General features: G+C 37.7%; 2 pseudogenes; both read left to right on the top strand.

Annotated features, from left to right (window-relative positions):
* Window positions 1-253: 253 nt before the first annotated feature.
* Window positions 254-910, top strand: LOC129085852 (60S ribosomal protein L19-like; annotated as a pseudogene).
* Window positions 911-5784: 4874 nt separating this feature from the next.
* Window positions 5785-9743, top strand: LOC129086142 (NXPE family member 1-like; annotated as a pseudogene).
* The last annotated feature ends 51205 nt before the right edge of the window (window positions 9744-60948 follow it).

The raw sequence follows: 60948 nt of genomic DNA, 5'->3' as shown, positions 1-60948 counted from the left end.
CACAAGAGAATGAAGACCCAAAAAAATAAATGATCAAACAAGGAAACTTTTATACCTTCTAGATAAAGAAACGATAAATATGTGAAGACTTAACAAGAAAAAAGAGGGTTGGTTTAGGGCTAGTGCAACTAGGAATATAAGAATTTGCTAAACAAAGTTTGTTTGCAGATTCCTCTGGTGCAGTCTCTGAGTGGATAAGAGTCTATCTCCAATAAAGAAGCTTTTTCTCCCTTTCGCAGCTGCAGCAGCTGCCATGAGTATGCTCAGGCTTCAGAAGAAGCTTGCCTCCAGTGTCCTCCGCAGTGGCAAAAAGAGGCTCTGGTTAGACCACAATGAGACCAATGAAATCAAATCACCAATGCCAACCCCCATCAACAGATTTGGAAGCTGATCAAAGACAGGCTGATCGTCAGGAAGGCTGTGACCATCCATTCTCATGCTCTACATGGGTAAAACACCTTGACCCCGCAGGAAAGGCAAGCATAAAGGCAAAGGTAAGTGAAAGGGTACTACTGCCAGTGCTCAAATGCCTGAGAAAGTGACCTGGATGAGGAGGATTAGAATTCTTTGCCAGCTACTCCGAAGATACCGTGAATCTAAGAAGATTGACCGCCACATGTACCACAGCCTGTACCTAAAAGTGAAGGGTAAGGTGTTCAAAAACAAGTGGGTTCTCATAGAACACATCCACAAGCTGAAGGCAGACAAGGCTCGCAAAAAGCTTCTGGCTGACCAGGCTGAGGCCCGCAGGTCTAAGACCAAGGAAGCTCGCAAGCACCATGAAGAGTGGCTCCAGGCCAAGAAGGGGTAAAAAATCAAAACTGCCCAACGAGGAAGAGACCAAGAAATAAAGCTCCGCCTCTCCTCCCTGTACATAATGGCCTTGGCAATTACATGGATCAATCATTGAATAAAGTAGTCTCATCTACCAATAAAAAAAAGAAAAAAGAACATTCTTCTGCATTCACTGTTCCTTAACTGCCTTCAGCTCAAAATAATTTTTATGTCAAGGAGCCATAATTTGGGGTGACATATTCTAGTTTCCTTGACAGGCACTCTGCTAAGCACTAGGCATACAACCCTTACATAAACATTATTCCATGTGCTCAGCTACATTTCTATCACCAGCGATGAAAGGGACCACTAGTAGTCTCTGCACATTGACTCAGTTATGTCTGAGGATGGCTGAATATACATATAAGAAAGTCAAATGGGTCAAGGCAGTGGCCAGGTTTCTGAATAGCAATACTATTCACAAAGGCAGGGAGAAGAAGAAGCAGAAAAATATGAAACATTCCACTTGGACAAGTTGATTTTGAGATTTCTCTGAGCAGTAGTGTACTGATAAACCTGCTCTCCTGGGGTAAAAGGAAAACCTGTTTGCAATACTTGCTGATTTTCATAATGTAAATCTGCCCATCATGGCCACTTTCAAGCTACCAAGATGATGTCACAGGACAAGGATGTGGGAATAGATGAGCAAAATAGGCTCTCATAAACTTGTATGAGCTGGAGAACCTCTGCTGTTAAGGGTGAGGATTTCCACATGGAGAATCCTTAAGATATTTGCACATGCAGGGCTCAAGTTTAGGAGTAGAATCTGGGTGAGATATTGATTTGCCAATTCATGAAATTATAGACATACCTCAGAGATATGACAGGTTTGGTTCCAGACCACCTGGAAATATCCCAATAAAATGAGTTGCATGGATTTTTTTGGTTTCCCAATGCACATAAAAGTTATGTTTACACTATATTGTAGTCTACCAAATGTGCAATAGCATTATGTCAAAAAAAAACCCTCATGTACAGAACTTAATTTAAAAATACTTTATTGCTCAAAAATGCTAACTATCTGAGCCTTCAGCAAGTCACAACCTTGTTGCTAGTGGATGGTCTTGCCTCATTGTTGATGGTGTTTATTGATCGGGGTATTGGTTGCTGAATATTGGGGTGGTTGTGGCAATTTCTTAAAATGAGACAATGAAGTTTGTCAAATTGACTGAATCTTCCTTTCACAAATGATTCCTTTGTAGCATGCATGTGAGCTGTTTAATAGCATTTAACCACAGCAGAAATCTTTCAAAATTGGAGTTAATTCTCTCAAACTCTGCTGCCAAAGAAGATTATGCAATGTTTTAAATCCTTTGTTGTCATTTCAACAATCTCCACAGCATCTACACCAGAAGTAGATTCCATCTCAAGAAATCTCTTTTTTTCCTCATCCGAAAGAAACAATTCCTCATCCATTAAAGTTTTATCATGAGATTACAGCAATTCAGTCACATCTTCATGCTCCGCTTCTAATTCTAATTCCCTTGCAATTTCTACCATATCTAGTTACTTCCTCCACTGAAATGTTACACTCCTCAAAATCATCCATGAGAGTTGGAATCAACTTCTTCCAAACTCCTGTCAATGTTGATATTTTGACCTCTTCCCTGACACAAACGTTCTTAATGGCATCTAGAATGATGAATCCTTTCCAGAGAGTTTTCAGTGTACTTCACCCAGATCCATCAGAGGAATTATGGTAACTATACCTTATGAAATCTATTTCTTAAATAATAAGATTTGAAAGTCAAAATTAACCCTTGATCCATGAGCTGCAGAATGGGTGTTGTATTAGCAGGCATGAAAACAACATTAATCTTATTGTACATCTTTGTTAGGTTGGATAGTAAATTTCTGAATACATTTTATAATTTCTAGAAGTATATGCTTCCTCATAGTATAATTTTTAATGCTTCAGTGCACAAGATGTGTTTATTAACAGACCCAAATATATTTAGTTCCTTTGTAATTGGAAGCCCAAAGTGAGTAAACTCATGTTCAGCAATTAATGTGTCAGTATTTTATGTTATTTAGAAATGATATTCAATGAATGTCCATTATTTAACTTAAAAAACTCTAAGGGTTAAGTTATCAAAGAGATTTGGGGGAAGTATTTAAGTAGACATATCTTACTGTTAAAAGCTCATTCATAAATCTTATCTTACATTTATTTAATTCACTTGTTCTTATCAATTATGTTTAGGTTACTAATGAAAATATCATAAGACATTACACCAAGTTAGCCATTAAGCTAAGTTATTTTTCTTGCTGACAAATTTTGTTACAGAGATGGCATGAACTTACCTGAATAGTAAACTCAATTAGAATACAAGTCACACATCTGCATTGTTTTATGCTGATAACTGAAAAAAAATCCCTATTTTAATTAAACCAACAAATTTAAACTAGGTTTTACTTAACAAAGATTATCCCAGATCACATGAACTTGTGAAGCATTTGGGTTGCTTTCCATATTTTTGAGAAGTTTTAGAACATTCAATTTATATGTGCTTATTTTTCTTTAAGCCAATTAAGTAGATCTCTTTTCAAATTAATTTTGGCAATACCATCCAGAGTCAGAAAGATATCACACATACCTGACATACATTTGTAGACTTATATAACTATATAAACAGATACAAATTGTTGATTTGAATCACTGCTTCATTCTCTCCAATATTGGTTGCCTGTAGATTTTTCTTTACATCACTTAATGTAAACTTCATTTCTTCCTGGGTCTTTTTTATGCTGCTGCTGTATTTAATGAGTTCTTTGAGCATCCTGATAACCAGAGTTTTGAACTCTGCATCTGATAGGTTGGTTATCTTTGTTTCATTTAGTTCCTTTCCTGGGGTTTTGTTCTGTTTTTTCATTTGGGCCATATTTCTTTGTCTCCTCAATTTGGCAGCCTCCTTGTATTTGTTTCTGTGTATTAGGTAGACCTACTTTGGCTCCCTATCTTAGTAGTGTGGCCTGTTGTAGAAAAGGCACCTGTAAATTGTGTAGGGCAGAGCCTTAGGTAATTGCCAGGGTGGGGCAACCCACTTCACCACTTTGTGGCTCTGTGGGGAAAGGGCTCAGAGAGGAACAGGGCCACTGCCTGGCTCCTAGTTGTACTTACCCTATTTCCAGTCACTTCGCTTACTCCCCATATGTGACTTGTGCCCTTCCAGCTGCTGCCCTGGTGCTAAATCCAGAGTGGATGGGTTTGCATAAGTTCTGAAACCATGTGGGCTCTCTAAGTATAGTCTCCTGAAAATCTGGCAGTTTCTTCTGCCACGCCAACCCCTACTGTTTTTTACAGCCAGAAGTTATGGGGATTTATCTTCCTGGCACTGGAGCCCTGGGATGTGTGGTCTGGCCTGGGGCTGGGATCCATCATTTATAAGGTTTCCCTCTCAATTTTTATCCAACACATGTGAATATGGGACTGTCCGTTCTGCTGCTTCTCTGTGCCGCCATGTCTCCATGCCTCTCCACCCATCTATGTGTCTCTGCCCCTCCTACCCACCTGAATGAATGTTGCTTCTATAAATCCCTGGTTGTCAGATGTCCACACAGCTCAATTTTTCTGATGGTTCTGGTTGTTATTTGTTTTGAGGTCTAGTTTTAGTTGTTTCTGTAGTTGTTCAAGGAAGCGAAGCATGTTTACCTACACCTCCATCTTGACCAGAAGTCCTATAATAGAAACTTAATACTATTACCAACATATTGTTAAAAGTACTCAAGCATATTATTAAATAAAATAAAACAAAGTCTAATCATCAGAGAATTTGTTATATATCTGGGATCGTCCTGAGCACTTAGTCTGACACTTGGCAAAGTGAATACCCTGACACATAAATATTTTACAAGATATGGTTTACAATAATAAATTCAAAGGTTATTTTCTCACCAAAGTATGCTAGCACATTGTTAGGATGGGGAACATTTAATAAGCATGGATCTTAAATTTCCAGGGCATTCAGCCATTGATGGTACAATGCTATCAAGCCTCATAGAAGTCCAACAATGTCACTCTGAAAGTCTAACTTACTTACAGAATTCTCTTTTTCACCAAGCCACATCAACAGGACTTAGCTATTCTAGGTAATAGCTACTCCAGAGTTTTCCAATTCTGCCACCAGGACCATTTTGCCACTTAGCCAAGTTACAAACATAGTACAACCATATTGTACTATTCTGTGGACATAGGCAACCAGACTACAAAGCCTATGGGGGGCTAAGCATAAAGCAGAGACTGTGAGTGGTCTTCCACTATCCATTCCCTCCTCCCTCTTTAGTAATAGAACACCATAATTTTGTCTGGGTCCATGGTCACCATGCTAAACACTGCAGCCTTCCTTGCATCTAGTTGTGGCCATGACTAGATTTTTGCCAGAAAGTGATATGGGAAACTTCTAGGTCATGCCTTTAAAAGTAAAACAACCCACCCTCCCCTTCCATTTATCTTCTTCCTACTGGCTAAACAACAGACACAATGGTGAATGTTGAAAGAGCCATGTTAGACCATGAGATTGAAATCATATGTTAATAATAGCACCTTGATTGCACAGATAGTATCATGGGTGTATGCATATGTTTGAATTCATCAGATTGGAAACATTAAATATATGCAGTCTTAAGCATAGGAATTATACCTCAACAAATCTGTAATAAATAATAAAGTTAAGATTATCAACTCCCCTCCAGGAGAAAAAAAAAAAGAATGGCAGAACAACAATTTAGAAGAAACTGGAGTCCCTGAAAACATGCAAAATCATATTAACCCTGGCCTGCTCCCTCTATCGCTGTTAAATGAGAGATAAATAAATTTATATTTTGTCATTATTAGTTGCTTTCTGTCTAATACAGAATGTGATATCAACACAGAAGTGCTGATGTAACAAAACCTAAAATTGTAGGCATTGTCTCAGTGGTAGGGCATAGCACAGTCAGTGACAAGGAAACATGATAGGTAAAACCTTGATCATCTTTATTATGCCATAGCAAAAAAAAAAAAAAAAACTTTTTGCATGGCTACCTGAAATAACTTGGAAGGTAGAGCCTATAATTCTAATGGAATTTATTGGGAAATCTCAGAATACTGGTTTGAGTTGGCTGTTTTATGTCACTTTTACAAAATCTTATTTAATTTTAACTCAAGCTAAGTACTTTATACTAGTTGAACTTTTTAAGTTGTGGGCATATTATACTTTAAGCTATTTTTTAACTTTAAAATAGTCCTAAGAAAAAAATTCATAGAAAAACAAGGTTATTGCTCCATCAATGGAACAAAGCTAAATGATTTCATACAATGACCCCAACTGACAGATCACTATTATTTACATTTGAGACAAAAACCTACATCACCACTGAAACAGCAGGGATGACAAAGAAATGACAGAACATGGAGACTTAGACAATGACCAGATCTGGGATAAAATGAATAGGGAAGAGTCCAGAGGATTCAAAATCTCTCAAAAGAATGAGAAGTATCTAAAACAAAACTGATGATCAAAAAAATAGTACTAGGAAGAAAAGGAATCAGGAAACAGGAGTCAGAGGAAGAGAGAAAGAGGTAAGAAAACGAGGAAGAAAGAAAGAAGGCTGAAGCCCTGGCCATGTGGCTCAGTTGGTTGGAGCATCCTCTCATACACCAAAGGGTTGTGGGTTCCATTCCAGTCAGGGCACATACCGAGGTTGTGGGTTTGATTCCTGGTCAGGGTGCTTACAGGAGGCAACTAACTGATGTTTCTTTCACATTGATGTTTCTCTCCTCCCTCTCTCTCTCTTCCCCCCTTCCTTTCTGTCTAAAATCAATAACTATATCCTCATGTGAAGAATAAAAAGTAAAAATAATTTTTAAAAAGAAAGGATGGATATTTAACTTACATCAATAAAATCACTTACCACAATATCTGTTACTAGAGAGTAAAAATATAAAAAAGAATTGCCAAGTTGGAATGGAGTCCCTGGTGGTTATACTATAGAACAGTACTCCCAACATTTTTGGCACCAGGGATTTTCCCACAAGGGGTAGAGGGGACAGCCAGGGGATGGTCAGGAGGCAGAACTAAGGCAAGCTTCCCTTGCAGCCCAGTTCCTAATAGGCCACAGAGCAGTACTGGTCCATGGCCAGGGGTTGGGAACTGGTACTACCCCTGCTATAGGAGGTAAGTGAATTACAACATTTTGCAGCCAGATTCAGTTAAATACAATAAGATAAATGGCTGTTTGAAAGGAAATCTCATTTACCCACTGAGAGACTCTACACAGTGTCAGTGGATCTGCTACTTACCCAAAGTAGTAAAAAGTAGGTAATTATTTTATATTCTTTTAGAAATTCAGGCAGATTTTAAAGTACTTTTTAACTAGGTTTCAATTCTTTCATTTTGCCTATTTTGTTTACTTCATTTAGCTTTCTAGATTTAAGCCTTTAAATTTAAAATATATTTTGTTCTCTCTTAAGAAATGCTGTTCCTCTTTATAAATTCCAATGAAAATGTTACATTTCTTTTTAATTAAATTTTATTTTTTCAAATACATTTGTCTCTGCCTACCCCCCACTGCTTTCCCTTGCCCCCACCCTCCTTCCCTCCCTCAGCTCTTCCCCTTTGGTTTTGTCCATGAGTCCTTGCTATATGCTCCTTGAGTTGCCCCTTCCCTTCCTTTTCCCTGCCCCGCCTCCCTCCTTCCCTCTTGTTTCTGTTGATTTCTTTTCCTTTCAGTGCTGCTGGTCTTATTTTCCTTGCATCTTTGTATTATTGGTTAGGTTCCACTAATAGGTGAGATCATATGGTATTTGTCTTTCATCCCCTAGCTTATTTCGCTTAGCATAATGCTCTCCAGTTCCATCCATGCTTTCGCAAAGTTTAGTAGTTCTTTTTTTCTTTCTGCTGCATAGTATTCCATTGTGTATATGTACCATCACTTTTTGATCCAATCATCTACTGATGGGCATTAAGGCTGCTTCCAACACTTGGCTATTGTAAATTGTGCTGCGATGAACATTGGGGTGCATAGGTTCTTTTGTATTGGCGTTTTGGTATTCTTAGGGTATAGTCCCAGCAGGGGAATCACTGGATCAAAAGGCCGTTGCATTTACAGCTTCTTGAGGAAATTCCACACTGCTTTCCACAATGGCTGCACCAGTCTGCATTCCCACCAACAGTGTACTAGGGTTCCCTTTTCTCCACAGCCTTGCCAGCATCTGTTGTTTGTGGATCTGTTTATGATGGCCATTCTGACTGGTGTGAGGTGGTACCTCATGGTGGTTTTGATCTGCATTTCTCTGATGGCTAGTGATGCTGAGCATCCTTTCAAATGCCTCTGGGCCCTCTGTATCTCCTCCTTGGAAAAGGGTCTGCCCAGGTCCTTTGCACATTTTTTGATTGGATCGTTTGTCTTCTTGGAGTGGAGTCGAGTGAGTTCTTTACATACCTTGGAGATCAAACCTCTATCTGATGTATCATTAGCAAATATATTTTCCCATACGGTTGGCTCCCTTTTCATTTTGCTGATGTTTTCTTTGGCCGTGCAGAAGCTTCTTATTTTGATGAGGTCCCACTTGTTTATTCTTTCCTTTATGTCCCCTGCTTTAGGAGACATATCAGTGAAAAACTTGCTGCGTGGGATATCTGAGAGTTTCCTCCCAATGTTCTCCTCTAAGACTTTTATGGTGTTGCGACTTTCATTTAAGTCTTTTATCCATCTTGAGTTTATTTTTGTGTATGGTGTCATCTGATGATCCAATTTCAATTTTTGCATGTAGCCGTCCAGCTCTCCCAACACCATGTGTTGAAGAGGCTAGTATGGCTCCATTTTATGCTTCTGCCTCCTTTGTCAAATATTAGATGTCCATAGAGACCTGGGCTTATTTCTGGGCTTTCTATTCTGTTCCACTGGTCTATGGGTCTGTTCTTGTGCCAGTACCAGATTTTTTTGAGTATAGTGACTTTGTAGTATAGTTTGACGTCCAGTATTGTGATCCCTCCTACTTTTTTTTTCTCTCTCAAAATTGCTGAGGCTATTCAGGGTCATTTATAGTTCCATATAAATTTTTGAAATGTCTGTTCTATTTCTGTGAAATATGTCATTGGTATCTTAATAGAGATTGCATTGAATCTATAAATTGCTTTGGGTAGCATGAACATTTTGATGATATTAATTCTTCCAATCCATGAGCACGGTATATGCTTCCATTTATTTGTGTCTTCCTTAATTTCTTTCTTCAGTGTTACATTTTGATTGACATTTCACACATAGAAATAGGTACTCTACCCTAGAGGGTAAAATGTTCCAGTCAGAAATAAGTAGGAGAGTATTTTTAATGATATGATATTAATTTTTAAAATATTAATCATTTCTTCTAGTTAAAAGATTTGTTTATTTGTTTGACCAGTACAAAAATTTTTTGATCTTCATGGAACAGGAATTTTTAAGGCACATTTACTTTTGGGTATAGAAAGACACTCAGATTCAGTGGGAAAAAATAAAAAGAACATAGCTATCCTTTTATCACTCTTCAGCTCTACTCTGTGACAGATGAAAATTGCATCCCTCAGGTAGTTAGACCAGATATCAGGTGACAAAAGCACAGCTACCATCATTACTCTTGGTCAGCACTTCCAAACCTTCTCCACTGACATTTTCATTCACAGGGCCATCTGTATCCAAAAATCTATTGCATGACTGTTCCTAAGAAGCCTGGCCAAAAAAGTCACCCTTAAGACAAAAAACATCAGGGAGATGCACACAGTCACGGAGAGGTTTGGGGACGTCTTATCATGAAGGACATTGTCAAAGATCTCAGTGTGGGTGTCATCGATGCCCAGGACATGACCATTGTATGTGATGCCAACAGTGTCCACCCACCTGATCATGTGATTGAAAATCAGATTAACCCATTCTTTAACTATATTTGCTAAAGCCTAAATATATAAAATCTTTAGGGACTAATCTCCACCTTATCATTATTTATTCTAGAGACTAAGAAAATCAAATATAAAAGAATATGTCTAAACAGAAAGGACACTGAAGAACAAAGACAACCAATATAAAATGCAAAGCCAAGAGAATTGATGTGAATAATGATTATACCATGCCTGGAGCTTGTCTATGAGTAATAATAGATATGTTGGTTTAATTGCTGAGACTTTATAATGGTTTTAAATTTTTTAAATATTTTATAATTAACTTTGATGTTTAAAAAAATAAATAAAATCAATCTGCATTTAGAAAGAAAGAAAGAAAGAAAAAGAAAATGAAGGAAGGAAGGAAGATAGAGAGAGAGAAAGAAAGAAAGAAAGAAAGAAAGAAAGAAAGAAAGAAAGAAAGAAAGAAAGAAAGAAAGAAAGAAAGAAAAAGAAAATGAAGGAAGGAAGGAAGATAGAGAGAGAGAGAGAAAGAAAGAAAGAAAGAAAGAAAGAAAGAAAGAAAGAAAGAAAGAAAGAAAGAAAGAAAGAAAGAAAGAAAGAAAGAAAAGGAAGGAAGGAAGGAAGGAAGGAAGGAAGGAAGGAAGGAAGGAAGGAAGGAAGGAAGGAAGGAAGGGAGAGAGAAGGATCTCCTACCCTTTGCGACAATATGGATGGACCTGGAGAATATTAAGCTAAGTGAAATAAGCCAGTTGATGAAAGACAATTACCATATGATCTCACCTATAAGAAGACTCTATTCAACAAAATAAACTAATGAACAAAATAAACTTCAGGCATGGAAACATGGAGCAGACTGAAAGTGACCAGAGGGGATGCGGACAGAGGACAATAGTGGAAAGAAGGGGAAGGTACTAGACAAAGAACATGTATTAATAACCCATGGACATGGACAACAGAGTGGCAATTGACTGTGGGAGTGGGGGGTTGGGGTGCGATGGGTGGCGGGGGGGAAGGGGGAAAATTGAGACAACTGTAATAGAATAAATGTGATTTATAAATTTAAAAATTATTTAAAAATAAATAAAAGTGCAAAAAAAAGAATATTATTAGCCATAAAAAAGAATGAAATATTACGATTTGTGAGAACATGGATTGTTCCAAAGCAGTGATTTTCAACTGGTATGTCATGGCACACTGGTGTGCTGCAAAAATATTTAAAATATGCAATACCTGACTATGTAGTCAGAGGCACTAACCTCTTTTCCCTTAGATTGTCAAATTTAAAAAAAACAAAAACAAAAACAGCCGTGTCTGGTGAGGCTCAGTTTATTGGGTGTGGTCCCACAGATCGAAATGTTACTGGCTCTTTTCCTGGTCAGGGCATATACATGAGTTATGGGTTTCATCCCTGGTCGGAGCCAATCAATGGTTCTCTCCCGCTCTTTCTCCCCTCTCCTCTCTCTAAAAATAAATAAAATCGTTTTAAAAAATTAAAAAATGACAACAGCCAATACAATACCTATCCAGTGTGAATGAATCAATATTGTAAATATTTTTTGTCAAATTGGCAAAAAATATACTTTTTGGTGTGCTACAGAATTTTAGTTACTAGTTTATGTGTGCTATAAGATGAAAGAGTTTGAAAATTGCTGATCTAGAAGGTATTTTGCTAAGTAAATAAGTCAGAGATAAACAATTGCTAATTTCACTTATATGTAAAATCTAAAGAACACAATAAACGAAAAAACAAACTAGAAACAGATCAGACTGATTGCCAGAGAGGAGGGAGGTTGGGTGAAAACGGTAAAGGGGTTAAGAAATACAAATTGGTAGCCACAAAACAGTCACAGGGATGTAAAGCACAGAAAACATAGTCAATAATATTGTAATAACTGTATGGTGCTAGGTGGGTACCCGAAATATTGGCCGGAACACTTTGTAGAGTATATGATTGTCTAACCACTATACTGTACATCTGAAACCAATACAAAATAATATTGAATGTAAACTGTAACTGAAAACTAAATTTAACAAAGAAATGGCTAAAAAATTAATATTAAAAAAAAACTACACTGAGGCCATTTTGCATCTATCAAGATGGGAAAAATCCAAAAGTTTGAAAATATATAATATTGATGACTATGTGGAAAGTCAGAAATTCTCAAACATTGCTGATGGGAATCCAAAATGGTATATACCCGTAGAGGGAAATTTGACAATATTTAGAAAAATTACATGTGTATTTATCTTTTGACCCAGCATTCGCAAAGACACTGGCAAAAATATAAAATGACTACACACAAGATTATTCATTAATATACTATTTATAATCGCAAAAGGTTGAAAAACAAACCAAATGTCCATCAATACAGGATCAATAAATTATGATACATTTTCTCAAGAAAATACGAATGCAGCCATAAAAACAAGTAGAAGGAGCACTCTGAATTGTGATGCTGTAGTCTGCAGGATATATTGTTAAAGGAGAAAAGCAAGTTGAATTATATAGTATAGAACCTCTTAGGTAGCAAAAAGGGGAAGAATATATATGAATGTATTTACTTATATTTGCAACAACAACAATGAAATATCACTGAAATGGAAATTTAAAAACTAATAAACTTATCTACAAAGGCATGTAGAATTCAGAATAGAAGGCTCAGGAAAAGAAATAACACTCCTCCCAATATACTTTGTTACATAGTTTTGGTTTTGGAACATACATGATTTATTTATGTATTAAAACATTAAATAAAAAAGAAGAAAGTAACTCCTAAAAACGAAAAAACAGACAAAGAAACCTAACTATAAATCAAGTTGATGACATAAAACAATGTTTTTCTCTGTGTGGCATTTTGACTGTACTTCCACAGTGTAATATATTCTAAGGATAAATAGAGTGGGAAAAAATCCTGTTTCAAACAATAGTATTTTTTATTAAAACTAATATTGGTAGTTGTGTTTACATTTTATTGAATAAGACAAATGGTTATATTAGTGATATTAGGAAATAAGATTTTTAATGAAAAAGAAAGTTTTAAAAATTAGAGAAGTTAAAGGAGTAGGTAAATGCTGTGATCATTTCCTCTCCTCCCACAACCACATAAAAATTACAACTAAAGTATAGAACAATCACCCTTGAAAAGCACCTGAAGACTAGCTGAACAGAACTCCTGTAACTAAGGCTATAATGAAAAAGCCAAGTCAAGACAGAAAGGAGAGGTAAAGATGCAAAATGGACTGGTCCCACACATGTGCAGTCGTTAAAAATTGGGAGATATTTCAGCTGTGAAGGTACCCAAATAGAAGAAAACGGTGCCAGCCCTGCACCAGGGACTCAGCTCAAGTGAAATGGAGAGCTGTTGTAGACCCAGGAGCTCTCTTAAAGGAGCTGAGCACCAACTCACTTTCTCACAAACACTTGCTCTAAGCTCCAGAGAAGGGACTCCAGCTCAAAAAGCACCAGGGACATATAAGAAGGAACTGAATTACCTGGCTTCAGGGAAAGGGCTAGAAGATCAGCTTTCTCCAGGACTAAAGTGTCAGAAGGTGCCACTGTTCCTTTGTTGAGCCTCCTGTCCCTATACATACAGCCTGCAGGCACAGGTGGCATCAAATCTGAGTCTCCATTAACCTAACATAGTTCCCACCTGACTCTGGTAATTCCCAGAGTCCCCATCCCAGCCAATTCACAGGCCCAGCCTAAATCTGTTTCAGAGTCTAATGCATACAATGCCATATTGGAAACTTCCCTAAAATCTCTCAAAGACCCACAAACCCTAAACAAGCACAGATGACCTACCTCATCATGCCCTGTACCTCTTGCTAAGTGGCCCGTAGCCCAGTACCAGCTGGCAGTTGATCTCAGTTCCAGCATAACAACTCTCAGGTGCCTCAAAGCCCATCAGATACAGCTATGAACTGCAGATCACTTTGTAGCTCCTACCAAGTGGCTCCAGCCTGGACAGAGAGAACAGTGGACTTTGGCCAACTTCAGAGTTTCCCCAGGGAGACCCCAGATCTAACACATGACGGCCAGGATCAGACCAGACAAGAGCACCACCCAGTTGGTCACAAAATACACACCCAAAGGGTGGAATTGGTAGGACCAGAGCCCAGATAAAGTGAATCCTACTTCATGGGTCCAGCCACCACACAACAGCCATTGTGGTCATGGTCAGTCCTCAAAGCCAGTTAGTTTGACAGTCAGTTCCACCCACTGACCTGCCAACATAATCAAGACTCAACTATAATAAGAGATCACACACAACCCACACAAGGGACATATCTGGAGCACCCAGCTCAGGTGAACAAGGAGATTGCACCACTGGGCCCCCCAGGACACCTACTCCATAAGTCCGCTGTGCCAAGATTGGGAGACATAGTGGACCTACCCTAATACATAGAAACAAACACAGAGAAGCAGCCAAAATGAGAAGATAAAAAAACATGTCCCAAATAAAAAAACAAAACAAAACAACAAAACTCCAGAAAAAGTACTACACAAAATGGAGAAAAGCAATCTACCAGATGCAGAGTTCAAAACACGGATAATAAGAAAGCTCAGTGAACTTATAGGAAGAATAGATTATTTCAGTGAGAAATTCAACAAAGAGGAAACAAAAAAGGAGATAAAAACATAAAAACAGACCAATAAAAAATGAAGAATACAATAATTGAAATGAAGAATACATTATAGGAAATCAACAGCAGATTGGATGAAGCAGAGGATAAAATCAGTGATTTGGAAGTCAAAGTAGCAGAAAACACACAATTGAAATGACTAAATACATAAATAAATAAATAAGAAAGTAGTAAGATAGTTTAAGGCACCTCTGGGACAACACCAAGTATACCATTTGCATCATAGATATACCAGAGGAGGAGAGAGAGCAAAGAACTGAAAACCTATTTAGAGAAATGTAATGACTAAAAACTTCCCTAACCTGGCAAAGGAAATACATATGCACATCTAGAAAGTGCAGAGTCCCAAACAAGATGAACCCAAAGAGTTCACACCAAGACACATTATAATTTAAATGCCAAAAGTTAAAGAGAGAATTTTAACTTCAGAAGGAACTGACATAAAATACTCAAAGTGATGAAACAGAAGGACCTACAACCGAGATTTCTATCCAGTGAGGCTCATTTAGAATCAAAAAACAAAGAGCTTCTTAGACTAAAAAGAAAAAAAAGTCTGAAGGAATTCATCACCACCAAACCAGCATTACAAGAAATGTTAAAGGGACTTATTCAAGAAGAAAGGAAAAAATTAAAAATATGAATAAGAATATATCACAAAGAAAAAGTATCTCACTGACGAAAGCAAACGTAATAAAAGCAGTGGATAAACGAACACTAAAGCAAGAACAAAAGTTAAAAGACAAAAGTAGGAAAATCATGTGTAATTAAGAGACACACACACAAGAAGTAAAAAATAATGACATAAATACAAACATGAAGGAGGTGAGCAAAGACAGTATTGATTTTAGAATGTGTTCAAACTTCAACAATCAACATAAAATAAACTTATAGACATAGTTTAGTTTACATGAAAGTACATGGTAACCACACCCCAAAAAGTTACAAGAGCTCTACAAGAAATAAAAAGAAAGGAATTCAAACACAACACTACAGGAAAACATCAATATATAAGATAGGAGCAAGAGAATAAGGAAAAGAGAACTACAAAAACAATCAGAATGCAATTAATAAAATGGCAGTAACTATAATCCATCAATAATTACTTTAAATGTAAATGGATTAAATTTAAATCAAAAGTTGAATGGATAAAGATGTGATTACATATATACAATGGAATATTACCAAGCCATTAAAAAAAGTGAAATCTTACCATTTGCAACAACGTGGATGGACCTGAAGGTTACTATACTGTGTAAAATAAGTCAGTCAGAGAAAGACAGATACATGTGATTTCTTACTGTGAAATCTTAAAAAACAAAGCAAACAGGCAAAATGGAAACAAACTCTAAGATACAGAGAACTGACTGATGATTGCCAGATTGGAAAGGAGTTGATGATTGGGTGAAAAACGTGAAAGGATTAAGAAGTTCAAATTAGCAGTTACAAAACAGCCATGGGAATGTAAGGTATAACTTAGGGAATATATAGTTAATAATATTGTAATAACTATATATTGTGCCAGATGGGTACAAGTTTATTAGGAGGATCTCTTTACTTTGTAGGTTATATAAATGTCTAACAACTGTGCTGTACACCTGAAACCAATATAATATTGAATGTCAGCTGTAATTGAAAAATATTTAAATAGAAAAATAAATAAACAATACCTAAATGTTTCATTTAAAAATAAATGAAGTACAATGAAGTAAATGAAGTAAAAATAAATGTAGACACAGCTCAATGGAGACAACAGGGGACCGAGTGTGAGCCAGACAGGCACAGGGTGACTTTTGTTCATTGAGGAAAAATAATTAAACATGAGCAAAGGAGATCTTTGGTGAGCTAAGAGGCAAAATGTCATCATATGCTTTTTTGTGCAAACTTGCCAGGAGGAACATAAGAAACACCCAGATGCTTCACTCAACTTCTTTGAGCTTTCTAAGAAGTGTTCAGGGAGGCAGAAGACCATGTCTGCTAAAGAGAAAGGAGAATTTGAAGGTATGGCAAAGGCAGACAAGGCCTGCTACAAAAATAAAAACATATCTTTTCTAAGGGGAACACAAAAAAGAAGTTTGAGTATCCCAATGCACCCAAGAGGCTCCCCCTTCAGCGTTTTTCTTGCTTTGTTCTGAGTATCACCCAAAAATCAAAGGAGAGCATCCCGGCCTATCCATTGGTGATGTTGCAAAACAGCTGGGAGAGATGTGGAGTCACATTGCTGCTGGTGACAGGCAGCCTGATTAAAAGAAGGAGAAATACAGAAAGAAGGTCATTACATACTGAGCTGAAGGAAACCTGATGCAGCCAAGAAGGGATTCATTTTCTGAAAGAAAGCAGAAAAAAGACAGAAGACCAGGAAGATGAAGAGAATGAGGAAGAGGAAGAGGAAGAGGAAGGAGATAATGATGAATAAGTTGGTTCTAATGCTGTTTTTTTTTCTTATCTATAAAGCATTTAACCCACCTGTACACAACTCACTCCTTCTAAAGAAAATTAAATCTAAGGCTGTGTTAGATTTGTTTTTAAACTGTATGGTGTCTCTTTTTGTATAGTTGATACACTATTGAATGTGTCTTTAGATAACCCTGTCTTAGTGGTATTTTCAATAGCCACTAACCTTGCCTGGCACAGCATGGGGGTTGTAAATTGGCATGGAAATTTAAAATAAGTTCTTTTCGGTGCATAGCACAAATTAGCTATATATGGATATGGTAATGTTTTATGTTCGGTTTTATTGATGCAATTTATTAAAAATTGTTGCTGTTCTGTTAACTGATTACCACTTCATACTTGCTAAATTTCCAGCTGTTTTATTGACATTTTGAATACTCCTAAGTAAAAACAATTTCCATTAGAAAACAAATAAATAAAAGGAGTTTTAAAAAAAATCTTTTAAATTGGATTGGAAATATCTATACAAATTTATGGTTCTTTTTATTTTAAAATATACATAGTTTCTAGCTCTATCATTTGAAAAGGCACAGAAGCAATAATAATCCATTAGCAATAATCACTCCTAGCACCCAGACTGTGGTCTCTAAGAAACCTTCCTCACTGAAAGGAAATAAGGATCCTTGGAGAAAAGGCTGATTGCAGGACTAAGGCAGGAAACATCTATAATGAGCCTGGGTGTCTTGGTATGCCAAAAAGCAAGTTATCAATGACAAATAGTCATGTAACAGAACATGAGAGCTAAGACAAAAAGATCTCCTTATTGCCCATTGATGGAGCAACTTTGGCATCAAAAAGAAAAATGACTGCTGTTGATCAAAATACATAGAAAACATAATAAAATTCATAAGTTCATAATAATACTGAAAAAAGACATGCAAAACAAAAACCCTCATGAGTCATTAAAAGAGGTAACTAGAATACTAAATCCTTATTGTGGATATTGACAATGAAAGAGAAATATATAAATATTTATCCTCTTTCCTAACAAACTATACTTCATAGAAACAACCTTTAATAGATGCAAGAAGTTTTTCTTTGAAAAATAATCAGAGATAATTAATGTGAAGGATTAACAGAATTAGAAAATCACTATTTAAACTTTTTTAAATTAATTAATTAATTTTTTCAATACATTTGTCTGTCTTCCCCCCACCATTTTCCCTTGCCCCCTCCCTCAACTCTTCCCCTTTGGTTTTGTCCATGAGTCCTTGCTATATGTTCCTTGACTTTCCCCTTCCCTTCCTTTTCCCCACCCCCCTTCCCTCTTTTTTTCTGTTGGTTTCTATTCCTTCCAGAGTTGATGGTCTTATTTTCCTTGCATCTTCCTATTGTTGGTTAGGTTCCACTTATAGGTGAGATCATATGGTATTTGTCTTTTGCCCCCTGGCTTATTTCGCTTAGCATAATGCTCTCTAGTTCCATCCATGCCGTCCTGAAGTTAAGTAGTTCTTTTTTTCTTTCTCCTGTGCAGTATTCCATTCTGTAAATGTACCATAGTTTTTTGATCCAATCATCTACTGATGGGCATTTAGGTTGCTTCCAACATTTGGCTATTGTAAATTGTGCTGCGATGAACATTGGGGTGCATAGGTTCTCTTGAATTGGCATTTTGGGATTCTTAGGCTATAGACCCAGCAGGGGAATCACTGGATCAAAAGGCCGTTCCATTTTCAGCTTTTTGAGGAAATTCCACACTGCTTTCCACAATGGCTGCACCAGTCTGCATTCCCACCAACAGTGTACTAGTGTTTCCTCTTCTCCACAGCCTCGCCAGCACCTGCTGTTTGTTGATCTGTTTATGATGGCCATTCTGACCGGCGTGAGGTGGTATCTCATTGTGGTCTTGATCTGCATTTCTCTGATGGCTAGTGATGCTGAGCATCCTTTCAAATGTCTCTGGGCCCTCTGTATCTCTTCCTTGGAAAAGCGTCTGCCCAGGTCCTTTGCCCATTTTTTGATTGGATCATTTGTCTTCCTGGAGTGGAGTCGAGTGAGTTCTTTATATATTATGAAGATCAAACCTCTAACTGATGTATCATTAGCAAATATATTTTCCCATACGGTTGGCTCCCTTTTCATTTTGCTGATGTTTTCTTTGGCCGTGCAGAAGCTTCTTATTTTGATGAGGTCCCACTTGTTTATTCTTTCCTTTATGTCCCTTGCTTTAGGAGACATATCAGTGAAAAAATTGCTGCGTGGGATATCTGGGAGTTTCCTGCCAATGTTCTCCTGTAGGACTTTTATGGTGTTGCGACTTATATTTTAGTCTTTTATCCATCTTGAGTTTATTTTTTGTATGGTGTCAGCTGATGATCCAATTTCAATCTTTTGCATGTAGCTGTCCAGCTCTCCCAACACCATTTGTTGAAGAGGCTATTATTGCTCCATTTTAGGGTTCTGCCCCCTTTGTCAAATAGTAGTTGCCCACATAGACCTGGGCTTATTTCTGGGCTTTCTATTCTGTTCCACTGGTCTATGGGTCTGTTCTTAGGCCAGTACCAGTTTGTTTTGAGTATAGTGGCTTTGTAGTATAGTTTGACGTCCGGTATTGTGATCCCTCCTACTTTGTTTTTCTTTCTCAAAATTGCTGAGGTTATTCGGGGTCGTTTATGGTTCCATATAAATTTTTGAAATGTCTGTTCTATTCCTGTGAAATACATCATTGGTATCTTAATAGGGATTGTGTTGAATCTATAAATTGCTTTGGGTAGTGTGGGCATTTCAATGATATTAATTCTTCCAATCCATTAGCATGGTATATGCTTCCATTTATTTGTGTCTTAATTTCTTTCTTCAATGTTTATAGTTTTCTGTGTACAGGTCTTTAACCTCCTTGGTTAAGTTTATTCCTAGGTACTTTATTTTTCTTGTTGCTGTAGCAAATGGTATATTTTTTCCTGATGTCTTCTTCTATTTCATTGCTGGTGTACACAAATGCCTTTGATTTCTGAATATTGACTTTGTATCCTGCTGTTTTGCCAAATTCACTTATTAGGTTGAGTAGGTTTTTGGTGGAGTCTACAGGGTTTTCTATGTACACTATCATGTCATCTGCAAACAATGATAGCTTTACTTCCTCCTTTCCTATTCGGATGCCTTTTATCTCTTTTCCTTGTCTGACTGCTGTGACTAGGACTTCCAATACCATGTTGAATAGAAGTGGTGAAAGTGGACATCCTTGTCCTGTTCCCGATCTTAGTGAAAAGCTTTTAGTTTTTGCCCATTGAGTATGATGTTGGCTGTAGGTTTTTCATATATGGCCTTTATTACGTTGAGGAATGTCCCATTGATTCCCATTTTGCTGATTGTTTTGATCATAAATGGGTGCTGTAGCTTATTGAATGCTTTTTCTGCATCTATCAAGATGACCATATGGTTTTTGCCTTTTCTTTCATTTATGTGATGTATTACGTTCATTGACGTGCGTATATTGAATCATCCCTGCATCCCTGGGATGAATCCCACTTGATCATGGTAGATAATCTTTTTAATGTATTGCTGGATGCGGTTTGCCAATATTTTGTTGAGGATTTTAGCATCTATGTTCATCAGCAAAATTGGCCTGTAGTTTTCTTTCTTTGTAGGGTCTTTATCTGGTTTTGGGACCAGGGTGATGCTGGCCTCATAGAAGGAGTCTGGGAGTCTTCCCTCCTCTTGGATTTTTTGGAATAGTCTGAGAAGGACAGGGGTCAGCTCTTCCTTAAATGTTTTGTAAAATTCTCCTGTGAAACCATCTTGGCCCTGGGCTTCTGTGTGCCAGGATTTTCTTGATTACTGCTTCAATTTCCCCAGCTGTTATTGATCTGTTCAAGCTTTCTGTTTCTTCCCCTTCAGTGTTGGAAGATTATACTTTTCTAGATATTTGCCCATTTCATCGAGGTTTTCAAATTTCTTGGCATGTAATTGTTTATAGTAGTTTCTGACAATCCTTTGGATTTCTGTGGTATCAGTTGTTATTTCTCCTCTTTCATGTCTGATATTATTAATTTGGGTCCTCTCCCTTTTTTTCTTGATGAGTCTGCTTAAAGGCTTGTTGATTTTATTTATCTTTTCAAAGAACCAGCTCCTGGATTGGTTGATCCTTTGAATTGTTCTTTTCATCTCTATGTCATTCGGTTCTGCTCTAATCTTGACTATTTCCTTCCTTCTACTTGCTCTGGGATTTATTTGTTGTTGTTTCTCCAGTTCTTGAAGAAGTAGTGTTAGGTCTTTTATTTGAAATGTTTCCATCTTTTTTAGGTAAGCCTGTATTGCTATGAACGTCCCTCTCAGGACCGCCTTTGTTGTGTCCCATAGGTTTTGGACTGTTGTCTGTTCATTTTCATTTGTTTCCAGAAACTTTTTGATGTCTTCTCTTATCTCATTATTAACCCATTCATTGTTTAATAGTCTACTGTTCAATCTCTGTGAGTTTGCAAGTTTTTGAGGTTTCTCTTTGAGGTTGATTTCCAGTTGCAAGCCCTTGTGGTCTGAGAAAAAGTTTGGTATTATTTCAATTTTCCTGAATTAGCTGAGGCTTGCTTTGTGTCCTATCATGTGGTCTATCTTTGAAAAACTTCCATGAGCATTGGAAAAGAATGTGTATTTTTCTTCTTTGGGATGTAAGGTTCTATATATGTCAGTTAAGTCTATTTGATTCAGTGCATCATTCATCTCCATGACATCCTTACTGATGTTTTATTTGGAAGATCTGTCCATTTTTGACAGTGGGGTGTTGAAATCCCCTACTATCAGTGTGTTGCTGTCAATATCTTTTTTGAAGTTTTCCAAGATTTTCCTTATATATTTGGGCGCCCCTATGTTGGGAGCATATAAGTTTACAATGTTTATGTCTTCTTGATAGGTTCTTTCTTTAAGTATTATAAAGTGTCCCTCTGGGGCTCTTTTTATGGCCTTTGTTTTGAAATCTATTTTGTCTGATATAAGTATTGCAACCCCTACCTTTTTCTCTTGCCCATTTGCTTGGAATATTTTTTTCATCCTTTTACTTTCAATCTGTGTAGGTCTTTTGCTCTGAGATGGGTCTCTTGTAGGCAGCATATGTGTGGGTCATGTTTTCTTATCCATTCAGCTATGCTGTGTCTTTTGATTCGGGCATTTAGTCCATTTACATTGAGAGTGATTACTGATAGAAACCTATTCATTTTTTCTCTTTGTACCTGTGTTTTTCTCTTTCTCACTCTTTTCCTTCATCTTCTTAAACCAGTCCCTTTAGCATATCTTGTAGTGCTGGCTTGGTAGAGATGTATTCTTTTAGCTTTCTTTTGTCTGGGAAACTCCGTATTTCCCCTTCGATTTTAATTGGGAGCCTTGCTGGGTAGAGCAGCCATGGTTGTAGGCCCTTGCTTTTCATGACTTGGGATATTTGTTGCCATTCCCTTCTGGCTTGTAGTGTTTCTGTTGAGAAGTCAGCTCCTAGGCGTATCGGGGCCCCCCTTGTATGTTACTTTCTCCTTCTCCCTTGCTGCCTTGAGGATTCTCTCTTTGTCTTTGATAGTTGCCATTTTAATGATGATGTGTCTTGGAGGGGACCTCCTTGGGTCCCTCTTGAGTGGGGCCCTCTGTGCCTCCTGGATCCATGAGACCTTTTCTCTCCTCAAATTGGGGAAATTTTCCATCATTACTTTTTCGAAGAAGTTCTCTATCCCTTGCTCCTCTTCTTCTCCTTTTAGTATCCCTAGTATGCGGATATTATTGCGTTTCAGGTTGTCCTGCATTTCCCTGAATGCCTCTTCATTCTTTTTGAGTCGTTTTTCCATTTCTTGTTCTTTCTGAGAGCTTTTCTCTACCTTATCCTCCATCTCACTGATTCGATCCTCGGCTTCATCCAGCCTGCTTTGGATTCCTTCTACTGTGTTCTTCATTCAGAAATGGTATTCTTCATATCCTCTTGTGTCTTCTTGATAGTTTCTATGTCCTTTTCCAGGTTGGTAGAGTTTGTTGTAAGATCCTGATAGTTTCTCTGCAGTTTCTCATAGTTCTCCTTGAGCTGGCTGAGCTCACTGAGCTTCCTTAGAACCATTGTTTTGAATTCACTGTACGATAGTTCCCTTGCCTTGATTTCATTTAGCTCTCTCTGTGGCGATTCCTCTTTTCCCCTCATTTGGGGGGAACTTCTTTTTCTTCCCATTTTTGTGAGAGTCTATTATGTAATTAATTAACTAATTAATTAATTTTTGCTTGTGCTTCAGTTGATGCGTCTAGATTTCCTGACTTTGTGGATTAAACTTCTATGGTAGCAGGCAGGTCTTTTATTTATTTATTTATTTATTCATTTCTTTATATTTCTTTTTATTTTTATTTATTTATTTTTTCTTTTCTTTCTGGGCCTGCCTCTGATGATGTCAGTTGTTGACCCTATATGACCTTGGGTCGTTTGTTTGAGCCTTCCAGGAGTCTACTGTCTGTGTCTGACTCCTGCTTTGGGCATCTCTGTGACCCCTTCAGCCAGGGAGCCACTATTTCTGTGGCTCGCTGTTCACTCTCAGGCCGTCTCCTTGAGTGCACTCCCTGCCCAGCAGGATCCCCCACCTGCCTCAGCGCCCGCACATTTCCCCTAGCCCAGGGGTGCTTATTCGCCTGACCTCGTGCACTCGTCTGGTGCAGGCGTCCGGCGGGTGCCCCGGCACTGGTCATTTTAGGGTCGTCTACTGTGTGCTTTCCCTGCTTTGGGCTCTTTGAGGGCGTGGCCTGCCTGCATAAAATGGAGACTATAGAAATGGGAGGAAGTCAGCTCCAGGGCTCTCTGGTTAATCCTGTCTCTATTCTCTCCTCCAGGGTCTCTGGGCAGCTCTGTGACCCCTTCAGCCCAGGATCTACTATTTCTGCAGACTGCTCTGCACTCGCAGGCCCACGGTGGCCAGCTTACGCCTGCCCTCACCCATATGTGCACTCCCTCGCAGACCCCGTGGGAGCTCTGGCCAGCCCGCGCCGGTCTACACACGCGCTCACAACCCTCGCCGGCCACTTGGTGCGTGTGCGCGCACACCTGCACTGGGTGGAATTGGGTTGTCTATTGTGTACTTTACAGCTTTTGGCTCTTTGCGGGGCATGGCCTGCCTATGCACAATGGAGATTACAGAAAGGAGAAGGAGTTGGGATTCCCCGGTTCCTCGTCCCGTTCTTTCCCTAACGCCTCTGTTTCCAGTCTCTCCTCAGGGGTTCTGGGCAGTTCTGTGACCCCCTTCGGCCAGGGATCCACTATTTCTGTTGACCGCGCTGTATTCGCAGGCCGTCTGGTTCCCACGTGCATGGTTCTGCCTCTTTGGGGGTGCACCCTGCCTATGAAAATGAAGACTACGGAATGCGGAGGGAGTTGGGACTCCCTGGTTCCTCCTCCCGTTCTTTCCCCAATGCCTCCGTCTCCAGTCTCCCCTCAAGGTTCTCAATGCAGCTGTGTGACCCCTTTGGCCAGGGATCCTCTATTTCTTCCAGCCAGTCTGCACTTAGCCCTCCAGCTCACATGCCCACAAGCTGTGTGCCGAGCACACAAAAGGCAGGTTAATTGATTCCCTTATGCCTGAGCAAGATGGTAGCTGCAGAGTGGGAGGTGCGTTATCACCAGGGCTCCTCCAGCCACCATCTCTTTTCTCTTCACAAAGTTTTCCTCACCAGTCTTTTCCCAGGCACCAGCCCACTCTGCTGCTGCCTCTACCCAGAGATCAAGGAGGGTGGCTGCCACTGCAATTTTTGTGTTGGCCCTTTAAATGTCTCTTTGCATCCCCAGCTGCCTGTCTCTGGCAGAGAGTGCCCCTAAGCTTTTCAGGGTTGCTTTTTGTCTGTGTGTTTTCCTGGTTTTAGCTGCTGTAGGCTAGGGGTCCCTGTTTATTATTCAGACCATGTTTTTCTCAGGGGGCACTAACTGGCCGGTTCAATGTCCCTCTGGTGCTGGTGCCTGTGGGCGCCTAGCCCACCCTCTTGAGCCTCCACCGCACTTCTCACCCATTGGGATGTGTTAGAGTTGAATCCACTGTCTGTCTGTGGCTCCAAGGCTCCTCTCCCACTATCATTCCATTGTTTTCCAGGTGATTTCTCCACTATTTAGTCACAATTCCAGTTTGGTCTTGGGAGGAGGTCAGTGTGACTCCCCTTCCCTCCTCCGCCATCTTCTTTCCCTGAGACTCTAAAATTTTTAATTAAATAAATAATTAAGGCAGAGATTGTCAGTGAACAAAAAGAGTAGGAAAAATGGTTGACTTAGAACTCTTCTATGGATTGTAGTAGGCTGCCACATCTGAATACACTCATCAAGCTTAGCTTTACTAACAGCAAGACAACCTGCTATTAGGTGCCACATGCTTTGACATCACCACATATGATATATTCTTGCAATACTTTTTCTCCTAGATAATCTTAACCAATGATTCCAGATCTATACTATAGATCTTCAGCCTAATATCAGCTTAAACCAGACATCTCCACTTAGACTTGATAGATCTCAAATACAGTATATTAGAAAGTCAAAATAACATCTATCAATTTTCCCTTTTCCAATAGTCCACTTCTTGATGACTGACATTAGCATCTGCCCAATTATCAAAACTAAGAAAAAGTATTTTGTTTAAATAAAATTACTGAGCATCTATTCTGTACCAGACACTATATTAGCCAACTTTGATACAAACGAAGAAGGCAAAGACTACCATGCTCAATCCAATGGAGGACACACCACTCAAGGAGGTTCAGTGAAATGTGGTAACAGGTATACTGGAAGCATGTTCAAGAAGTTATGAAAACAAAGAAAACCCAACCTGACTATGATAGAGAGATACTCTGAAAAGTTTCACATAGGAAGTATTCCTTGGGCTCACTTGTAAAGAAGGATTTGGGCTCACTTGTAAAGAAGGAAAGAAAGAGAGGAGGAACAAGGCAAACAAACTTGGTAAGAAGTCTCATTCAGGAAATGACAAGAATTGAAAACCTTTAGAGACAAGAAACACACAGAGTTAATGAGGGAAAAGTAGGAAGGAGGCAGAGCCTAAATAGCAAAAGGATTTATATGCCATGCTAAGAAATTTGAACTTCATCCTAAATGCAAATATAATCACATCCTCTATTACAGATATTTAATCACTGTAGGATGATTATATATCTGTAATAGAGGATGTGATTATATTTGCCTTTTAGAAAGAAAAGTGTAACAAGGTGTTTAGAATTATGACCAATGTGGTATAACGGAAATAGTATGGAAATTGAAGTCAGACCTCAATGCAAATTCTAGCCTCTTCATTTCCTAGCTCAGCGAATTTGGGGATTTAATTTCTGAACTTCAATTTCCTCAGTGTTAAAAAGCATGAAATGGGATGACACATAGTCCTGGTATATGATTACATTTAATAATTTTCCCCCAAGGCAGTTCAATTAGAAACTTGCAATAATACCCATGAATTTAAAACAAATAACTAAAAAGAGAATCCTAAGGGTCTAGAGGAGAAGAAAGGCATTGGGGGCAAGAGAAAAAAATGAATTCAGGTTACAGTCATAATGAGGTTGAGGTTTCTTTACAAATATCATAATGAAGGTACCCCGTAGATTGAATAGGAGTTTGGAATTCAGGAGTGAGATCTGGAAGGAACGTGTTCAATTTGGAAGTCATCAGTATATATTGTAGACAGTGGCAAAAGATGAGGACAAAATTTTCCTGCGCACAATTCAAACACATCACAATCTGTGATGCCTCTGCGCCTCTCCACATGCTGTTCTGCCCCTCTTTCCACCATTCAAAATTCTGTTAACTTTTCATTTCTCCTGTGACACTTTCCCTGACTCTCCCAGGAATAGTAATGTTTCCACAGTATTTTTGTATTTACTTTATAATAAAAACAAAAACACATTTTTAAAATAGCTATCACCTTTGATGGACTGTGAGCATCTTGAGGAAAGAGACTAGTTTTCTTTTTGTGTGTTTCCAGGGAAGATTTATATTAAAATACCTATGGGTCAAAGTTTCACGATCTCTTAAGAAAATTCTAGAATCTACTACTGGAATACATGCAAAATGTGTAAGAACAAAAGATAGGACAACGTGTGGTGCTGAAATGTATTTTACACTAAATACTAATTCATTGGCCTCATTGAATTAACTCTTTTACTAAGCTTTTTTTAAAAAAAGGTTCTGTGTAAAATATCTTCCAAAAACCATGTATAATTTGAAAAATAGGTATCAAATTTAATGTGTGTCATATGAAAGACTCAAGATTGTTAGGTCGTTCCTATTGCCTTGCCCACAACTTTGGTCACATTTTACTGAGATGTTCTGGTTTTATTCTTGGGATTCTTGATGATACTTCTTGTCTTACATGAGAAAAAGATCTGGAAATGTCTTCTCTGTAATTAGTATGTGTCCCATTACTAATAGAAGAGTGTTTATCCACACGCTAAACAGATTTTAGAGACCATCACAATGTATGAAATTAACTAGATAAATAATTCTTTAAAACATGAATGTATAAATGTTGAAAATTTCATTGTAACTTCAAGAAATTTTAGTTCTTTCATGTTATTTCCAATATTAGTGATAACATATTTGACTATAGGGGCTGAGGTAAGTAAAATTTGCAAACACTGAGTTATAGGCTTTACTTTATCTTTCTTCCCCTAAAAAGTTTCCCTTAATTCCAAGCCCTCCCCTGGATGAATCATCAATACAAAGCAAAGGTACAAAAATATCTCAGAACAAGGAGATGGATTCCCTAGCCCTCAATTAATATATCTCTCCCCTCTCCCCCTCTCATTTCCAACAATTAAAGAGTTTAATTTCAAAATACACCCATAAGATATAAAAAACAGGTAAAAACCCTGTTCACAAAACAAGTAACTTACTTGAAGTAAAAATATCCCTTCTTTGTCAAGGTTTCTTCTTTCCGTCTTCCTCTGAGGCTGGCAGCTGCAGCATCGTCTTTAAAGTAAGGCATTTTCTTCATTGATATATTCCACGTGGCTCTTAGGCTATGTAGGTATGTTTTAGGGGCTCCACCGTAGGAGAGAGAAACATGCTGATTTAGCCTTAAGGTTTTCTGTACATAACAGATGCTGCAGAGGCAAAACTGGTGCTGCAGAATATACTCAGTATTGTCATTGCTTCTGGTCTCAAAGCTTAGTGTGCCGATTGCAATACTTGGTAAAGGAAGAAGTCCAGTGTGCAGATGAACACCGAAAAGTTGAAATTCACACTCAACCCCCAGGTTTGAAACCAGAATGAAGGAACACTTGGTTTCCATCACTGCATACTAACAGCCCATCTGGACTCACAGGAGGTACAAGGCATTCAGGTGCCTATATGCCTTGTGAACCCCAACCTTAGTGTTCCTAAGTGTCACTCCCTAATCCACAGCCTGGGCCTCCTCCTGGAACCTGGGTAGCTAAAACAAAGAAGAGGACTAGCACAGACAAAGCTGCAGGACTAGCCACCAGAGGTGCAGATGGGACCTCTGTCAGGGCATGGTGTTCAAAAGCCCCTAGGTGCCCTGCATGCTGCTTTGGTGCCAGCTCCTTTCCTGTTTAAGACTTCTTCTCCCAATCCTGGTTTCTCTGTTCTCCTCTTACCCTCCCTAGTGGAGAAGCTATGCTCCATGGAGACACACAGTCATGACCCCAGCACCCTCCTTGATATCATTTTATTCATCCTTAGTTCCTTGAGCAAGGCCAGGCGAATAGTAGCATCCAAGTAATATTTGCCAAATGAATGACACTACATCTCTGTACATCCAGAATATGTCATAAAACAGAACAGAAGTGGTAGTGTATATAGAAAAGGGACAGAGCACATTTAAAAGTTAATCAAGTTAATAAGCTAAGAGGAGAAAGAAGCAAGATAAAACAAAGTAAGCACCATGATCATCTAAGAAAAAGGGAATCATAGGCTAAAATTCTGTGTTTACAATGAGAATAACTGTTGATACTTCTGTATAACTTTTTTGGAGGGGAAGATGAAGGGAAAGAAACATGGAGCTGATTATAAGGTAAAGAACAGAGAAATAAAGTAAGAATGAGGAAGACTAAGTCTTCCAAAACATTTACATGCTGCTACTGTCACCTTGTCTTTGATTTCCATCCTTTTTGCTTATGTGAATGATACATACTGAAAATCTAAAAGCCCAAAAGAAAAGATTTTGAAGCAACTATGGGAAGAAATAGGTTCTGCTGCAAGAATCATTCATTCAATGAACACTTAACTCAACAAGTATAATATGGTCCTGACTGTCATGGCTCAGTGGGTTGGGCATTGTCCTCAAACTGAAAGGTCACTGGTTCGATTCTTGGTCTGGGCACATGCCTATGTTGCAGCCAGGTCCTTGGTTGAGGGCATGCGAGAGGCAACTGGTAGATGTTTCTCTCACACACTGATGTTTCTCTCTCTCTCTCCCCCTCTCTTCCCCTCTCTCTAAAAATAAATAAAATCTTTAAAAGAAACAACTATAATATGGCAGACCTTGAGATGGAGGTACAATGTCAAACAAGATAGCTCTAGTCCCTGTTGTCATATAAGGGCTGTCTAGAGAAAATACCAGTATCAAGCTACTGCAGTACTTACTGTGTGGTACCTGCTACAAAACGCTGCTGGGAGGAAGCAGAGTCACATTCTTGAGGGCTAAGAGTTCAGAAAGCTTCCAGAAGGAATCAATATTTAGAAGGAGACTAGAGAAAATTAGTAATATTCCATGATGTAAAAGAGGAAGTACAAAGAGAGCAGCCTAGAGGGAAAGCATTCCAGAAAGATGTACAAAAGTGCTCATCTTTCATAACTTAGTATGCAATCCCTCCCTTGTTTGCTCTCATTTTTAAACAAGGTGATTCATAAAACACTGCTGGAATTTATGTCAGGGCTAAATGTATGGATCATTTTTATAATTGAAAGGATTCCACAAAGATTTGGGGGGGAAACCATTCACTTTCTCCACTTATTCAATAAAACCTCTCTCAGAATTCACTATATCCTGGGTAGACCAAAAACACAGCATTAAAATACCTGGTAAAATATTGTGGGTGGGGGAGTTTTTTAAACTGAGAAATATGTAATATTCCCTCAGTTTACCCACAGCTTTGTAACATGAGAGACTAAAATAAATGAGATGGATAGAGAGAAATCTACTTTACATTAACTTGTTTCCTCAACTAAATTTTAAATTTCTCTTGATTAGAGATCTTGCCTTGAATGCCCCTTACTACCACTATGTTTAGTACAAGGCAGATTAAAAAATGTTTATTAAACAAATGGATAAATTGTTCAGTACATTTTTAAAAAATATCATAGTTTCTGAAACGCCTGAGTTTTTTTATTTGTTTTTTATGTCAGTCTCCTCCTCTTATGACCCAGGTCAGCCTTGGAGGATGAGGGCAACCATGGAATGGAAAAGTTTCCTTCCAAATTATGCATACAAAATAGCTCAAGAACTCCCTGAGCTGTCCCATAGCACAGCTCTAACTATGACAAAATCGAGGAGTTCACACTCAGCCTGTAGGGTTGTATTCACATTAAGTAATAACACCAGCCCCACCATACACACAGGGTGGAGCCACAGAATGATTAGATCATAGGCTTGAAAGTCAGATTGCCTGGTCCTGAATTTTGACTTTAGCAATCATTAGTATTATGGCCATGCACATTTTTTAACATCTTCCTGCTTTATTTTCTAATCTATACAATGAATAGAAGATTAGACCTACTTCATAGTGCTGATTGTTTCCCCACATTCACTGAATAATTAGGTAGCTGGCTAAGTCTTCATCTCCCAAAATTTTTCCATTGTTCTGAAAGAATTTGGCTCCCATATCTAAACCAATTCAAATCTGAGCCTTCTGGTGATTTTTCTAAGTACCAGTGACCTCCCCATCTAAGGTATTTTGACAGCCCACTTTGTTACCACCCAACTGCCATCTTATACTTTCTAACCACAGCCTCTTTATCGTCAATGTTTCTTATACTCTCACTCTCATTGTGCATCCCAGAATCCTTGATTTCATTCACTAATTCAGTGAACAAAAATGTACTGAATGTCTTTTTTCTCCCAAGTACTGTTTCCTTGATTCTCCCATTTTCATTCAATCTATAGGACACCCTCTAGTCCCAATTTCCTTTTCTTCCTATAGTTAATTACTTAAACCTTTTTTTCCCCTAAACCCTCAAATTCATTGAACACATTTTTTTTTCTGATTGAAATTTCAGTTTCCTCAAAGGAAAACAACCATTAATTCTCAGTTTGTCCTTGGACACTTTCATCTTTCTAAAGGTTAAAGAAGTAACAAGCAAAATTGTTTTAGTAGAAATCTAGAGGCTAAAGTTAATTGTATTCTCACCTCATACCACATATATAATAAATCTGAGTATTTATAGACTCAACCACTTTTTTAAAAATCCAACTATTACAAGAAATTTAGGGTATATAGTCCCAATGAGCCCTTCTTTAAAAAATTTAGAAGACCACCCTGGCCAGTGTGGCTCAGTTGGTTGAATATCATCCCATAAACCCAAAGGTCATGGGTTCAATTTGCCAACTGAGGCATATGCCTAGGTTGTGGGTTTGGTCTCCAGGTCAGGGGTGCATATGAGAGGCAACCAATCAATGTTGCTCTCTCACATCGATGTTTTTCTCCCTCTCTCTCTATCACTTCCCCCTCTCTGAGATCAGTGAGTATGTCCTCAAATGAGGATAAGAAATATGAAAATTAATTAATTAATTGAAAAGGTAGATGACCAACTTCAGCTACATAAGACATAAATGGTAAAAACTCTTAACAGAGAATGGTGACAGTTACCAAATCCACTTAGCTATAGTAGTTCCTAAAACAAACAAAACTATGAAGATTTTTGCTGGAAAACAGAATGTAAGCATCATAAACTGTGATAACATCAGAATGTTATAAATAACAAAAGTTGGAAGAGGGCAGATAAATTTCCTTATCAGTTTTAGCCTGATATATATACACACACAGGAATATACCAAATATATAAACATATATTAAAATCTGTTTTAATAAGTCATATATAAAATATATATATTATATATAGTATATAATATACATATTACATATACTAATTTATATATTATGTGTAACATAGCACATTATATATACTATAATATCTAATACTATATACTACATTATACTCTAGTATAATATGCTGTATGTTGTATATAATATACAATATAAAATACACTATATACTATATATACCATATATAGTAACATATAACTATATATAAAACAAATACATGACTTGTTTATTAAAGTACACATTTTTAAGTAAATAAATATAAACACAAGATAAATAATTTAATAAACAAAAATACGGTAGATGAGAGGAGGAAATTGAGGCAAAGTATTAAATAAATCATTTTGGTCACTGTATATGGTAGGTGTCAGTAAATATTGCTGAAGAAACATGCCTTTTGGCCCTGTGTTTCCACTGCTGGGGATATACGCTAAAAATCCTGAAACACAAATTCAAAAGAACTTATGTACCCATATGTTCATAACAGCATTATTTACAATAGCCAAGTGCTGGAAATAGTCCAAGTGACCATCAACAAATGAGTGGATCAAAATCTGTGGTACATTTACTACACAGCACAAAGAAAGAAGGAATTTCTATCTTTTGCAACAGAATGGATGGAATTAGGGAATATTATGGTAAGTGAAATAAGCCAGACAGTGAAAGAAAAATACTGTATGATCTCACCTACAAGAGGAATCTAATGAACAAAATAAACTAATGAACAAAATAGAACCAGAGGTATAGAAACATGGAACAGATTGAAAGTGACCAGAGGGATAGGGGACAGGGGATAATCATAGAACGAAGGGGAAGGGACTAGTCAAGGAATATGTATGAATGACCCACGGACATAGACAATGGCGAGGGGATTTACTGTGGAAGCAGGTAGTGGGCTGGGTGGAGGAGGGCAATGGGGAAAAATTGGGGCAACCATCATAAAATAACAATAAAAAATTTAAAAATTCAAAAAAGAAAGAAAAGAAATGATCTCAGATAAAAGGATTTCCCAATTTAAAAAAAAAAAGAAAAGAAAAGAAACAGGAGATGGCCCTGACCAGTGTGGCTCAATTGGTTAGGCACAGATGGTCCCACAAATTGAAAGGTCATCAGTTCGGTTCCAGTCAGGGCATGTGCCTGGGTAGTGGGTTTAACCCCAGTTGAGGAGTGAATGAGAAGCAAACAATTGACGTTTTTCTCTCTCACACTGATGTTTCTCTCTCTCTCTTTCTCTCTACCTTCCCCTTGATCTAAAAATAAATAAACTATTAAAAATAAACAGAATGTGAAATATTTTATGTAAATTTATTGTACATGTAAATTTATGTCATATTGCATGAAGATAATCACTAGAACAAAAGTACAAACCTTCTGGATTTTTAGAACATACAAACAATCTTAAATTTCAACCCAGTAATTACATTTACAGGATACATGTACAAGATTATTAATTTCAACACTATATAGCAAAATATTGGAAAAATCTATATGTCCACCAACAGAGGACTGGTTAAAGCATGGTATAGCCATACAATGGAATACTGAGTGTCCATCTTAATAGGCAACTGACCCAACTCAACATGTACTGAAATGAAAAGATTTTAAAAAATATCCTCACATTAAAAAAGCAAAGCACAGAACAATGCATATAATATACTACCATTTATATTAAAAAAGAGAATATATGGAGTGTGTTGTGTATATATAGGCAAAAAATTATTAATTTTTTCAATATTTTAATGAGTTTTATAAAACAGTAATTAAAATAAATATGGAACAATTGATGTACATGTTTTACCAAAAACTCACAGCACTTTGATTATGGCAATTCCTGGACTGGACACTTTGGTGGTAACAAGAATTAAAATATGAATCTATTCTTAAGGTTAACTGAGAGAGGTTTGGCTGTGTATGCATGTCAAGTTTTTTGCCATTTCAGCTTTGGTGTGGATAAAGGATGACTACCTTTCTGTAACACCTTCAGAATGACATTAAACCCTAAAGCACCACTGGATCCAGCAGTGTCACCAGCAGAGACTGAGCTGAGAATAAAGGGAATCGTGTCCCACTCAGGCTCTTCACCCACGTGAACATGGCTTCTGGTGCCACACACAGCAGAGCCACCATCCTCAGCCCTCAATACACACACTGCACAGGGATCAGCTAGACACCCTGTGGGAGCTGCCAGACCACTTGGGATGCAGGAAGGAAGATGGCAGAGATTTCCTGAGAGCCAGGGTGTCCTCCCCAGCCCTGAAGGCAGGAGCTTCAAGAAAGATGACAGACTTCAACAATGACTCCTCCCTTGTCAGCTTCACTCTGTTCTGGGAGGGTCAGTTGTCTGCCTTACCTGCTTATCCACCCCAGTGAAGGGGTATTGGCTCTCAGGAAGGCAAAGTGTGCAACAGGGTGATCTTCATAGTCCAATTTGCCAGTGTCACCCGCAACGTTCTCTCTGAATGTGGCCTGAACTTTAACACAATTGTTCAACTTTGTCAGTACCTGGGTGTTTGAGACCAAGATGCCTTCTACTGCAATAGTCTTCCACATGTTTCCTGTGAGGCTATGACCCATGTGACCACCAGTGACTTAGCAAAAAGCAGAGTGTTTTACATAAAGTAGGCAATCCTTCAAACATAATGTGCAATTAGACAGGCAGGCTCTTTTCCTGTATCAACTATGCTAATATTAGTTAACAGTGAGCTCTGTACTCTCAGTGTTGAAGTATGTATGGGTTATCAGCTTTGTTTTCATAAAAGGCACAGTTCTACCAGGTAACCTCCATGGACTATTGTTTTTGTTCTTCAGGCCTATGGATGAATGGCTCCCTGCTCTTGCAAACATTAGTGTACTGCACCATCCCTTAGTGGTTCTCTTTGATCCTGCCCTTTATTAAACCCACCTGGGTTACCAAGTTTGAGCCTATCGTCTGCTTCCTCCTGGGCTCCTGCTGAGCCAGAGAAAACTTCATGTGCAAATTTACCAAAAGGGTGTTTACAAAATTGAAAGGAGGCAATGTGGTTGGGCTAGTAAACAAGGAGGAAGTGATGAAAGATGAGGCAGGAAGCTGGCCAAGACCAGCCATATCATGATGTATCTCTTAAAGAAGTTTGAATTATATTTCAATTAAAATGGGAATCTATCAAAGTGTTTCTGTGGGGAAATACTTTTTTAAAAATTAATCTGCATGTGCCATAAAGCACCTAAGACCTTCCTGTTCGGCCTCCTTAGCACCTGATATTCTTTCTCATGCTTGTCAACTTAGTGTCTCAAGGTAAATGCTGCACCTCCAGCTACACAACCATGTCCTATGCAAGAAGAGGAAGGGCAAAGAGCAAGAGGCAAAGGGCACATTCATGCTGCATCTGCTCACTTCTAAAAAGGCTTTCAAAGTGCTACCTGGAGACTTCTGGTGAATATGGCAAAACAGGTAATCATGCTCACCTCCTCATACAACCACATCAAAATTACAACTAAAATATAGAACAACCCTCATTCAGAACTGTCAGTAGTCAAGTTAAATGGAAGTCTTACAACTACAGAATTAAAGAAACCACATCCATCCAGACTGAGCCACAGAGCCTGCAGGCTGGTGCCATTACTGAGACTCCATCAACCAGACAAACACTATTTGCCTTGCCCTGAAAGTCCCCAAAGATTCCATCCTGCCCAACTTATGGGCCCATCCAAGCTGCTTTTCCATATGAATAGCTGGTCTTGGTTTATGCTTCACAACTTCCTAAATCCTCTCAAACAAGCAATGGCCAGCCTCCATGAGCCCCCAACCCAACATACCTCTTGCTAAAGGACCCCAGGTCAGCACTAAGAACAACCAGCATAGATTCATAGCTTGTCTTTGCCTGGTAATCTCTAGGCCCAGCACAAGTAGCAGCCATCTCAGATTGCTTTATAACTCAGGCAGGGTGGCCCCAGGCAAAATATAAGTGGGGGCTGACCTGGGCCTGCACCACCAGGGAAACCCCAGAGCCTGTGTACCCAGTGAACAACTACAGACCATGTCAGATCACCACCACCATGCCCCTGAACAGCTTATCTTCCATAGAGGGTAGAGGTTTGTGGTCAGTCACAACCAGTCCTTGCAGCTGGCTGGCCTGGGTGATTCCCTCCTTTTGACCTATGAACAGCAGTCAAGGCTCAACTACAAGAAGAGGGTGTACTTAGCCACATGAAGGGCACCCCTCAAGTACCCAGCTTGGGTGATGGGGGAGGCTGTGCCACTAGACCCTACAGGGCACCTACTACATTAGGCCACACTACCGAGATGGGGAATCTTAGCAGCTCTACCTAATACATAGAAACAAGCACAGGGAGGCTGCAAAAATGAGGAGACAAAGAAATATGGCCCAAATGAAAGAAGAGATCAAAACTACAGAAAAGGAACTAATCTCTAAACACAGAGATCTAAACACTGGTTATAAGGATGCTCAAGGAACTTAGTGAGGACCTCAACAGCTAGTTACACTAATTAACTGTAAAGTGTAAATGAAGGATACATTAATTAAAATAAAGAACAATTTAAAAGGAAACAACAATAGAGTGTATGAAGCTGCAAATCCAATCAATGATTTGGAACATAAGGAAGTAAGAAACAACCAATCAGAACAACAAGAAGAAAAAAGAATCCAAAAATTGAGGATAGTGTAAGCAGCCTCTGAAACAACTGCAAGCAATCCAACATCCACATTACAGAAGTGCCAGAAGAAAAAGAGAAAGAGCAAGAAATTGGAAATCTATTTGAAAAAAGAATGAAAGAAAACTTTCCTAATTTGGTGAAGGAAATAGACACGCAAGTCCAAGAAGCACAGAGAATCCCAAACAAGATGAATTCAAAGAGGCCCACTCCAAGACACATCATAATTAAAATGCCAAAGCTTAAAGATAAAGAGAGGATCTTAAAAGCATCAAGAACAAATCAGTTAGTTACCTACAGGGGAGTTCCTACAAGAATGTCAGCTAACTTCTCAAAAGAAACTTTGCAAGCTAGAAGAGATCTCAAGTAATATTCAAAGTCATTAAAAACAGGGATCTACAAGTGAGACTGCTCTACTCAGCAAAGCTATCATTTAGAATATAAAGGCAGACTAAGAGCTTCCCAGATAAGAAAAAACTAAAGGAGTTCATCATCACCAAACCATTATTATATGAAATGTTAAAGGGACGTATTTAAGAAAAGATCAAACCTATGAACAATAAAATGGCAAAAAAATACATATTTATCAACAATTTAATCTAAAAAACAAACTAAGAAAGCAAGGACAGAGACAGAATCATGGATACAGAGAATATTTTGATGGTTGTCAGGTGGGAATGGCGTATGGGGCAATGGATAAAGAGGTGAAGGGATTAAGAAATACAATAGGTAGTTACAGAATAGCCACAGACATGTAAAATACAATATAGAAAATGGAGTAGCCAAGGAACCTACTCGTGACCCATGAACATGAACAATGGTGAGGGGGTTTCCTGAGGGATTGTAGGGGGGAGGGTGCTAGGTGAAGGTGGAGCAAAGAGGGGATTGTTGGGACAATTCTATTAGCATTATCAAGAAAATATAATTTAAAAGAAAAGAAAGTGCCACCCAATGACTTCTGATTATGTGTCACTGCCCAGAATGATGTAAAATGACTACCCTTACTAACAAAAACAGCAGGAAAATATAATTTTTAATAATTTTTTATTTAATTATTTTTTAATCCTCACCCAAGGATATGTTTTTATTGATTTTAGAGAGAGGGTATGGGAGAAAGAGAAACATGGATGTGAGATCAATCAGTTGCCTACAGTACATACCCTGACTGGGTACCAAACCCAGAAACTTTGTGTACAGAATGATTCTCCAACCAACTGAGCCACTTGACAAGAGCCAATTTTTTTGCTAACCATGTTGCCACCCTATGTTCTCTTAGTAAGGAAAAGAAGAGAATGTACCCTGGGTAGTTCACTAGCAGTGTTTACAACATGGCTGTTTCTTGATTTTTCCATTTTTTTATCAACTTCCTGGGTGGGGAGTAAAGGTTTCTCTCATTCTCTTACATCTCACTTGCACCCTATTTTCCTCACTACATCCTCCCATATAACTATAAATACAGGGTTTTTTAAAGTTAAATTAGTAGTGTTTGCATTACTAATTAAATTTTGCTATCTGTTGAGCCAAATAGTATACCATCCTTTCCCCTCCTCCAAAATTACAAAATTTTTTGGTTTCACTGAAATTTCATTTGCTTAGTTTTCTATGTATTTATCTATAATTTGTCCACATTCTCTATTACATCTGTCAAATATTTTCCATTTTTTTTTCTAAGCATCAACATCAAATAATGTACAAATCTATCTTTCTCCCTGCAAGGTTCTTACCCAGAGCCCTTTATCCTTTTACTCCAGTCAGGAACAGTTGCTTTCTACATGCAGCACAGGGGAGAAAACAACCTGGACTCTCCTTTACCACTTTCCTGTGTAACACCTCCCATATCCTGACTTTACTGCTCATTTGGTTTAAGCATATCTTCCCAAGGGGGAAAATTTATTTTATTTCTTACATCTCTAAAATATTTTTATTCTACCTTTCCATTTTTGGATAGTTTTGCTGGGTTGAGAATTCTGGGTTGATAATAATTTTCCTTTGGAAATTTAAAGTCCATTATGTGCCAGCTTTCTTTAACTACAGAGAAGTTCAGTGCCATTATAATTTATATACTTGCATGTTATCAGGTTTTTCTCTCTCCTCTTGTCATCTCTTCTCTTCAAATCATCTCTTTACCCTGGTTCTATGATTATGTGACTTGAAGTGGATAGGAGTAGGGACTTTTTCATTTATTGTGCTGGACACAACATGAATCTTTTCAAACTAGAGGCTAGTGTTCTTAATTTCAGAAATATTGTGTTATTATTACTTTGATAATTGCCTCTGTGCCATTTTATCTATTCTTTCTTTCTGGAATTCCTAATAGTTCTGTATTAGACCTCCTGGATTTATCTTTTTATCTTATTAATTTTTCTATTTATACCCCTGTCCCCTTTTGCTATATTTTCTGCAAGATTTTCTTAATCTTATCTTTTGGTACTTCCGTTGTTGATTTTTTTTTCAGCCATCATATTATTTTTGTCATTTTAGAGCTCCTACTTGTTCTATAAATATTTTTATAGCACCCCTTTTTTTCCTGGATATAATATTTTTCTCTTACACTATGAGGATATTCAGTTTATTGTTATTATTATTAGATTAATTTTTGAAGTTTTCTTTTATTCTTTGCATTGTCTGTTTCTTCTAGGTTCCTTTTATCTGTGTGAATATTAGGTCTCTCTTTCACTTAGGAAGTGTTCATCAAATGCCTGGAATCCTTAGATGTCTGTTCATATCTTTTTATTATGCACCTAACGCCACTTGTATGCTCTATATGCATGGATGGGGCTGATCAACAGGACAATCTCAATTTTAAAAATTAAAAATAGAATTACCATATGACCTAGCAATACCACTTCTAAGTATGTATCCAAAAGGATCAAAAGCAAGGTCTCAAAAAAAATTTGCTTGTCAATGGTCATAATAGCATTAATCACTATAGTGAAGTGAAGTGGTGGAAGCAATGCTAATGTAAATCGACAGATGAATGGATAAACAAAATCTAATATTTATGTAATACATTGGAATATTATTCAGTCTTAAAAAGGAAGGAAATTCTTACACATTTCAACATGGATGTACCTTGAGGACATTATGCTAAGTGAAATAAACCAGTCACAAAAAGACTAAGACTGTATGATTCCATTTACATGAGGTATCTAGAACGGTCAAATTAATATAAACAGAATGTGGAATGGTGGTTTCCAGGGACTTGGGGGAGAAGGGAGCAGAGAGTTGTAATTTAATGCATTCAGGGTTTCAGTTTTGCAAGATAAAAAAGTTCTGGAGATTGAACAACAATGTGAATATGCTTAACACTACTAAACTATACACTTGAAATAGTTAAGATGGTAAATTTTATGTTGTATGTATTTTAGCACAAGTTTTAAAAAAAACATACTTCTATTTCTCCTAATATGGTAGATAATATAATCTAAAAACACATCTGCTAAAAAAAATACCTAGAAATTCTAGATGATTTATAACACACACCTTTTTAAATACTTAATCTTACAAAGTCCCATGAAATCTCATACCATTAAAACCTTACAATTCCCAAATTTATAGGTATAATGCAGACATTTCCTCTGAATTTTTCCAGCTCATGTATTCAATGGCTAGTCAACATCACCTTTTATATTCCTTAACAAACTCCTCAAGCTTAAGAGCTAAGTGTCCAAAATTTTGATTTTCCTCCACAAACTAGTCTATCCAGTCTTTCTCATCTCAGTAAATAGCAATAAATTTCTTGACAGTTTCCCAGTCCTAAAAACCTTGCAGTCCCTCACATACACTCTATATTCAGTTCATCACCAAATCTTTCAAACTATATCCTAAATTTAATTCTCACTACCATCATCACGAACACCCAAGTGTGCACCATCATCATCTCTTATCAACAATATCACAATAGCATTCGATTTTGTTTCCATTTATTGTTGTCATACCTTTTCTCAGAACCCTCCAATTATTTTTTTCATCTCAGTGTATGAGTGAAAGATCTTACCATGACTCAAAAAGCCCTACATCATCTTGCTTCTCACTACCTTTGGCTTCATATCTTACCACAGTTGCTCCTCACTCAGCCTCCAGCCTCACTGGCTTCCTTGCTTTAACTCACACGAGATGAGGCTTTAGGCCTGAAATCCCTGCATGAGCTAAACCTTCAAAGGACTACTCTCTGAGAAAGGGTGAACTGGGGAAAAAATATATCCACTGATAACAAAATATAATAATAAATCTTGTCCATTTTGTCCCGAGTGCTGATAAAGAAGGAAATCTCCCTAAGAGTTAATAAGCACAGACCTGACTTGATAAAGATCTGAAACTCTAATCTATACTACCTGTTTAGTTCAGAAAACCCAGTGCAATAACTAAGTAAATAAATAAGAAAGAAAGATGGGGATAATTCCTTAGGGGTATTTAACAGAAACAAATGTCAACCCTTTCTGAATTCACATATGCAAAACAAACCACATAGGATTCTCATAAATAAATCCATCAATTATAAATTCACAATCCAGAATTACACAAGAAAAACATTTAACATAAACAAGGATAAAAGATATTATGGAATTAGACTTCCAAGAGCTTCAGATGAGTTATCATTAAAGACTATAAACATTTGTGGGAAGATGGTGGAGGAGTGAATGGGAGTCACACTGACCTCCTCCCAAGACCAAACTGGAATTGTGACTAAATAGTGGAGAAATCACCTGGAAAACAATGGAACGATAGAGGGAGAGGAGCCGTGGAGCTGCGGACAGATAGAGGATTCATCTCTCACTCATCCCAATGGGTGAGAAGTGCGGTGGAGGCTCCTGAGGGTGGGCTGGGCACCCACAGGTACCAGCACCAGAGGGACATTGAAATGGCCAGTTGGTTCCCCCTGAGAAGAACAGGGTCTGAATCATAAACAGGGACCCCTAGACTACAGCAGCTGAAACCAGGAAAACGCACAGACAGAACGCAACCCTGAAAAGCTTAGGGGCGCTCTCTGCCAGAGACAGGCGGCTGGGGATGCAAAGAGACATTGAAAGGGCCAACACAAAAATTTCAGTGGCAGCCGTCCTCCTTGATCTCTGTGTAGAGGTGGCAGCAGAGTGGGCTGGTGCCTGAGGAAAGATTGGTGAGGAAAACTTTATGAAGAGAACTGAGATGGTGGCCAGCAGAGCACTTGTGATAACTCACCTCCCACTCTGCAGCTACCATCTCGCTCAGGCATAAAGGAATCAACTAACTTGCCATCTGTGCACTCGACAACCAGCTTGTACACCTGTGAGCTGGGGGCTAAGTGAAGACTGGCTGGAAGAAACAGAGGATCCCTGGCCAAAGGGGTCACAGAACTGCCCAGAGACCCATGAGGAGAAACTGGAAAAGGAGGCGTTGAGGAAAGAACGGGAGGAGGAACCGGGGAGTCCCGACTCCCTCCCCATTCTGTAGTCTCCATTTTGCGCAGGCAGGACACGCCCCACAAAGGGCAAGAGCCAGGCGTGCCGGAGCACGATGGCCCCTGATTATAATGTGGTCCACAGAAATAGTGGATCCCTGGCCGAAGGGGTCACAGAGCAGCCCAGAGTCCCTGGAGGAGAGAATAGAGACAGGATTAACCAGAGAGCCCTGGAGCTGACTTCCTCCCATTTCTATAGTCTCCATTTTATGCAGGCAGGCCACGCCCTCAAAGAGCCCAAAGCAGGGAAAGCACACAGTAGACGACCCTAAAATGACCAGTGCCGGGGCACCCGCCGGACGCCTGCACCAGACGAGTGCACGAGGTCAGGCGAATAAGCACCCCTGGGCTAGGGGAAATGTGCGGGCGCTGAGGCAGGTGGGGGGATCCTGCTGGGCAGGGAGTGCACTCAAGGAGACGGCCTGAGAGTGAACAGCGAGCCACAGAAATAGTGGCTCCCTGGCTGAAGGGGTCACAGAGATGCCCAAAGCAGGAGTCAGACACAGACAGTAGACTCCTGGAAGGCTCAAACAAACGACCCAAGGTCATATAGGGTCAACAACTGACATCATCAGAGGCAGGCCCAGAAAGAAAAGAAAAAATAAATAAATAAAAATAAAAAGAAATATAAAGAAATGAATAAATAAATAAATAAATAAAAGACCTGCCTGCTACCATAGAAGTTTAATCCACAAAGTCAGGAAATCTAGACGCATCAACTGAAGCACAAGCAAAAATTAATTAGTTAATTAATTACATAATAGACTCTCACAAAAATGGGAAGAAAAAGAAGTTCCCCCCAAATGAGGGGAAAAGAGGAATCGCCACAGAGAGAGCTAAATGAAATCAAGGCAAGGGAACTATCGTACAGTGAATTCAAAACAATGGTTCTAAGGAAGCTCAGTGAGCTCAGCCAGCTCAAGGAGAACTATGAGAAACTGCAGAGAAACTATCAGGATCTTACAACAAACTCTACCAACCTGGAAAAGGACATAGAAACTATCAAGAAGACACAAGAGGATATGAAGAATACCATTTCTGAATGAAGAACACAGTAGAAGGAATCCAAAGCAGGCTGGATGAAGCCGAGGATCGAATCAGTGAGATGGAGGATAAGGTAGAGAAAAGCTCTCAGAAAGAACAAGAAATGGAAAAACGACTCAAAAAGAATGAAGAGGCATTCAGGGAAATGCAGGACAACCTGAAACGCAATAATATCCGCATACTAGGGATACTAAAAGGAGAAGAAGAGGAGCAAGGGATAGAGAACTTCTTCGAAAAAGTAATGATGGAAAATTTCCCCAATTTGAGGAGAGAAAAGGTCTCATGGATCCAGGAGGCACAGAGGGCCCCACTCAAGAGGGACCCAAGGAGGTCCCCTCCAAGACACATCATCATTAAAATGGCAACTATCAAAGACAAAGAGAGAATCCTCAAGGCAGCAAGGGAGAAGGAGAAAGTAACATACAAGGGGGCCCCGATACGCCTAGGAGCTGACTACTCAACAGAAACACTACAAGCCAGAAGGGAATGGCAACAAATATCCCAAGTCATGAAAAGCAAGGGCCTACAACCATGGCTGCTCTACCCAGCAAGGCTCCCAATTAAAATCGAAGGGGAAATACGGAGTTTCCCAGACAAAAGAAAGCTAAAAGAATACATCTCTACCAAGCCAGCACTACAAGATATGCTAAAGGGACTGGTTTAAGAAGATGAAGGAAAAGAGTGAGAAAGAGAAAAACACAGGTACAAAGAGAAAAAATGAATAGGTTTCTATCAGTAATCACTCTCAATGTAAATGGACTAAATGCCCGAATCAAAAGACACAGCATAGCTGAATGGATAAGAAAACATGACCCACACATATGCTGCCTACAAGAGACCCATCTCAGAGCAAAAGACCTACACAGATTGAAAGTAAAAGGATGAAAAAAATATTCCAAGCAAATGGGCAAGAGAAAAAGGTAGGGGTTGCAATACTTATATCAGACAAAATAGATTTCAAAACAAAGGCCATAAAAAGAGCCCCAGAGGGACACTTTATAATACTTAAAGAAAGAACCTATCAAGAAGACATAAACATTGTAAACTTATATGCTCCCAACATAGGGGCGCCCAAATATATAAGGAAAATCTTGGAAAACTTCAAAAAAAGATATTGACAGCAACACACTGATAGTAGGGGATTTCAACACCCCACTGTCAAAAATGGACAGATCTTCCAAATAAAACATCAGTAAGGATGTCATGGAGATGAATGATGCACTGAATCAAATAGACTTAACTGACATATATAGAACCTTACATCCCAAAGAAGAAAAATACACATTCTTTTCCAATGCTCATGGAAGTTTTTCAAAGATAGACCACATGATAGGACACAAAGCAAGCCTCAGCTAATTCAGGAAAATTGAAATAATACCAAACTTTTTCTCAGACCACAAGGGCTTGAAACTGGAAATCAACCTCAAAGAGAAACCTCAAAAACTTGCAAACTCACGGAGATTGAACAGTAGACTATTAAACAATGAATGGGTTAATAATGAGATAAGAGAAGACATCAAAAAGTTTCTGGAAACAAATGAAAATGAACAGACAACAGTCCAAAACCTATGGGACACAACAAAGGCGGTCCTGAGAGGGACGTTCATAGCAATACAGGCTTACCTAAAAAAAGATGGAAACATTTCAAATAAAAGACCTAACACTACTTCTTCAAGAACTGGAGAAACAACAACAAATAAATCCCAGAGCAAGTAGAAGGAAGGAAATAGTCAAGATTAGAGCAGAACCGAATGACATAGAGATGAAAAGAACAATTCAAAGGATCAACCAATCCAGGAGCTGGTTCTTTGAAAAGATAAATAAAATCAACAAGCCTTTAAGCAGACTCATCAAGAAAAAAAGGGAGAGGACCCAAATTAATAATATCAGACATGAAAGAGGAGAAATAACAACTGATACCACAGAAATCCAAAGGATTGTCAGAAACTACTATAAACAATTACATGCCAAGAAATTTGAAAACCTCGATGAAATGGGCAAATATCTAGAAAAGTATAATCTTCCAACACTGAAGGGGAAGAAACAGAAAGCTTGAACAGATCAATAACAGCTGGGGAAATTGAAGCAGTAATCAAGAAAATCCTGGCACACAGAAGCCCAGGGCCAAGATGGTTTCACAGGAGAATTTTACAAAACATTTAAGGAAGAGCTGACCCCTGTCCTTCTCAGACTATTCCAAAAAATCCAAGAGGAGGGAAGACTCCCAGACTCCTTCTATGAGGCCAGCATCACCCTGGTCCCAAAACCAGATAAAGACCCTACAAAGAAAGAAAACTACAGGCCAATTTTGCTGATGAACATAGATGCTAAAATCCTCAACAAAATATTGGCAAACCGCATCCAGCAATACATTAAAAAGATTATCTACCATGATCAAGTGGGATTCATCCCAGGGATGCAGGGATGATTCAATATACGCACGTCAATGAACGTAATACATCACATAAATGAAAGAAAAGGCAAAAACCATATGGTCATCTTGATAGATGCAGAAAAAGCATTCAATAAGCTACAGCACCCATTTATGATCAAAACAATCAGCAAAATGGGAATCAATGGGACATTCCTCAACGTAATAAAGGCCATATATGAAAAACCTACAGCCAACATCATACTCAATGGGCAAAAACTAAAAGCTTTTCACTAAGATCGGGAACAGGACAAGGATGTCCACTTTCACCACTTCTATTCAACATGGTATTGGAAGTCCTAGTCACAGCAGTCAGACAAGGAAAAGAGATAAAAGGCATCCGAATAGGAAAGGAGGAAGTAAAGCTATCATTGTTTGCAGATGACATGATAGTGTACATAGAAAACCCTGTAGACTCCACCAAAAACCTACTCAACCTAATAAGTGAATTTGGCAAAACAGCAGGATACAAAGTCAATATTCAGAAATCAAAGGCATTTGTGTACACCAGCAATGAAATAGAAGAAGACATCAGGAAAAAATATACCATTTGCTACAGCAACAAGAAAAATAAAGTACCTAGGAATAAACTTAACCAAGGAGGTTAAAGACCTGTACACAGAAAACTATAAACATTGAAGAAAGAAATTAAGACACAAATAAATGGAAGCATATACCATGCTAATGGATTGGAAGAATTAATATCATTGAAATGCCCACACTACCCAAAGCAATTTATAGATTCAACACAATCCCTATTAAGATACCAATGATGTATTTCACAGGAATAGAACAGACATTTCAAAAATTTATATGGAACCATAAACGACCCCGAATAACCTCAGCAATTTTGAGAAAGAAAAACAAAGTAGGAGGGATCACAATACCGGACGTCAAACTATACTACAAAGCCACTATACTCAAAACAAACTGGTACTGGCCTAAGAACAGACCCATAGACCAGTGGAACAGAATAGAAAGCCCAGAAATAAGCCCAGGTCTATGTGGGCAACTACTATTTGACAAAGGGGGCAGAACCCTAAAATGGAGCAATAATAGCCTCTTCAACAAATGGTGTTGGGAGAGCTGGACAGCTACATGCAAAAGATTGAAATTGGATCATCAGCTGACACCATACAAAAAATAAACTCAAGATGGATAAAAGACTAAAATATAAGTCGCAACACCATAAAAGTCCTACAGGAGAACATTGGCAGGAAACTCCCAGATATCCCACGCAGCAATTTTTTCACTGATATGTCTCCTAAAGCAAGGGACATAAAGGAAAGAATAAACAAGTGGGACCTCATCAAAATAAGAAGCTTCTGCACGGCCAAAGAAAACATCAGCAAAATGAAAAGGGAGCCAACCGTATGGGAAAATATATTTGCTAATGATACATCAGTTAGAGGTTTGATCTTCATAATATATAAAGAACTCACTCGACTCCACTCCAGGAAGACAAATGATCCAATCAAAAAATGGGCAAAGGACCTGGGCAGACGCTTTTCCAAGGAAGAGATACAGAGGGCCCAGAGACATTTGAAAGGATGCTCAGCATCACTAGCCATCAGAGAAATGCAGATCAAGACCACAATGAGATACCACCTCACGCCGGTCAGAATGGCCATCATAAACAGATCAACAAACAGCAGGTGCTGGCGAGGCTGTGGAGAAGAGGAAACACTAGTACACTGTTGGTGGGAATGCAGACTGGTGCAGCCATTGTGGAAAGCAGTGTGGAATTTCCTCAAAAAGCTGAAAATGGAACGGCCTTTTGATCCAGTGATTCCCCTGCTGGGTCTATAGCCTAAGAATCCCAAAATGCCAATTCAAGAGAACCTATGCACCCCAATGTTCATCGCAGCACAATTTACAATAGCCAAATGTTGGAAGCAACCTAAATGCCCATCAGTAGATGATTGGATCAAAAAACTATGGTACATTTACAGAATGGAATACTGCACAGGAGAAAGAAAAAAAGAACTACTTAACTTCAGGACGGCATGGATGGAACTAGAGAGCATTATGCTAAGCGAAATAAGCCAGGGGGCAAAAGACAAATACCATATGATCTCACCTATAAGTGGAACCTAACCAACAATAGGAAGATGCAAGGAAAATAAGACCATCAACTCTGGAAGGAATAGAAACCAACAGAAAAAAGAGGGAAGGGGGGGTGGGGAAAAGGAAGGGAAGGGGAAAGTCAAGGAACATATAGCAAGGACTCATGGACAAAACCAAAGGGGAAGAGTTGAGGGAGGGGGCAAGGGAAAATGGTGGGGGGAAGACAGACAAATGTATTGAAAAAATTAATTAATTAATTTAAAAAAGTTTAAATAGTGATTTTCTAATTCTGTTAATCCTTCACATTAATTATCTCTGATTATTTTTCAAAGAAAAACTTCTTGCATCTATTAAAGGTTGTTTCTATGAAGTATAGTTTGTTAGGAAAGAGGATAAATATTTATATATTTCTCTTTCATTGTCAATATCCACAATAAGGATTTAGTATTCTAGTTACCTCTTTTAATGACTCATGAGGGTTTTTGTTTTGCATGTCTTTTTTCAGTATTATTATGAACTTATGAATTTTATTATGTTTTCTATGTATTTTGATCAACAGCAGTCATTTTTCTTTTTGATGCCAAAGTTGCTCCATCAATGGGCAATAAGGAGATCTTTTTGTCTTAGCTCTCATGTTCTGTTACATGACTATTTGTCATTGATAACTTGCTTTTTGGCATACCAAGACACCCAGGCTCATTATAGATGTTTCCTGCCTTAGTCCTGCAATCAGCCTTTTCTCCAAGGATCCTTATTTCCTTTCAGTGAGGAAGGTTTCTTAGAGACCACAGTCTGGGTGCTAGGAGTGATTATTGCTAATGGATTATTATTGCTTCTGTGCCTTTTCAAATGATAGAGCTAGAAACTATGTATATTTTAAAATAAAAAGAACCATAAATTTGTATAGATATTTCCAATCCAATTTAAAAGATTTTTTTAAAACTCCTTTTATTTATTTGTTTTCTAATGGAAATTGTTTTTACTTAGGAGTATTCAAAATGTCAATAAAACAGCTGGAAATTTAGCAAGTATGAAGTGGTAATCAGTTAACAGAACAGCAACAATTTTTAATAAATTGCATCAATAAAACCGAACATAAAACATTACCATATCCATATATAGCTAATTTGTGCTATGCACCGAAAAGAACTTATTTTAAATTTCCATGCCAATTTACAACCCCCATGCTGTGCCAGGCAAGGTTAGTGGCTATTGAAAATACCACTAAGACAGGGTTATCTAAAGACACATTCAATAGTGTATCAACTATACAAAAAGAGACACCATACAGTTTAAAAACAAATCTAACACAGCCTTAGATTTAATTTTCTTTAGAAGGAGTGAGTTGTGTACAGGTGGGTTAAATGCTTTATAGATAAGAAAAAAAAACAGCATTAGAACCAACTTATTCATCAGAATGGAATACTGCGCAGCAGAAAGAAAAAAAAGAACTACTAAACTTTGTACAGCATGGACGGAACTGTGCTAAGCGAAATAAGCCAGGGGGCGAAAGACAAATACCATGTGATCTCACCTATAAGCAGAACCTAACCAACATTACAGAGATGCAAGGAAAATAAGACCAGCAACTCTGGAAGGAATAGAAACCAACAGAGACAAGAGGGAAGGGAGGGGCGGGGGAAAAGGAAGGGAAGGGGAAATTCAAAGAACATATAACAAGGTCTCATGGACAAAACCAAAGGGGAAGGATTGAGGGAGGGAGAGGGGCACAGGGCAAGGGAAAGTGGTGGGGAGAAGGCAGAGACAAATGTATTTGAAAAAATCAATTAAGAAAAAGACTATAAACATTTAAAATTATTAAAGCCATACAAAATAAAATCAAATACATGATAAGATATCATGCAATAAAAAATACATAGATTTGTCAAAGGACTAAAGAATACAATCAAATATCAAAAGTACAGTCATTAATTGAAAACTCTGTGAATGAGTTAAATAGCAGATTAGATGGGGGGGTACGTTCCAAGAACCCCCATTGATACCTGAAACCACAGATAGTACCATATCTTATAGACTATGTTTTTTTCTATACCTACGTATACCTATGATAAATTTTAATTTATAAATAAGAAGAGTAAAAGATTAACATTAATTATAAAATAGAAAATTATAACAATATCTTGCATTACAAGTTATGTGAATGTGGTCTGTCAAAATATATTGCTATACTGTACTCACTCTTTTTCTTGTGCTAATGTGAGATGATATATGTGAGCCTTAAGTCAAGAACTTTCCACATTTTCACTTACAGGAAGCGCTTTATGTCTTTCCTTTGGCATATCTGAATTACCAGCATCACTACTTTTGCTTTTGGGGTCCATTATTAAACAAAATAAGGGTGGTTTGAACACAAGCAATGTGATACTGTGACGATCGCTCTTTTAACTGAACCAGCTACTAAGTGACTAATGTGCAGGAGGCAAATACAGTGCAGAGATGCTGGACAAAGGGATGAGTCACATTCCAGGCAGGATGGAGCAGGACTATGAGAGATTTCATTACACTACTTAAAAGAGTGTGCAATTTAACGTTATGAATTTTTTATTTCTGGAATTTTCCATTGAGTATTTTTGGACTGCAGTTGACCACAAGTGACTGAAACAGCAGAAAGCAACACAACAGAAAAGGTGGAACTGCTATAGTAAACTGGAAGATTGATTGGAAGAAATTTCCCAGAACATAGTGCAGATAGGGATAGAAATCAGAGATAGAAGGTAAGAGAAATGAAATATATAATGAAAAAGTGTGGTATAAATGGGGTTTACCAGGGGAAGATTTTTCAAAAATAATAGCTAAGAATTTTCTAGGGAAAATAAAAGATGTGAATACTCAGATTAAGATGCCCAGTGATTCCCAAGCTGCATAAATAACGCAAAAGCCACACCTAGTACAGAATACCAAAGAGCTCCCCTCCCCTCTGGCAACAATCAGTTTATTCTCTGTATCCATGAGTTTGTTTCTGTTTCTTTTTGTTGTTGTTCATTTTTTTGGTTTTTTCGATTCCACGTATAAGTGAAATCGTACAGTATTTGTCTTTTCTGTCCAACTTATTTCACTTAACATACTACTCCCTATGTCCATCTATGTTGTCACAAATGGCAAAATTTCATTCTTTTTATGGCTAACAATCCATTGCATATGTCTTCTTTATACAATCATCTATAGGTGAGCATCTCAGTTGCTTCCATATTTCGACTACTGTAAACAATGCTGCAATGAATATAGTGGGGCATACAACTTTTGAAATTATTATTTTTGTTTCTTCAGCTAAATATCCAAAGTGGAATTGTTCAATCTTACAATAGTTTTTTATTTTCATTTTCTTGAGGAATCTCCATACTGTTTTCCATAGTGACTGTATTAATTTACAATCGCATCAATAGTGCACAAAGTTTCCCTTTTCTCCATATCCTTACCAACTCTTGCTATTTGTTGTCATTTTGATAATAGCCATTCTGACAGGTGTAAGGTGAATCTCATAGTTTTGATTTGCATTTCCCTGATGATTAGTGATGTTGCATCTTCTAGTGTGTTTGTTGGTCATCTGTATGTCTTTTTTGGAAATGTCTGTTTAGGTCCTCTGCCCATTTTTTAATTGGATTGTTTGGGGGTATTGCCATCTGGTCATGAGTTATTTATATATTTTGGATATTGACCCCTTATTGGATACATCATTTGCAAATATTTTCTCCCACTCAGCAGGCTGCCTTTTCATCTTGTTGATGATTTCCTTTGCCGTGAAAAAATTTTTCAGTTTGATGTAGTCCCATTCATTTACTTTTGCTTTTGCTGCCTTTGCCCGAGGAGACATATCCAAAAAAAATACATTGCTAAGAGCAATCAGAAGAGACCATCAAAGGATGGTCAAAGAGATTACTGTCTTATGTTTTTTTCTAGGAGTTTTATGGCTTCAGGTCTTACATTTAAGTCTAATGCATTTTGAGTTTATTGTTATATATGATGTAAAAAGGTCATCTAATTTTCTTTTTGCATGTCTCTGTCGAGTTTTCCCAACACTACTTGTTGGAGACACTGTCTCCATTGTATATTCTTGTCATAGATTAATTAACCATAATTGTGGGTTTATTTCTGGATCTCTAATCTATGTATCTGTTTTTGTGCCACTAATGTACTGTTCTGGTAACCCCAGCTTTGTAATATAAATTAAGATCAGGGATCATGATACCTCCAACTTTGTTCTTCTTTCTCAAAATTTCTTGGCTATTTGGGATCTTTTGTGGTTCCATAAAATTTTAGAACCATTTGCTCTAGTTATGTGAAAATTGCCGTTGGTATTTTGATAAGTATTACATTGAATCTACAGATTCCTCTGGGTTTTATGAACATTTTAACAATATTAATTTTTCCAGTCCATGAGCATAGTATATCCCTCTATTTATTTGTAGCTTCTGTTTCTTTCAGCAATGTCATAGTATCAGAGTATTGGTTTTTTACCACCTTAGTTAAATTTATTCCTAGGTATTGTATTCTTTTTGATGAAGTTGTAAATGGAAGTGTTTTCTTGACTTCTTTTTCTGCTAACTCATATCTGTGTATAGAAATGTGACATATTTCTGAATATATTAATTTTGCATTCTGCTACTGTAAGGTACGTGGAGGCGGTGTGGCTCCCTCACCTAGATGCGTGGGTAACCAACCAGAGGGAGTAACTCCTCACAACCTTGGAGGAGTCTGATAAAGCAGTGTTCCCACGGGCTTTTTCCCGGGTCTCACAGCCTTGAGCCCCAGGTGCAATAAACTGCCCTGTAGCCTTGAGTAGGATTGCATGCACAGCTCATGATAGTTACCTCACCTTCTCAGCCTGATTGCCTGCTTTGTTTGGGGCTAGTATAAAAGGGATAGGAGCTTTGGACAGGGTGGGGAGCCAGGGCGCCGACTTGGACAGGGGCTTGTGGCCTGTGTGACTCCCTCCACACAGGCTTGTGGACTGTGTGCGGCGCAGACACAGGCTTCGTGACCTGTGTGATTTCCCCAGACCAGGCTTGTGCTTCTGTGACTCTCCCGAATAAAGGCATGTCAAGCATTCCCAAGGCTCCACTCTTCTTCCATCTACCCAAGACCCAAGCGGACCTGTCTAGTCTAGGGAGGCTGCAACACATCTACCTTACTGAATTCATTTATTAGTCTAATAGTTTTTCTGGTGGAATCTTTAGGATTTTCTATATATGTTATGTCACCTGTAAATAGTGACAATTTTACTTCTTCCCTTCCATTTTGGACACCTTTTATTTCTTTTATCTGGTCTGATTGCTGTGGCTAGGACTTCCAATACTGTATAAATAAGAAAGTAAGTAATTCAATACTATGTTGAAAGAGCGATGAGAGTGGCCATCCTTGTCTTATTCCTGATCTTAGAAAACTTTCAGCTTTTCACCATTGAGTAGAATGTTAGCTGTGGGTTTGTCACATATGGTCTCCAGTTTGTTAAGCTACATTCCTTCTATATTTACTTTGTTGAGAGTTTTTATCATAAGTGAATGTTGAATTTTTTTTCCAGTTGGGAAATCTTTAAAAAAAATTTTATTCCTGTTTAAGTACAGATGTCTCCATTTTCCCCTCACCGCTCCCCCCTACCCCACCCATACCCACCTCCTACCCCTGATCCTACCCCATTTGGCTTTGTCCATGTGTCCTTTATACATGTTCCTTGATGACTTTCCCTTTATTTTCCCCTATTATCCCTTTCCCCTCTCCCCTCTGGTTACTGTCAGTTTGTTCTTTATTTCAATATCTCTGGTTATATTTCATTTGCTTGTTTGAATTCTGTCCAATGCTTTTTCTGTATCTGTTGTGATGATCATATGATTTTTATCATTAATTTTGTTTATGTAGTGTATTATGCTGAATGACTTGCAGATATTGAAACATTCTTGCATCCCAACTGGTTATAACCTTTTCAATCTTTTTAATGTATTGCTGAATTCAGTTAATATTTTGTTGAGGATTTTTGCATCTATGTTCGTCAGAGATATTGGCCTATAATTTTTTTTTGTAATATCTTTGTCTAATTTCGGTATCAGAGTAATGCTGACCTTGTAGAATGAGTTTGAAAGCTTTTTCTCCTCTTCAATTTGTTGAATAGTTTGAGAAGAATCAATATTAATTCTTTGAATGCTTGGTAGAATTCACCTGCAAAGCTGTCTGGTCCTGGATTTTGTTCAAATTTTTTTGATTACTGATTCATTTTGTTTCTAGTAATAGGTCTGTTCAGATTTTGTTTCTTCTTGATTCAGTCTTGGAAGATTATATGTTTCTAGGAATTTGTACATTTCTTCTAGCTTATCCAATGTTTTGGTATGTAATTTTTCAGAATGTTTTCTTACAATCCTATTTCTGTGGTGTCACTTTTCACTCCTCTTTCATTTCTGATTTTATTTGGTCTCTCTTTTATCCTTGATAAATCTGGCTAAAGGTTTTCTGTTGTTTTTTTTTTAATCTTTTCAAAGAACCATATCTTAGTTTCTTCGATTGGACTGGATAATGATTTGTGGTGGAGAGCTGTCCTGTGCACTGTAGACTGTTCAGCGGTATCCCTGGCCTCTACCCACTAGATGCCAGTAGCACAACTCCCAGTTCTAACAATGCAATATGTCTCTATATATTACCAAATATCCCCTAGAAAACAAAATCATACCCAGTTGAGAACTACTTATCTAAAAGAAGATGGTAATTTTTAAATATAGCATCTAGTGAGAAATAAAATTATTTTTAATTTTCTCACTAATACATTGAGATTGTAAGTCCCTTCAAAAGCTATTAACTTCCAGGTCATTTCCTCTGGTCCTGAACTGCAGTACACTTCATTTGACAGATCTCTTGTCTTTCTTAGAGCTTTCCTGACCCATTAACCCTGGAATAAATAATGCACTTCCTCCATGGCCCCAAATATTCCTCCCTAAAACCTGAAGTCACCATATTTGAACAAAAGAACAGTCATCCAGAATCCAGTAGTTGTGTAAATTGCAAAATATCCTATGTATTTTACTATAATTGCAAACACTATATTCTCCCAAGTTAAAATTAGATTATTCAAAGATGACCTGAGATTCGTGTTCATTTCAATGAAGGATGAAATAATAGATTAAATTTTGTTTCCCTTTTTAGAAAGTCTAGTCTGTACACTGAAATAATGAAACACAGTGAATCCAGTGAGGTCTCAGAGAGTAACTAATAAATCTGTCCTTCACTGCAAGAGATGGTACTTATGGCAATGGTTACCAAATTGACTGGATGTCTCAGAATCACCTGGAGAATTTCTTTTAAAATAGAAAATTTCCAAGTTTCCCCCCTAAAAATTATATATGAAATGAGGTCCAAAACTTTGTTCTTATTGCCTTTTTAAATTCCTTGTATACTGCTAGGTTTGAGGAGTCCTGCGAGGTTTGAGATCTACTGCTTTAGAGGATGGACATTCTCACTCAGGTTTACTACCATTCTGCTTCAGTCTTGATATCTTGAAATAGATATCAAGAAACATAATGGTTTTCTTGGTCATAAGTTAGAGCTGTTATTAAAGATGGCAGCATATTCACAAACAATTCATTGGTCAAAGAGAATATCAAAACTGCAGTTATATCCTGAGGAAAGACTCATTTAAACAAAATTGCCTGTTGATAATAGCTTGTTTGTAAATTTATACCTACAAATCATTTTGTCTGGATATAAAATTCTTATATCCACATTGTTTTTTTCCATTATCTTAAATATGTTTTTCTCACTGGGGTGAGACTCTACAGCAGAAGGCACAGGCAGACAAGAATGTTAAGGCTGTCAAGGACCTTTTGATGTTGCTGTTTGAAACTGCGCTGCTCTCTTCTGACTTCTCACCTGAGGATCCCCAGAACCACTCCAACCTCATCTATCATATGATAAAGGTAGGCCAAGGCATTGATGAAAATGAAGGGACAGCAGAAGGACCCACAGCTGCTGTTCCTGATGAGATCCCCCGCCTTGAGGGCAGCAAGGATGCCTCTCACATGGAAGAAGTAGATTAGGAGTTTCTACCTGCAGACCTTGCGTCCTCTGTGTAGAGTCTTCATGGCTCCCCGAGGAGCCGTGAGTGGCCCTAGCCCACCTGGTTTCCTCTGCTGTTTAGTGGTTTTTTTTCTCTCCTGTCTGCTTGACGCAGATTCAAGGGCCTCAAGCTTTCCCTTCTGTATTTGACATTGGGTTTAGATGTTGTTCTGTGTTGTGTTTTTTATTTTGTTCTGAAATTAAAGTATGCAAAATAAAGAAGATGCAGTTTTATATTTTAAAAAATGTTTTTCTTTCTTTCTTTTTGGAATAGAGCATCCTATAAAAAAAAAAACCCTGCAATTATAGAAACAGGATAAAAGTCCAGAAATAGACCTACAAAATACAACCAACTAATTTTGAACAAATACACCAAGATAATTAAGCAGAAAGTGAATAGTTTTTCTACAGATGGTATTGGAGCAACTGACTATCCAATGGTTAAAAAAAAAAAAATGAACCCAGACCTCTACTTCATCCTAAACCGTAATGCTTCTAGAAGAAAGTATATTACAATATACTTGAAATATTGAGGTAGATAAGGATTTCTTAAATGAAACACAAAAAAATAATAATTCTAAAAGAAAAAATATTACACTTCATTAAAATTCAAATCTTCTATTCTTCAGAAACTGCTGTAAAAAAATATGTCACAGACTAGAAGAAAATATTGACAACACATAAATCTGAAAAAAAACTTATATCCAGAATATATTTTTTAAAAACTCCTGCAATGAAATAACAAAATACAACCCAATTTAAAAAAAGACAAATACCATATGATCTCACCTATAAGTGGAACCTAACCAACAATACAAAGATGCAAGGAAAATAAGACCAGCAACACTGAAAGGAAAAGAAATCAACAGAGACAAGAGGGAAGGAGGGGGGAGTGGAGAAAAGGAAGGGAAGGGGAAAGTGAAGGAACATATAGCAAGGACTCATGGAGAAAACCAAAGGGGAAGAGCTGAGGGAGGGAAGGAGTGAAGGGGCAAGGGAAAGTGGTGAGGGGGAGGCAGAGACAAATGTATTTGAAAAAATAAATTAAAATAAAATTTAAAAAAAAAAAGATAAAAGGCTTAAGCAAACACTTCACAAAAAAATATGTGAATGGCCAATAAGCATACAAAATGATGCTCAATATCATTAGCCATCAGAGAAATACAAATCAAAACCACAATGAGATCCTACTTTTTACCCAATAAAATGGCTATACCAATTGTTGATATGGAAAAACTGGGAAAAAATGGTAAGTAAGAATTAGGCTTTATTCACAGATATGGGAGTATTTTATAATGGCATTGGGTTGTCTCGTACATTTCAAATGGAGTATATAATGGCAGAACAATTAGAAAAACAGCTTGGAAATTTCTTATAAAACTAAGCATATATCCATGCCTTGCATCAGCAATTCTACCAAGTATTTACCTACAAGAAATGAAAACATGTGAACAAAAAGACATTTACAGGAATGTCAAAATAGTTTTCTTCATAATAAGCAAAAACTGGAAACACCCAGAAGTCCATCTATAGGAAATGGGATAAACAAATTGTGGTACAGTCATACAATGGAATTTTTTCAATTCAGAAATACAAAACTCAACAAGTTTTTTTAAAAAATGAACTGCCAGTACAAGCCACAATATGGATTAATCTAAAAAGCATTATGTTGAGGGTGAAAAGTCAGACACGAAGGAGGATAGATGGTATGATTTCACTTATACAAAGTTCAAGAATTGACAAAATGACCCTGGTGACAGAAATTGTTAAAAGTAGTTGTCCAGAGAGGGGAAACTGATTGGAAAGAGGAAAAGGGAACATTCGTGGGAGTGGGAAGTTATGTATCTTTCTTGGTACGTTGGTTATACAAATTTGTCAGAGCACATCAAATTGTACAATTAAAGTATATGCATTTCACTGTATGTAAATTGTACTTCAATAAAAAGCAATCAACTTGTACACTTCAGATATTACATTTTGTTGTTTGTAAATAATACTCAACTTTTACAAAAGTTTAAAAGTGCTGTAACAACAGTTTTTAAACAAAACAAAATCTACAAATCAATATTAATATGATGAGGAAAACTATATTCAGGAAAAAACCCAATAGCCTTAATTATATATATTTTCAAAAATAAAAAAACTGAATTTGAAAAAAGTGTCAGAAAAGAAAAAAGCCTAGGTGTTGAAGAAAAATAAATTAATAATAATGCAAAAATAGAAACTATTATAAAATAAAAACAATAGATTTGATAAGTCCTAGAGCTAATTTCTTTGTAAATATCAATAAAATGGACAAACACCTCACAGATTTAAACAACAGAAAGCAGCCCTGGCTGGTATGGTTCAGTGGACTGAGTGCTGGCATATGAACCAAAGGATTGCTAGTTTGATTCCCAGTCAGGGCACATGCCTGAATTGTGGTCAAGGTCCCCAGAAGGGGGCACGCAAGTGGCAACTACACATTAATGATTTTCTCCCTCTCTTTCTCCCTCCCTTGCCCTCTGTCTAAAAATAAAAAATAAATAAAATCTTTTTTAAAAAATTTTAAAAATAAATAACAGAAAACACATTGAAATCATTAGAAGTAAAAATTAGGCTTTATTTACAGATACGGGGGTGCATCACATTAAAAGTAAAAATTAGGCTTTATTCACAGATACGGGGGTGCATCACAATGGCATAAGAAATTTAAATGTACCACTCTAAGTTAAAAATTCTGAAAATAAGGATGTAACACATGATTTTCTAAAAACACATAAACTTCCAGAAATGACTTGAGAAAGTAGTCCACCTGGATACCAATAACTATGGTAGAAATGGAAATGTCTGCATCGGGAATAACTCCAAATGCTGTACTATGTCTGGATAATTTTACTAGTGAGTTCTAGCAGAGCTTTAAGGAGAGATAATTCACATGTGATGTAAACTGTTTCAGAGCATAGAAAATGATGGCACAATTCCCAATTCATTTTCTCAAAACAGCAATACTCTAATTCCAAAGTCTAACAAATAGAGTGCAAAAAAGGGAAACCACAAACTAATCTCCCTATTAATATAAATAACATGCTAATCCAATAGCATGTTAAATATACCAGTCAATTAATTAGTCACTTCAATACCTCAGAAAATTAAAAAAGAATTATTTCAGTAAGTGAAAAAATAAAAATAATTAAAATAAGCGCAATATTTTTTAAATGCAAAAGCTTCTTGATTCTAGAGAACAACATCCTTAATCTGTTAGAAAATAGTTATTACATATAAATAGCCAATATCATAGTTAATGATGAGCCCATTCCCATTAAATTCAGGAACGAAAGCAGTGTGATCATTTACTATTTAGCCCTTTTCTGGAAGTTTCAGCAAATGCAATAAAGGACAAAAAAATTTTAATTGATAAATTTTAGAAACATGGTGACAAATTAGTCTCTGCTTTCCAATGGTGCTCTTCTAAATAGAAGACCTAAGTGAATCAAATGAAAATTCACTAGGAGAAAAAGTCAGCAAGATAACTAGTTTAAAATTACAAACATCAACAATTTTTTTCCTATATACCACCAGTAACCAGTTCAGAAATTTAACAAGGAAAAATCCTCATTTTAGACAACCACTGCAATCATAAAATGCCTAAAAACATCTTATAAGAAGTGTGAAACACTTTACATGATAAAAACTGCCAAATGTTACTGAGGCCCAGAAAAAACCTGTTTATTAGAAAGTTTGATATCAAAATCATTAAGATAATCTTAATGAAAATATCAATGAAATTTTTAATAAAATAATTCTAATGTTCATTTGAAAGAACAAGTTATAATTTGCAGAAATTACTTTAAAAGATGTGTAATAAGAGCCACGAACAGGGACAACAGGGTGGGAAATGACTGTGGGAGCGGGGGGTGGGCTGGGCTGGACGGTGGAGGGCAAAGTGAGGGGGAAACTGGGACAAATGTAATAGAACAACAATAAAATATAAAATATGGAAAAAAGAAAAAATATATTCCCCAAAAAAGAATTTTATCAAATGATAATAAAGATGTGTAATAAGATAAAAATTGTGTATTTGTCTTACAAAATATTAAAATGTACTATAAAGATACACATATTCAAGTAACAGAGTACTACAACAAGGACAGAAAGAATCAGAAGTAATTATATTTAATTATTTCCTCTATGATAAAAATGCCATCTTAAATTAAACAACCCTCTGTCAACAGAGGAGCCATTCCCATTTGACAGGGAAGGAAACTAAGGATCAGAAGTAAAGTAACTTGTGCTAAGTCAGCCAAATAGCACCCAGCTAGAAAACATTATTAAAATGATTATTCCCTGGAAATGGAATTACAAATGATTTTTTTTTACTTTGTGATGATCCCTTTCTATAACAATTTGAAATAAGGATAATATTTTTTAAATCTTAAATTGATATAAATTTTATTTCCCATATGTGTGTTATCCTGCCTAATCAACAGTATTCATCATTTTGGGGAGAAAAAAAGTATTGCTCAGTTTTGATCTTTAAACCAGAATTCTAGCACAAAGAAACAGAAAAGACTTGAAAGCTAGGTTTGGTTGATTGATTGATTGATTGATTGTGGGGACAATACTCTCAAAAAGGTATTTAGGCTCCTTCATGTATCAAAATAGTCAACTATGCCCAACTGATCAGTCTTACAAAGTCCATAGAGTACACATGAAAGAAGATACAGAATTTCCACAACCTAGAAAAGTAGAAAGCCCACTGGGCACTAGAAATAGGGGGGAGAAAGGTTATCAAGGGGAGTCCTTGTGTCTTCCCCACACCCCATGGTGAATGAAAGCAGAAAGGTGCAATAAAAATACCCCAGATAGTTTGAGGTCACGCCAAAAGCCAAAAGGAGGACTCAAATCTCACTTTCTATTTGGAACTTTGATAAAAGGATGGCTTGTGCATCCATTGTGCCAATATATAGTAGAATAAAAACAATGACATGGGTAAATGACACCAAAGGATGGGGGAGTGGAGAGGGGAATGATGCTGCTGGGTCAGATATGGTCATCCACAACAGTAAGCCTCAAGTGGAGCTCAGTCATCTATGCAACACCATGGAGAACTTTTCCAAGAGCAAACATCTTGAATTTCCCTTAACTGGAAAACAAGCCACAAGCTAAAGCAGCTGCAAATGCATCAGCAGCAGATGCAGAAAGGACAGAAGAAGACACTCAACAATGAGGTGGCATGAGTTACATATCTGCATTCAGTGGAAACCAGCAGAGAAAGATCTCTTTTAGGACAGAAATCTCTCCTGCTACCAGTAGGTCATATAAGCTTATTATCTCTGTGCCCAGCGAGCAATCAGAGACAGGGAGGAGAAGGAAGGGAGGGTGCTCAAGGCAGATATGGCAGGGAGAGGAATCTGCCAAGACTGTCCATTTACCAACAGAAAAAAATGGGGAAATAACCTGAAATATAATACTTGAAAACTGGAAAAGACATTGATCTGTG

Source organism: Pteronotus mesoamericanus, unplaced genomic scaffold (assembly GCF_021234165.1).
Source record: "Pteronotus mesoamericanus isolate MK-2021 breed Mesoamerican mustached bat unplaced genomic scaffold, CSHL_Meso_final scaffold_36, whole genome shotgun sequence".
Classification (NCBI taxonomy): Eukaryota; Metazoa; Chordata; class Mammalia; order Chiroptera; family Mormoopidae; genus Pteronotus; species Pteronotus mesoamericanus.
Note: the sequence above shows the minus strand (reverse complement) of the source record. Positions and strands in the feature narration are given on the sequence as shown.